General features: G+C 29.4%; 2 protein-coding genes across 2 annotated transcripts; both read left to right on the plus strand.

Moving 5' to 3' along the window:
• Positions 1–15884: 15884 nt before the first annotated feature.
• On the plus strand, positions 15885–17762 carry LOC129968306 (uncharacterized). Its single transcript, XM_056082161.1, has one exon. It carries the CDS (start codon positions 15885–15887, stop codon positions 17760–17762), a length of 1878 nt encoding a protein of 625 aa, XP_055938136.1.
• Positions 17763–17897: 135 nt separating this feature from the next.
• LOC129968307 (uncharacterized) lies at positions 17898–39768 on the plus strand. The gene is made up of 3 exons (XM_056082162.1): positions 17898–18374; positions 18451–20367; positions 39724–39768. The coding sequence occupies exons 1-3, from the start codon at positions 17898–17900 to the stop codon at positions 39766–39768; spliced, it is 2439 nt and encodes an 812-aa protein (XP_055938137.1).
• Positions 39769–72089: the final 32321 nt, after the last annotated feature.

Below are 72089 nucleotides of genomic sequence, written 5' to 3' on the forward strand. Positions count from 1 at the left end.
TATCGCATCTAAATCTCAATGGGGATTATTCCATTCTAAATCAATTTGAGCTTTCATGTTTATTTTTTCTAATGAGGCGAAAAACAGATGAAAATTCAGAATGTTTCGTGGGCAGGAGAAGTCAGTTAAAGGTTTAAAATTATGTATTCCTGCTTCCCATATTAAAATATTGTTAAATAATATATCTTCATCAATGATCTACCTATGCAAATACCAGCAATAATTACTGATTTGAAACATGGATTTCGTTTTAGAATTAGTGTATTGGTTCCAAATTAAATTCTATATGCTCTTATACTGTGAATATACGTTAACTATTGAAGCTTACTTATTGATGTATTGAAACTTGCATCTTAATGAAATGTAGCTGACATCTTACTGTATAAATGGAGTGCTACAGTTTGTTTCTGGAATTTGTAGTCTTCAATAATTATAGATGAAACTGAAGCATATTACCAACGCTTAATGATTAATAATAACTGACTAATTATTATTCATTAGACGGCGAACAGTAGAGTTTACTACCTACTCATTGGCCATCTGAACTAATAGGTTAAAACGCACAGACAGAACAATTAGTACAAATTCAAATAGGGATAATACTAGTCAAAGCATTCGTAGTTTGATATAAATAGACTTTCTCGTGGACTATGAAACCGAGATCGATTCATGAGTGCTTAGTAAATGCATTAAATTAATGGTATCATCTTAGATCAGATGGTCCGTTTGTCAAAGGGTATAGTTTGAATCTTCCACAGACGTTCTCTAAGGATATACAATCTCATGTATTATTACGTAAAGGGGATCAAAGGAATGAAATCGTGCTTCAGATCTACTATTCCAGTCATTTACAGTAGATACAAATGTATTGCTGTCTAGTATAAAACGAGTTATTTGAAGATTTTATTTGAATGAAATAAGGTTTGGAAAGTTTTTTTTTTTTTTTTTTCATAATTTAGCATTGCGTTAACCATCAATATATAAGTTAAAAATATCTTTAAATATTTATATTTTGAATCGATAACTCACCAAATAATGCAGTTTTCGAAACCTCTATTACATTTCTGCAGAACAATATTCAAATGTTCTCACGCGAAATTTGATATTTCCCCCATTATTCAGTAGGGCATTGCATTCTTTCTTTTCGCGAATTCATTTCGTTAACTTGTCTATGAAACTGTACAATATTCAAACCTAATTAAATATTTACAACTGACGAACAGGTCGTTGGCTTCTTGAACTGTCAGTTATTTATTTTAGTCGTTGATAGGGCAATTTTTAAAAAAGTAATAAAAATGTTTCTTATTACTATTGTAATTATTTAAGATTTAATACTAGCAGCCTTTCACTACCAGTTGATTTGCTGGGATAAATTCTCGCTAAACTAATATTTTTATTCAATATTTTATGTAACTTGATCTCTTAATAGATTCCTTCTAAAAATATTTCCAATTTTGATAGCAATTTAACTCATATTATTATAGAAAACTTACGCCATTTTGTTCAGTGTACTATTTTTCTAATTTGCTGTCATTTCCCGTATTAAATTTTGATTAAAATGAAACTTTTTTGCTGAAACCAAATATATTCTTTTAAAGTACAAAAAAAAGCTTAATTATTCAACATTTAAGTTTAAAGCACTTCAGAATGCAGCGCACTTGAAGCCCTACTGCTATTTATAAAAACCTAATTAAATATTCTCAAACAATTATTCAATAAAAAGTTATCTGATTCCTCGTAAAATTAAATTTTTAATTTCATTTTCAAAAGGATTTAGATAACAGAAGCAATAATGTTTTATTTCTTTACAGCCTATAAGTTTAATTCTGAAAAAAATATTAAGTCTATATCTTATACAGTCTTTTATGTCAGTCATTTTCAGGAAATTATTCTTACATTCCCTCGTTTAAATCGAATAAATGTCGCTACATTCTGTAACTGAATTTGGAAGTGTAATGAAGTTTTATATACCTCTACTTTAGGAAAATCAACAATATCGTAATTTAGGACTATTCAGCCTCGGAGAAACTCCAAACGTCGATTGCAGAATATTCTTCGAGATGGTCAATTGAATTTGCGCGACGACAATAGTATTGAATCGATAAGACAATAATAGTGAAGTTTTCATAACTCACACAATTTTATTCTCAATAGAGTGGACTATTGCTTCCATTAAGTAATTATAACTATTCGTAACTAAAACGCAATATCATAAAAAAGCGCTTAAAGTATTTTTTTTTCTAATACCAAACATCTAGAAGATACCATTCCTCTGGAGAAATTCCCTGTCCAATAACAATCCGACCACAATCAGGCTTTTATCAACCACGCATTTCATTTACTGTAGCTTATAAAAGTGTGTTTACAGGATTATAAAACTTTTTTTTAAACGAATGCCACATTCGCATTTTCGGCGCACATCGGAACAGTTCTGTATTTTTATTTTTAACGCTATAATAAACCGTTTTCAGGTATCAATGGAGAAGCCAGATTTTTCATCCAGGACACAAGTCTAGTAATCCAATTTCCACGGATACCTTGACACAGAGATCCAATGCGAAGAATTATCTCCGCTAAAATACTCATCGGAAACAGCTTTGAGAAGATATTTTCAAAATCGAAACGCATCTTGGCACCTTAACGTTGATTTAAATGGAAAGACAGAAGAATAAAGCAGTCTATATAAAAGATAATTTATCAAGAAATATTTCCCAGTGCTTTTAAATTTTTAATCAATATTTATGCTTAAAACTATTGAAATAACTACTACAAATGATTTCTCATTAATGATGTTTATAATAATATGCAAATAAACTTTTATCTAAATTTATTTGATTAAAAACAAACTTCATATTGACATATATAGTTTTGAAACATTATGGAGGTTAAACTACTAACAAAGATGAGCTAATTCATGATTTCATATCTTATACTTATGTAAATGAATTCAGCCCTCAGTAGCCTGCGAGTATAAATAATCACAGCAAAGCATTTGATATAATAATAATGGTAATAAGGATGATAACAGTAATGAGTGTGATGATAATAATAGTTTGAGGCAACTCCTGTAATGAGTTGCCTTTGATTAGAGGAGTGTTGATGTTTTTATTGTTTCTCATTCCAAAATATCGAATTATTTCCTTTTATTTACAAAGGAAAAAAAAACATAATTTATCGAGTGAATTAAGACACTAGTTATCCTTTAAAGAACTCCGGGGTTTTGATGCAAATATTTTTAATTAAATTATATCATCAGATTAATATTATCTATATGTACTTAAATGTTAAAGTATCAAGATTTTTACCATTAGATTACAATATGTGCCCTGTTTGTGGAACGGCACACATGTGAATGGTATGTTGAGAATTCAGTTAACCACGTGATATCCCTGGGCGGAACTAGCAGCCAATCATGTGTCACGTGATCTCCCTGTTGTTGTTTAGTATATATTTTTTTTCTAGCAGAAGCGAACTGGACTCCTGTACTAGAGGGAGTGATATCTCGGCTCTCGGATCCCGGCTCTTTCCGAGAGAGTTTTCTGTGTAGTTCTCTAGGCTTTCTACACTAAGGCGTATTCATGTGCCTTTTGTTGTTATTGTTACCAATAAACCCCAGAAAAGACAACATGTGTCTTCAAGTCATTTCACTCCAGAACACAATCTTCACTATCGAATAAATTATTGTTCAATCAAGAAACGCAACGATAATTTACATGGTATTCAACCTCTCCCCATGTGCTGGCCTACATGTCTGAAGTAATGCTTGCTACAAGAGTAATTATCTTTTGACTGAAATGGTTTACATCCTGATTTTTCTCAATGTAAACAAGATTCTTGGCATGTTCTCCGAGAAAAAAAAATCTAATGGAGTCCGTTCCGGGCTCCTTGGAGGCCAAGAAATCGGGCCTGCCCTTCCAATGCTCCTGAATGAAATATCCAGTGCTTCCCATTCCCTCAAACTGAAGTGAGGTGGTGCTTCATTTGCTGAAAACAGACAGAAGCCTTCTCCGCCTCAATATCAACCAACTGAGGAAAATCATACTCCTCTAACATTTCACAGAGGCATCACTATTTGTGGAATTTTCTACAAACCTGGAGAGACCAATAATGTAGTTATGTATAAGGTCGCATCAAACATTCACTTTCGTTGGGTCACGTTGATGTTCCACGAGCATGAGTTCGTGGAACATCAACGTGAGGCGTCATGAGGGAGCTGTTAATTGCGCCCCTTCATAGTACTTCTTATATGAAAGGTAGGGAAAGGTAGGGATTGACGAATGGTTTGTCCTTAGGCGCATTACCACCATACTCGAGCCGAAAGTTCGTTGTACTGTGGAAACGGATCCAGTTTTTATAAGTCAGAAAACAACACACTGAATCTTTTGTTGCGGCGTCACCATCACATTGCGCTGTGGAATGAGCCTCTGCTACAATACTTCAAGGTCAATAACGCTAGACGCTACCTAGCGTTGAAAAGTCACATTAAAACTGGTGTGAATAAAATTTGATCAGCTACTGATTTGTACTTAAATTAACTGAACTGACCAAAACTCATACTGTTAATTCGATATGATCTTTTAAAAGCCCGGAGTTCCTTTGTGGACACACTGTATTTCATTATTCCAACATAAGACACAAAAACTTTCAACTTGCCTCACTGGTTCGACCATGGATGATTATTTCGTAATTGGTTAAATTTTTAATACCAGTATTTTATAAAGAATGTAAATTAATCTTTAAGAGTTATACATTTTGCTATTAAATTTAAAGTGATGTGAAGGGATGATTTGAGTTCCTCAAACTAATTCGAGTACGCGAACAAATTTACTGCTGCAATTTAAAAAAAGACTCCCCCCCCCCAAAAAAAAACGTTAAACACAGATGGGTAAAATTTCCGATAATTTCGCCATTATTAAAGTTTTGCAGATAACTTTAAAAACTAGAAGGCGTTGCGTAAGCTACCTGAGGTGAACAATTGTATCTAAGGTCACTAGAGCGATTGTCAACTCTTTATGTGGCCATATACCGTTTAGAACTAGATGAGGACTGAGTTATTGAATTGCCAGTGTTATAGTAATAAGTATAATTACCTTCATTCAGCACCAAAGTGCAAAAATGCAAAGTAAATATTCAAACTATTTAACTCACTTATTTAAAAGACTTTAGCACAAGTCAAATAAGCCAATTCAAAAAGCTTCTTCTTACATAAAGATTTCTTTCTCATCTCAAGCACTAGTATCAACATTTTCTGTGCCAAAACAGCACTACGTAAACCAGCGGAATAGCTTACTTCTGTTGCCGTTCTATCTGATTTCCTTCTCTCCGTTACAATTTTTATCAGCTGTTATTTCTGAAATTCATTGAATTTTCGATATTACCCAACAATTCCTTTATTTCTAAAAATAATCTTTTCTCGATACCATGCAAACTCCTAAAAGTATGCACTGAAACTCAAAATTGTTAAAATTTATCTTATCTCGTAAATCATTCATCTGAAGATATTAAATAATGAGATAAAATTAAACGAAAAATTTGAATCTAAATCCCATTACTTAAAATTCAAATTATCAATCTTTCAGTGAATCGTATTTGGAGCTCAAGAATGGCAGCTAATCCAAACACGCAACAAACATCTACATCACTATATTATGAAACCGCTTTTGCTTTCATGAAGCCACAATGAGCGACGGATATTTCCTCAATCTTAATCAGTGACTTTTTACAATTATTATAAACATATTTTATATCTATGGAAAAATAAGGAAAAAAGTTATTGCTAACGAAATAAAAATAGCAATTTATTAAGGAACAGTGATAGTGCAGGGTGTTTAAAATCATCCGTTTCATTATTAAATTATTATTTGGCTTTCATATTTGCCTTTTATAATATTATTTGGCATATTTATTTTTCATAAATGTAAATTAATAAATCTAAAACCCAAAATTGAATTGTATTATTTACAACACCACATTTACACACCAAAGTTGCAAATGAAAATAGTGTCTTTTTTTTATTCTTATTTTACACTATTTCGAAATGACACATGCATCCTAATTACATCCTAATTTAGCATTCTATAGGTATCCAACAGGGGAAGAAGCTCCCGTTATGGTAGTTAATTCTCACCATTGTGGTGGGTACGCAAATGGATTGGGGTGGGCTACCTTCTTACCAATGACGGAACGTTTTTTCTACAGGAAAGATCGATTGCATCGTGACTGATGACGGCCATTAGAACTCAACTTTAGTTCCCCGCCAATACTGCCACGGAGGTCAGTTTTTTCAGGTTTTTAGTGTGTCTAATTGCAATGCTGTTCAGTTGTTCAGTGCCGGACGCAGTTTGTGATTAAAATATTTGTCGTTTGTGACTATGTATATATAATGCAAAACAAAATATGAAGCAAGGCGTTCGGTGCATTTATTCCTCATTAGCAGATGAAAATAATGTTGACAGGAAAAGTAGTTATATTACTTTCTGAAAATAGTACCAAACAATTATGGTAAAAGACAATGTCTTTACCCCAATGTTAAAGTAGAGTAATTTAAAAAGATTGAAAAGCGATGTGGAGATGATATATAAAAAAAATAATTCAAAAGAAAAATCCATAATACAAAATGGAAAAATCAAAAATTGAAACATGTTGGAGATAAAATAGTCAAAATCAAAAGAAAAATATGTAACAACGGAAAATGATTTGTCTGCATAATATATTTTAGAATGAGAGAAGTCATATCATTAACTCTCCGACCCGCCTCGGAGACACACGGATAAAAACTGAATGATCAAACCGCCACTACAGCAATACTGGAGGGAATTGTAGTTGAGTCCTAAGGGCCATCACCGGTCACGGTACAACTCTTCGCTAAGGAAGCACGTCCCGTCATCAATAGGAGGAGACAAACCAATCACCATGCCAGAAGCATCTCATCCTCAATTACGAGGTGACCCAGGGGGGAATTAGAATAAGAGAATATTAACTTATTCCTTATCACCAGAATAATGTTAATTATAACTTTGCCGAACATGTTTTCAAAATTTAATATCATAAATTCGTTGGAAATATAAAATCAAAAACAAATTTATGATTAATGATTATTGAAGGATGGTAATTAATAATTAAGAGCAATGTTTAAATATTTATTAAAGAAACAAATTCAAATATCTCAAAAAGATAACGATAAATTAACTTTGTATATTCTTAAACTTATAATTAGAATTAACTTTGTATATTCTTTCTTATTAGTATTAAGTTCTATTAAGAAGATTTTTTTTTCATTTTAGCTTTAATATACAAATATTTTTTTAAATATTATGGAATCATGAAATGACTTCTACACATTTTCTACCTGATGCTTCCAATTATGATAATATTACAAAAATATACATCGCCATCCATAATAAGCAACTGTACAAATTCTGAATCAAAGAAAATGAATAAAAAAAGAATTCATTGTAGAAATCATTTTTACAAGCACGAAATAAATTAAATTAAAGTACAAAAATAAGCATGCAAATAATTGATGAATTGCATAAATAATCTAATATAAATATTTTCAAATCAAATGAGATAAAATATGGCATCTTGCTGAGATGTGGTTGCTATTAGCCTATAGACTCTTGAAAATTCAAAAGATGAAATTTTTCAAATGCATGAAAAAATAGAATAATTTTATTACAACTTTAATGAAATATGTTTTTTGCTTGTTGTTCTTTATTGCTTGTTTTGCTTTTTGTTGTTTATTGCTTGATGATTCTATTTCTCTGAAGTTTGTTAAAACAAGTGGGAATGGTCTTATCGATATTCTTTCTCAATCCCCTGGGGGACACCTCAAAATAAGAATGAGATGCTTCCGGTATGGTGGCTGGATCTCGCCACTCTGAAGGGTACACAAAAAGGTGGGGGATCTGGCTCCTCCCACCGATGACAGGGCGTACTTCCTTCGGGAAGGGTTATACCGCGGCCGGTGATGGCCTTTAGGACTAAACCACAGTTCGCGCCAGTGTTGCTGTTGCGGCTGTCCGATCATTTAGTTTTCGTTATCCGTGTGCCTTCGGGTAAGTCGGAGAGCCAGTGAAGTGACTTATGATATTTTCTCGTATACACCCTAATAAATGTACTTGTGTATTATTACCCACACCATTGGCTAAAAATAATTACAAGCACGCCTAACATCGTGTAACTTTTGGAGATATAAATTTGGTGTAAGAGCCATAAATCAAATTTCATCCATCTAGTTCAATGCGTTTTTGAGTTATGATGTTCACAAACAGATAAACACCAGTGCAAAAATGTAGATTCCAGACTCAAGAAAATCCAAAACTTTGGAAATTCATTAAAAACTCGAGTTCAAATGTTTTGACGATTATAAACTTTCACTTTGCATACTTCATATATGAGAAAATAAACAAAAATAGGGGAATATGTTCTATTTACTTTGAAATTCTATCGCATGAGTTTTTTGAATACTCAGGAGCGATCACTAAATGTCAAACATCTCCTTTTTTTAATTCCATTTATTTTGATGAAAGGACCTGCCTCCACGCAGAACAGAAGTATTGTTAAAAACATTTAAATACAACTAAAAATCACTTTTGTCACATGATTATCTTTAAAGAGAACAATTTAGAAGAAGAAATACTAAACACACACACACAGAGAGAGAGAGAGAGAGGGAGAGACAAACACAATTCAACTGCTTTCATAAATCTTAAACGAAAATATCAAATGATATATCATTATTACCTTTCTCATTATTTTTTAAATCTTACCTATTTTAAAGCTCTACTCCATTTGCATTATCTGCCAAAACGGATTTAATATCAGAGTTTAAGCCATTTACAATTCAAGTACTCACATCGCAGGACATACATTGAAGTTCTATGCAAATACAACTTTACAAAGTTGCATTTACTGTTCAAACAATACATTCTTATTTGAAGAATAAATGCAATTCCGACGAATTATATTTGCTTAGCAGTTTGTGATAAGCTGAAGCTTGAATATCATTTTTGAAACAGACAAATTGAGTTAGGCGTAACTGAAAGATGATTTATATTATTTACAAGCTCTACTTACATTGGTTACTGATTGTAGAGGGTTTTTTTTTAATTTTATTTCCAACGCCGATCCAGTTTAAGTAGTGAGCATAAATCTTGAAAACAACTGTACAATGATTTTTTCCCCTTATTTCCAAAATCGATTTAGCTTACCTAAAAAGGTACAGAGCTAACAAGAGGAGGGAAGTAGAAAATCTAAGCAGATATTAAACTAACACATCAAGGATGTAAGCAAATAAAAGAAAAAAATATATATTCAATGAAAAGTAAAGAAAAAAAAAAGAAAAATATAAAAAAAAATCTTAGAAATATTTGCAAATTATGATAACAAAGCAAGTAATTATTAAATATAATTTACTTATTGTGATAATTGATTATTATTAAATACAAATATATTAAATAATTATTAACCATACATATAAGTAAATATAATAAAAATTCTAAATATATGCAAAATTTATAAACGCATATAATAATTACATTTAATTAAAAAAATAATGTGCATATAAATACAGGGCGTGGAGAAAAAAGTATCAAGAACTACAAAACGAAAATGAAATTTGTAAAATAGTTAAGAAAAAAGGAAATACACAAGCAGCAGAGGGATCTTTTTAATTTCCACACAGATTTAGCATACTCAAAGGATCGAGAAACTAAGAAGATCGAGTTGGTTGGAAGGAAATATTAATATAAATGCAAAAGTAATATTTTACATTGATATTTAAAGAAGAAGAAATATAAACATAAAAGTAATAAAATAAAAAATAATAAACATAAATAATTAGGCTTGCATAATATAAAATAGAAACAAAAGGTGTGTGTGTGTGTGTGTGTGTGTGTGTGTGTGTGTGTGTGTGTGTGTGTGTGTGTGTGTGTGTGTGTGTGTGTGTGTGTGTGTGTGTGTGTGTGTGTGTGTGTGTGTGTGTGTGTGTGTGTGTGTGTGTGTGTGTGTGTGTGTGTGTGTGTGTGTGTGTGTGTGTGTGTGTGTGTGTGTGTGTGTGTGTGTGTGTGTGTGTGTGTGTGTGTGTGTGTGTGTGTGTGTGTGTGTGTGTGTGTGTGTGTGTGTGTGTGTGTGTGTGTGTGTGTGTGTGTGTGTGTGTGTGTGTGTGTGTGTGTGTGTGTGTGTGTGTGTGTGTGTGTGTGTGTGTGTGTGTGTGTGTGTGTGTGTGTGTGTGTGTGTGTGTGTGTGTGTGTGTGTGTGTGTGTGTGTGTGTGTGTGTGTGTGTGTGTGTGTGTGTGTGTGTGTGTGTGTGTGTGTGTGTGTGTGTGTGTGTGTGTAAGAGAGAGAGAGACTAAAATTTATTAAAAGTTAAGCAGAAATTTGGCATTTCTCTAAGTATTTATATTTTCATACTTTAATAGTCGCACAAAATTTTGTTGAATTTCAGAAATTTAAGAAAATTTGAACACTATCCAAAACAGATTACAATGCTACCCTGAATTTAAAGTTATTTTCATTGCTTCAATATATGTTCAATTTACAAGACAGCGTTTACATAAAAGTCGTTTATAAAAAGTAAAGTCACAATACCAATAAATTTATAACATAAATGCATTGTGTATTTGCATTTTTAATAGCCCGGTGATGTTATATAGCTCCCTTACAAGATTTCATGTGCACAATGACTGGAGTATACATTTACATCTCCAATACCTGAATATTAAATCAATTTTTCATGATAGAAGCTTCACCATCAGCTTTACTTTTGAAATTGCATGATTCTTGCTAGGTCTAGCAATTTTTCTTGCTGATCTGATATCGCTGGACACCCCCTCCCATTACTATATAAAAAACAATACAGGGTCAGAACTTGTATTGCTTAAATATTCAAACGATTACTATCCTAGAGACAAAACATTTCAGCTACTCGAAAAAGATAAACAAATCAGAAAGTTATTCATTAGTCTTACCATAAACGATGCGTTTAAAAATAGAATTACCAAATACTAATGTTTTACAACTCCTTTGATTTGGTCTTAATTCAAGCTATATTTTTCTTTCTCATCATTTCACCTTCAAGAGCAATATAAATGCCAATTACGGTGTCATAATGATTTTCATTAAATATTTCAAACAATTTTGGTAAAATAAACTCAAATGTCATGGGTCATGTGACTCGCTATCTACCAATCGACGCTATCTACCAATCGAATAAAACGCGACGTTTTCATAAAAATTTTTATATAATAGATAGAAAAAGATTCAATAAAATTATCAATAAAGATTTAGTAAGATGACTTTTTAAATGTGTTTGAAATGATGGAAGTTAAAATGAAAATTAATTTGAATTTATGCAATACCGATTAAATAAAATGTTGAAACTAACTAATTGCGTCACCATTTATAAATTGTCTCATTATGCAGCTTATTTTCTATATATATTGAAAAAAGCTATTATATCAGAAATGATCAACCTTAAGAATTTTACGACCTTTGGTAATTAAATCCCGAGAGTTATCACAAATCCTTCCATTTTTTAATCCATCCTAAAAAGTTTATAGCTCCATCAAATAAGCAGCCTACCAAAATACAGATAAATGTTCGAATTTATATTTTCTGTGAAACGGATACATCTCTTTGAAATCTAAAATTTATATCACCGTTTGGTTAATTAAATGGAGTTCAGGAGATCAAAATAAAGATAACTACTCCCCTGTTGGCACTTTGAATACGAGTCCTATTATTTAGCCTCTCTCCCAAAACATACCTTCATTCATCTCAGTCAACGTAGCAGACGTCTGCAATATCTCAAGGGATATAAACTTAGAGTTGTATGAGAAAAAATTTCATGAAGTTAAAAAAGTTTGTATTACCTTACAACGAATTTATGTCTGAACGCAAATTCCGTCACAAAATAGACGATTTATAATTTTTCTAAGAAATAATTCATTTATCAAGCTTGTGCCATGGCCATGTGGTGTTTCAGGATATAGAAGAGCTTTATTATACGGCCGAGTAATTTATGGCGGGTTTTTAATTCTGAGAGATCTCTTTAAAATTAAAAAGAAAATGATATTTGCGATTTTATAAAGTTTTGATTAGTTGGATTTTAGTATTGTTGTTATTGTGTGGTTTGTTATAAAGTGCAATTATTTCTAAAATTGTTTTTTTCCCTATAGCATTTTTTTAAATTTCCAAAATTTGAAAAAAAAATTACTAATTTCTAAAAAAGATAGTTTGTGAATGATACTTTTTTATTTAATGCTACATTTGTTTTATGTTTAAATCATATGAAAAATATTTTCATACTGCATTAACAAAATTTCTGAGACGGGATTAACTTATACACAAATAGTTTACGTTGATAAGGTACGTGCATTTAATTTTCGAATTCCTTTATTCATTTGAAACAAGAACAAAACGTCGCATTTTTTAACAGATTACAACACTTGAAGTTAGAGATGCAGTGATTCAAATTTCAACTCATCAAAAACATGGCATCCTCTCCTATTCCAAAATCTTAAAATCAAAAATATTTTCTCATTTACTTAAACCACAACCGAAGAAGAAAAATAAAAATTAATCTATTAAAGTTTGTTTTTGTTACATAGTATGTCGGAATTGTTAATGAATTTTCCAAGAAGCAAAATATTCCTTTTTTGTTAATATGTTCAGTTTTCAAAACAAAAAGATTCTATTGTTAGACATAGATGAGAAATTAAGAACTTTTTACTCTTTAATATTTAAGCATTATCACCCATTTTGAGAGATCAGTAAATTTAAACTTATTACAAAAAAATTCCTGTGATACGAAATAAATCGACAAATAAAAGACGTACAAAATTTTATAAAACAACTTTAATACGTACAGATGTAATGCAATTTCTGCAAATTTATTCAAAAGTGATATTTTATAAACTATTGAGCTTATTTGTATATTGCGTCATATCATTGAAAAAAAAAATTAAATTTCAAAATCTGTCATATAGTGGAGATTTCTAAAGTTTATTAAATAATGGATAAAAAGCATACCTTTATGGTATAGCTTAAACTATGTTTAATCAATTATCTTATATGATTATATGTATATCCATTCAGACATTTTATCATATTTTTAATCTAATTAAAAACAACATTATGAATCAAATTATCTTCGAATGTTTCACAAAAAAAGATAAATTCGAATTTTTTAAGAATAAATTTCGTTGCTCCTTTAAAGGAATGTTGAATTACTCCTGCAAATTCTTTATTATCATTTCTTAAATTAGTAGAAATTATTCGCCTTCTATTAATCAACCGATTCTATATAATTTCGAAGTCATAATATCTGCTCACATGATTCAAAATAATCATTGTTTTGCGAAATTTCTATTATTTTTCTAAAAGACATTAAACCTACTTTTTAAGGTTTTGATATAACAAAAAAGGTCTATTTGTAGGATATGTATATATCAGAAAAGCGATGAAACATTTCATAAGTGAAGAATATAGAAACGGTTCTTTACTGTTTTTAAAATTGAAAAGTTATAAATTTGCGATTTTTTAATTAATGACAATACTTTCTCAATGAAATCTTCTACTTGTAGAACATATTGTGTAAATATATTATTCTTCTGTTAATCCTTTTTAATAATTTAAGATTAAGTACACATCTGCAGATGAAAAAGAAATTATTATATAAAAATGATTAGAAAACCTTGACAAGAAAGGAAATAAATTATTGGCACATTAAAACTCATCATTTTTAGCTCAACCACATCATTTATAATACTTGCAGATAATATTTTAACACAATTTCTGCAAAAGGTTTGTGACGGGCTACTTCAAACGATTAATACGTTGTTTTGTACTCGAGATGTTTAGCACCTATTAATTGCGGTACAAGAGCAGTCTAAACAACCGTCTTGCTTTCTATTTGTATTTAACTACATTTGCAATCAGAAGAAATGTAACATTATTAAAAAAAAATTATTTTTGTAAATACACCAATGTGCAGTGAGTTTTCGAAGTTCTTGACCTCAGATATTTTTATCCTCGAACGTTGCTAAATCAAAGTCTACTTTTGAATATTGTTACTTAATAAATTTAAATATCATGCTAATCTTAAGAGTACTGAATTATTTACTTTTTTTTAACAAATATAACAATTTAATAGTTGCATATTAATAACTTAATAATAGCACTATAACATTATCAACGTGATATTGATGTCGAAAAGTAAAATGCATATTTCTTTGGCGCTTTAAGAACTACGAATGAAACAAAATGAATTTCACTCACGTGCGAAAGATAAATAAAGCATCATTAAAGCATGAAGCATGTAGTTAAATTATCGATAGAAATTTATATTTTCTTTATTCTAGTATAATAACGATCTCTGCAATAAAGATTTTAAAAGCAATTTACCAATATGAATATTCAGAAACTGGCAGAGCTGAAACTTTTTAACAGTAATAAAAAAATGAAATATTTTAGTTAAAGCCAAAATATAATTGAATCTTTGAAGAACAAATAAACGATGAACTTATAAGTAAAGGTGCTTTCAAAACAGATAGCAACTGATAAAAAATTTTATCAAGTTCTTTAAAGAGGAATGTTCTTTCAATAATTTTACTCCTTTTATATTTGTATGATAGGTACTTATTCATAATTGATTCCGATTTCACTGATTTTTAAAATTAATTCTCAATTAATTGAGTAACAAGAAAACGATTCATTTGAGTTCCATAATATCTTAGTTAAAAACAAACGCAAAAACGTTTCTTTTTATAACGTATAAAAAGAAGATTTTGTCGCATTTAAATTCTTTTTTAATGGAAGACCTTATCTAAAGGGAAAAAAAATTCATTTTTTAGACATAGTTAAATTTTAAATGATTGTTCTAAACATTACATTTTTTTAGGATTCTAAATTACAGTTTCAATTCCTTTGTACCACGCATTGCATTCCTTTGTTTCGCTTCAGAAGTTTGGGTTATGTTGCGGCAAGCAAACAAGCAAACAATTTTGTATAATTACTTTAGCTTGAGTGGCATCACCTTGTTTTATTGTTATTCTAAAATTACTTATATGCTTGTACGTCTACTTGTTGTGAAGAATAAATGTATGCTTTACTAACGCCGTCGTCTTTAATTTATGGTGCCGAAAACTCTATTTGAATCAGGACCGTGAATTTATACTTCCTGCTTTTACGAAATATCGGCAAGTTTACTTTCTTACCGAATTGTTTTGTATTATACTTCGGATTACTGCAATGGCGACGCCGGATGAAACTACAAACAAAATGGCGCAACTCAAGCGAAAACGGAAAAGTATTCGCGGTAATATTACTCGTTTTTCTGTTGAAATAAGTAAAATGAAAGATGATTCTTCAATTGAAGATGTGGAATATACTTGTAATCGTTTAACTACTACCTTAAATGAAATGAAAATAACGGATAATGAAATACACAATTTACTTTCTGATGAAGAATACGAAAACGATATTTTACAATGTGAAAGCTATAACAATAATGCTGAATTTGCGATTTTTAAAGCCAAAAAAAAATAATTCAAAATAAATTAGCGCCAACTACAAATAACTTTACTGATTTGGTTATTAATGACAATAATTTGGCGTTGAATTTAAACCCTTGTATTACAACGCCTGCTATTCAATCGTATACTGTAAAACTGCCTACAATTAAACTAGAACCGTTTAACGGCGATGTAGAACTTTGGCAAAGTTTTTGGGAACAATTTCAATCTTCCATAGATAATAATCCAAATCTTTCAGTAATTGATAAACATGTTTTTTTAAGAGGATATTTACAAGATGAACCAAAACGATTGGTAGATGGCATAAGCATTATTGCCGATACATATGAAGGTACTAAAAAACTGCTTATGGACAAATATGGCGATAAAAACAGAATCATTCAAGCTCATTTGGACTTTTTAGAGAATTTGACGCCAATACGAAATCCATCACCGACTTCACTAAACGAAGTTTTTATTGAGTGTAATAGAAGATTACAAGCTCTACGTGCCTTGGGAGAGGATGTTAATTCTTATGGCCGAATTTTAACTCCTAAAATTTTACGAGCATTTCCGGATGACATTTGCCGCCGTTGGATTATTTTTGCGAAACGACAGGAAATTTCGGAAGGTGACATAACAAAATTAATACAATTTCTCTCGGAAGAAGTAGAAGGTGCACTTACTACTCTGAAAATTAGAGGTGAGCAGTCTGTTCAATATGATTTTAAACCTTCCACTGTTAACCTATATGTTAATTCCAAGAACACTACGTCAATTAAAAAACGTTCTCCATTTTATGCTTTCTGTGATACTAATGGACACTGGCCGCAAGACTGTAACATTGTAACTGATATAGATATTCGTAAACAAAAGTTAAAAAATAGTAATCGTTGTTTTTTATGCACTAACCGTGGCCATAACGTAAATAATTGCCCTCGGAAAGACAAAGCCCGTTGCTATAAATGCAAAAAAAGGCATCATGTTTCCATCTGTAAAACGGTAAGTGAGAATCCAAATTTAACTACCATTCCAGTTACGTCTACTAATAACGTTGATATTATAACTCCCAAATTTACTCATCTGCAAACTGCTCGAGTATATGTAATTGGCCCAACTGGTAAAACAAAAGTAACGCGGTGTCTCTTAGACGGTGGGAGTCAGTCTAGCTTCATTCATCCTAGTTTGATTGACTTCCTGCAACTGGAAATCACTAGCTCAGAAAAATTGAACCTTCAAGCATTCGAATCTATTTCAACAAACACTGAAACGAGACGGAGGGTCAAATTTATCTTGTCAAGCATTTGGAGCAACTCAAAAATAAATATACAAGCATTTGAAAGTTCGAATACTTATGCCTTTCATCCATCTACTCCACAACTTGTCTCTTCTTTTGCTCATAGTCAAAAGTTGAAACTTGCTGATCCATCAGACAGCTTAAACGACTTACCTATAGAAATTCTGATAGGTGCTGATTTTTATTGGACTATAGTGCATACTAAATCTCCTATCAGACTTTCGGCGACTCATGTGTTAATACCTACAGTATTTGGATGGATTCTTTCCGGCAACCGTTCGTTCACTACTATAGCATATTCTTCTGTTTCTTCAGTTCTAAACATTAGCTCAGAAACTTTGGTACGTGATCTGGACGATCACGTGAGACGATTTTGGGACTTGGAAACAATTGGCATTAAAACTATGCAGGATAAAGGGATGACTATTCGTAATTCTGAAATTTTAAGTGATTTTCACAATTCATTTTGCAAAGTTGATGGCCGCCGTGTTGTAAAGTTACCATGGAAACCAGAGGTGATTCTTTCATCGAATAATTACGAAATAGCACTCAAACGATTTCAAATACTCCGTAACAAACTCTTTACTCATTCAGACTTAAGAGATATTTATACAGAACAGATGCAAAATTATATCGATAACCAATATGTTGAACTTGCTGATAATAGTCCTTGCAAGGAATCAAAACTATTTTACTTGCCTCATCATATAGTGAAAAAACAAAAGAATGACGAAAAGAAATGGCGAATTGTATTTGACGCTTCTTCTCATACACCAGGACATCCTTCCTTAAATGATGCTCTTGAGCAGGGTCCTAATTTGCTTCCTGAAATATTTGCAACATTGTTACGATTTCGACTTCACAAATTCGCAATCACAAGCGACGGACGTCAAGCATTCTTGCAACTTATTTTGGATGAAGAGGATAGAAACTGTACTAGGTTCCTGTAGTTTAGGACGGAAAAGGATGCAAACGGAAAAATACATTTGCGAAATGAAATACTTACTTATCGTTTTTCACGTTTACCTTTTGGATTGACTTCTAGTCCTTTTTTGCTTTCTGCCACTCTTCGTGAATTAGCTAATATGCACTGTGATTCCTACCCTACTGCAGCTAAACACCTGGAGAATAATATTTTCATGGACGACTTTGTTATGGGAGTGGATACTGCTGAACAAGCAACAATTCTTTACCAAGAAATGCAAGATTTAATGACACAGATAAGTTTACCTTTGGCTAAATGGAGTACAAACTCCAAGAACCTACAGGCTATTTGGGAACTAAAGGATATCATCTTCAAATGCAATACGCAAGTATTGGGAATTAACTGGAATACCAAAGAAGACGTGTTTCATACAGATATAAACGAAAGTGTTTATCAGTTTGCTGTTCCTGCAACAAAACGTTTACTTCTTAAAATTGTATCAAAGTTGTATGATCCTTTAGGCCTCTGTGCACCAGCAATAGTAGTTGGAAAAATTCTTTTTCAAACCACGTGGCTCATGGGAGTTCAATGGGACGAAATTCTTCCTCCAGGCATTGCCGCAAGCTTTAACAGATGGGTATCTGAAATATCATCCTTAAACAAGAAAGGTTCGCCTAGTTTGCAGTCGCAATAGACTTTCTCCACTTAAGAAGGTGACACTTCCACGGTTAGAACTTTTGGCAGCCTTACTAGGAGCTCGTTTACTTCACTATTTTTGCAAAGAAACTGGTTTAGAAAATCAAACATCAACACTTTGGAGTGATTCAACTGTTGTATTAAGTTGGATAAGAAATGATCCTAATCGATGGAAAACATTCGTATGTAACCGAGTCACTGAAATTCTTCAATACACTTTTCCAGCGCAGTGGCGACATTGCCCAGGCACACAGAACCCAGCAGATCATCTCTCCCGTGGTGTATTCCCAGCAGAATTACCATATCTAGAAACTTGGTGGAACGGCCCAAGTTGGTTAGCACAAATTTCAGGCGCCTGGCCAGTCCAAAGCATTTTGACAAATGAAGAAAAAATATTAATGGATATAGAAGCTCGTCAAGTAAAGAACCAAACATTGTGTACATCGACTATCCAAACTTTAATCGATATATCTCGCTTCAGTTCATACACAAAACTCTTGAGAATTACAGCTTGGATTTATCGTTTTCTGAACAACTGTAAAGGTCGACAACATTTTACTTCAGAATTGACGGCTGATGAGCTGAATAAGGCAAGAAACTATTGGATTTCAGTTGTACAGAAACAGAGTTTTTCTGTAGAAATCAACGCACTAGAGTATAATCGTTCCTTACCTAAATCCTCAAAAATTTCTCGGTTTCGCCCATTTCTAAAAGATAACATTTTACGACTTGGTGGTAGGCTACAATTCGCACGAATATCAGTTGAACAAAGACACCCAATACTACTGGAGGGATCTCATTATTTTGTGCACTTGTTGATTAGACACACGCACATTCGTCTACATCATTTGGGTGTTCGTGTAGTCCTTTCAGAATTACGCTCCGAGTTTTGGATACTCCGTGGTCGTCAAGCCATCAAGCGAGTGATTAAAACCTGTTTACCGTGCAAACTGTCTCATGCTTTAAGTTCTAATGAAATAGAAGCCCCTCTTCCAGCTGACCGACTTACTCCTTGTATGCCTTTCGATACTACTGGAATAGACTTTGCAGGCCCAGTTTATATTAAGACCTTTAAACCTTCAAATACAGCTTACATTACGCTATTTACATGTTCTACTACTAGAGCCTTGCATATCGAACTTGTTTCTGACCTTTCTGTAGACAAGTTTCTTTTGGCCTTGCAACGATTTGTCAGTAGAAGAGGACTTCCACATACTATATATAGTGACAACGCCACTACCTTCCATGCCACAAACAAAGAACTCATTTTCCTATGGAATACATTGACTTCAACGAAAGTGCAGCAATTCTATGCTCACAATGGTATAAAGTGGAAGTTTATTGCACCACGAGCAGCTTGGTGGGGAGGATGGTGGGAGCGACTAATAGGTCTAACCAAACGATGCCTTCGAAAATCCCTTGGTCGCTCATTACTAGATGAGGAAGCCTTAACTACGGTATTAGTGGGAATAGAAGCCTCACTCAACAGTAGACCCTTGATTTATGAGCTTGGTGAAAATGATACAGAGGAAGCTTTGACCCCAGCTCATTTCCTAACTGGTCGAAAGTTGACCATTGTTCCATCCGGACCTGAGTCAAGAAATGATAAGCTCACAAATATTTACCGGAAACAGCAAGACTTACTGGATACATTTTGGAAAAGATGGTCCAAAGAATATCTTTTGGAGTTACGCACATTTCATCAAGTACGAAATGTAAAGGAAACACCACGAGTACGAGTAGGAGACTTGGTCTTATTACAAGAAGATCTGCGACCACGACAAATGTGGAAGAAAGCTCTCGTGGTGAAATTAATCGATGGCCGGGACGGAAGAATTCGAACCTGCATCCTTCGTGTCAAAGGAAAGGAGATTACCCGTCCAATTCAACTGGTCATACCTCTGGAGGTTGACCAGGGTGGGGAGGATGTTGCGGCAAGCAAGCAAGCAAACAATTTTGTATAATTACTTTAGCTTGAGTGGCATCACCTTGTTTTATTGTTATTCTAAAATTACTTATATGCTTGTACGTCTACTTGTTGTGAAGAATAAATGTATGCTTTACTAACGCCGTCGTCTTTAATAGGTTATCTTCTTTAACAATCAAAATTTACTTATTTTTAAGAAAAATTGACTTCATTGCTTTTCCGTTGTGCTATTATAAGTTTTAGAACAGATTAATTGCCAATAAAATAATTTTTATTTGTAAATAATAACTATTTATAACTTTCATAAAATGCAATTTATTTTCATACATAAGAAATCAGTCCTTTAAAAAATGTCTTCTCCTATAAAAACTTTAAATGATATCCCAATTTTGGTAAAAAGGATTATTTCCAGAATTTTGATCACAATGGTACAGTTCTTTACAAGAGTATTATCGAACGAAAATCCCTCTCGTATCTAGAATAAATCTCCGTTCGGTTCTTCCGAGTTCTGAGTCTTAATGACGTAGGAAAAGAATCCCGGATTATTATAAGAACGATGATGTTGCCATTCTCCTATCCATTATTTCCGAGCAACTAATGCGTGAAGACTCACAGTGAACCGGTATTTGTTGATGTTCAGTTGAACATAGGACAGCATTATTAAAATTTGTCAGTCCTTTTCCTTTTGTTTTCGTTTGGTGTTGGTGACGGGTTATTTCGAAAATTCTAGAAACAAAATATTATTGATTCATAAAATTTGTTGTTCTACGACATTTATCTTTGAAGGGAATTACTAGGGGAATATGTTTACTAAGTAATCGATCATTAGGAATTTTCTTACGAAAATTGGCTATGAATGTATTAAAGCATCTATATTTAGGAGCGCTGAAAACATATTTTATGTTTAAAAAATAATGAATTATTTAAATAATAGGCAGTCTCCTGATTTTATTTGAGATCATAAAAATGAAATGCTTATTCCAAATGCAATGCTTATTTCGCAGTTATATTAGGAATATGAAAATTTTCAAAGGCAAAATAAGAAAATAAAATTCTATTTAAAAATTCTAGTTCTGAGAGAGAAATTTGAAACATTAAGGCTAAACGAAATACTAGATTTTTAATTATCATGGTGCCTTTATTAAAAAAGCAAGAGAGTGTTCTGCCATTTTTTTTTCTTTCTCGTAAACACAGGAATCGTCAAAAAAATTCGAGATTCAAGATTTTGATAATTCTTCGCGTTTTAGACCTTTCTGCCTACAAAAAACACGTTTTCGGAAAATATCCGTTTGTCTATTTGCGACAAAGATACCTCAAAAAGGATTTGAGATAAACGGTTGAAATGGGTAAGCAATTTTTAGACAAAAATTGTAAATGACTAATTTTGAGTAAAATCTGTTCAGAAGAAATCCATCTGCCCCGATTGATCGAATATAAGGTAACACGATAACTGCAAAATGTAGACAGCTAAATAGATAAGATTTGGTACATAGATTTAACAACGTTATTGTTGATAACTTGAAATTTCGTGCCAAAATCAACAACGAGTTGACTGTCTATTGGCGTATACTTTCAGAAACATGTAAAAGGGATAATTCAAAAACACAACGACTTCATTATAGCGCATTAGGCATGGTATTTTGCGACGCCAAGTGCAATTTTGTATCAAATCTTTGTTTTAATCGACTGAGAAAAACATGTCTGAAGACGAAATTCGATTATCGGATAGTATTAATATCATGCCAGGGATTACTCGCCAAAAAAGTCGCCAAGAAAACACCATAGATTTAGTAACGCTCATGAGAAAAGTTAATATTTCGTAACTGTTGTATGCTAGTGCTATGCAAGTCATTCTCTAGCTTGCAACGCTTATTAGAGAGAATTCTAGAAAATTTTGGGAACACTTCAGGTAATTTAAAACCATATAAGAGAAGAACTTCCCTGTTATTCTAACTAATTATATGGCTCCCAATTACTGCCCTTCCACATTTAACAGTTCCACTCACTGCGCAATTCATTTTCGTAATAGAAAAGAAAATTAAAACTACCTTCAGAATGATTTGACAACTATGGAATTTGAAGACAGTGAAATGCTAATGGGTTATCGGTATAGAAGATGCAACTTTTATTTAATTTGTAAACACAGATAGGAAAAATTATTAATGCAATAATTATTTCTTTATTCAATGCAGTAATTAATGCAATAATTCAATGTGATAATTAATTATAATTAAACCTTTAACTTTCAATACGATTAAGAGTTTTGAGAAAAATACTGATTTGCGATGCAATTTTAAATTAAAATTAATAATGGGAAAATTTGAGAGAAAAGCAGAGATCATTGAAAATATCTAAATTCTTTTTCAGCTTGGACAAAGTAAGAGATAAATATGTGTCTTTTTTTATCATTTCTCAAATAATACACAATAAGTTTCCAGAATTGCTGAATTCGGGTCATGATATATGAAAAATGTCGAACCATTATCAATTTGGTGAGAAAGAGAGATTCGAAATATTCTTTTAGAATGCTTAAAACTGACTCTATAAAAAAATTTGGGTGTCAATGGTACTTAAGATACAAAACATTTTATCTTAAAACAATTAATTCAAATTGCAGAAATCAAGAAAAAAATTAATGGGGAATCTTGAATAAATTCAAGATAAAAATTATCTATATTTTCATTCAGATGTTTGCTTCCATCTACTTTTAATCATTTTACAAATACACCTTTTTTTTACATCTCAACTCCCAGAAGCAGCAAACTGTAGATGAATCACAACAACACAAATATGTGAAGTCGAATTTTATATCGAATGTAATGCAGAAATAAAGACTTTTATTACGCACACCCAATGCCTGAATGCGTAATACATCTTGAGTAAATTTTGTGTAAAAGATTTAATAATGTTATGACGGCATCAAAAGAGCCTAGAAAAGTTGAATCTTATAATTTTTGGATAAAAGAACGTATTGCCTTGAGTTAGGCTTATATCGCATTTCAATTTTACTGATTTAGCAGATGAACCCCTGAAATTCAATAGGAGAGGCAGGAGTGAATAAGATCCCAAATTCAATGCCTAGCTGCGTAATATATCTTAGGCACTTCTGCGTTAGAGATTGTATAATCTGGTGACAGCATCAAAGAGGCAAGAAAATTTGAATCTTAATAGTTTGTAGATAACCATGCAAGGCTTCTCTGCCCTACGAAATTAAAGACATTCGGATTCAATTTGAATGACCGGACCACTGCGACAGTATTAGCGGGAGCTAAGATTGTCCTAAGAGCCATGACCGACCACGGCACAACCCTTCCCTTTAGAAGTACGCCGAAGAAGTACCCTTTAGAAGTTCCCTTTAGATGTAGCCGATCCTCCCTCAATATTTCTGTACCTACGCGGTGGTGAAAACCAACCACCATACAGGAAAATATGCTTCCAGTATGGTGCTAAATTAAGACATAAAGGCATGTGCAAATTCTCATCCTCATATTAGGTGCTCCCCTGTGGCAGTAGATTTTAGATAAAAGAACCTTTTTCGGTCTTGAGTTAGGCTTATATCGCAGTTCAATTGTACTAATTTAGTAGCTGACCCCCCCTGAAATTCAATAGGAGTGGCAAATCTCAAATCCAATGCCTGACTGTGTAATTCATCTTGGAAATTTCGGCATTAGAGAATGAATAAACTTGTGAAGGCATTTAAAGAGCCAAGAAAAGTCGAATCTTAATTTTTGGATAAAAGAACCATTTGTCTTGATTTAGGCCTAACTATTTTTTTAATTTAGTAGATGACCCCCTGAAACTCAATAGAAATGGCAAATCCCATAGCAGAACAGGAAACAAAAACGATGATCCGTATATTTGTTGGCGCCATCTATTGTGTGTTATCCATACAAAAGTGGATAAACATGTCCACAAAGTAACCCAGCGGAGCGGGACCACGTTTTACACCCTCCGAAGTCCAATAGGTTCTACAGAAATTTTTCCAGTGAGGGTGAAATGCTTCCAACGTCTCCCAAAATCTGGATTCGCGGATTATTGGCTTTAAGTTACGCTTTCCGGAAACCTAGTTTCATTTTAGTGAGATATCGCCGCGAATAGTGGAACTAAATAAATTTATGCTACATAAAATAAAATTTATCAACGATTCGCGATTTATTTGTCCACAAATATCTTATAACTTGAGTTGCAAATATTTTTATAGTTCAGAGATTTTTTTTTTATTTAACCCTTTAAAAGGCAATTTTTTTTTAGTCATGGCATATTGAAATATATTTAGGACTGAAAGTAGTTTAAAAAAGTGATTCCTTTAGCTTATTAGATAAATTTAATTTGATTAAGTAATTAATTTGGTTAATTGACCATTGAGCAACAAATCAAAACACAACATTTTGTATGAGATAATGAACTATCTAAGTTTCTATGTCACTGAAAAATTTGTCATAACTTATGCCAAATAATATAACTTCATACAAAGATAGATGAATTTTGTGGGAAGCATATCTCCCACGACCCTACAGAGGGTTGGTTAAAAGTTGAATTTTAAAATTTTAGTATTGAAGGATACAGTGAAATATTATTTTAGTCAACTAGATGGTAGAATTATTATTCTAATATGTTATTTTTCTCAATGAAATTAAGAATATTTAATGAGTATAAATTAATTAATAATTTAATTTGTAATAGTTTTTTTAACTCTTAATTTTTTTATATTACTACTATTATTTTATATAGCTATCTTTTATAGTTTTTATTTAACTTCATTTACGAAATCTTTCTATGTAAAGTTGAAGTTTCCAAGAAATGCTTGTTTTACTAGAATTGGACGGATTTTATAAGTTTTGATTAGAATTAAAATTTCAGAAAATGTTCCTTATAATATAAAACTTTATAGTAAAACACAATGTTTCTGTTATTTGATTCAATGGGAAAACAAATGTACACAAATTTAAGCTAAATGTTCATTGGATTTTATTAATAAATAAAATTTTAAAATAATTCATATAATCTTTACACCATCTACATATTTAGCAAACATATCCGGCGAATCAACTGGCTCCCACAAATATGGATATAATTTGTACTATAGATTTTGTGTATATATAATTTTTATGCAGAGTATAGTAAAAATTAAAATTTCAAAAGAACGATTTGAAACGTTTAATTCGAAGGAAAATGAGAAAGAACATTTAATTTCAAGTTGATTTATATAGTATTAAAACCGTTAAAAAAAATAGGCGATGATCGTCTGTAATATAGCATAAAAAATCAATAAATTTTATTTTGATTCAATCTTTTTCTGATATTTCTAAAACAACTATATTCGAGAATGAAATCGAATGATTCATCTGATGAGTCATAAGAGTTCGTCTTTCAATCATTATGTACTTTCAATTTTATATCTTCCCTAAAATGTATTTATTAATAGTTTTTAAGCAGGTGAACTAAAGAAACATATCGACTAAAAGCTTTCGAAACTTAAAAGTAAACTTTAAAGCCTTTTTAATCTGCAGCGCTCTAAAGTAAGCTCTTTAGAAGTATTGCCACAAGCATGTCCGAAACTCTCAAACATCCTTCGAAATTTCAGATTACATTTTAAACGAAAATTCCGATAAATACAAAAAAAGATTTCTACTGAACATCCAGTAGTTTTAACTTCAACTTTCTTTTTATTTTACATTCTTATTTCTTCTCTGATCTTGTAATTGGTCCAACAAATTTTCTTTGAAATGTTCCTGGAATATTGTTCTTCTCAGAAAATCGGATCGAAGCAATTCTTATCGTTGCTGAGATTCACTTGGAATTCGTTATTTTGAAAAAAAGATAAAATCTAGTATTTATTTGGTGGAAATGATTCTTCGCAGCTAAAGTGAAGTTTAATTTAGAATGGCAGATATATATATATATATTTTTGTTTTGTTTTATTTCGAATTTTCTGGTTCACTCTCCCAAAATTAGAAAAGTTAAAAGTAACATTTTTTTTCCTATTTATTTACTCACTTTGAAGTGTTATTTGTTTAAAATTTAAATGATGTTTGTCTAACTTTTCTTTCTTCTTCTGTCTTTTTTTAAGGATTTATATATGAAGAATTCAAATGTTATAATAAATCAAGCTTAATATGAATGTAAATAAAATAGAAATGAACTAAAATAATTTATTATAAATAATAAGGGATTATTATTAAAAATGTGTTTATTTTGAAAATCAAAACTGTTTTACAATATTATATTTTTATACAATTCAACATCATGCTGTAATATTTAGTATTAAAGTGCAATTTCTGAGATTATTTCTACGTAAATAAATACTTTCTCAATTTATCTTTAACCGTATTTATGCTCGGCAATTTCAATTAAATATTAATTTTGTTAATATGTATAAAATATATTTTAGCATATTTATGGGTAATTTTATTAATATTATAACATTATCAAAAAAGGTTTTTTCAAAAACTAATTGCATAGTATTAATTCAATATTCAATCTTAATTTAACCAAATTTTAATATTCTACTAATATTTTGATTAGTTAAAAATTTTTTAAGAAATTATTACTGAGACCGTTATATTTCAAACATGTGAGCAAACCATACCAACTATTCTATAGCATAAAGCTACACAAATTAAAATAAAAATATAATTATTACATCACTTTTCAACGTATTCGCCATAATTATTTTTCTTACACAAATTAAGAAAATAATAAAATGTATCATTTTATTTTATGCAAAAAGAAAAATCGAAATTATTTTTATATAGAAAGACTATGCATGTAAAATATTTCTTTTTAAGATTGCATTAATTGGGGGAATTTTCTCTTTCTAAATATTGCACGAAAAGTCCATGAAAAAATCTAGCATACATTGAAATAATTCTTTAAAACTATTTATTATTTATACTAATCAGCAATTTCTTTCTTATTTATAAAGGACTTCTTTTTTTTTCTTATTTATAATTACACACACTTTTTTTATATTTATAATTACACACACTTTTTTTATATTTATAATTACACACACTTTTTTTATATTTATAATTACACACACTTTTTTTATATTTATAGTTACATACACTTTTTTTTATATTTATAGTTACATACACTTTTTTTTATATTTATAGTTACATACACTTTTTTTTATATTTATAGTTACACACACTTTTTTTATATTTATAGTTACACAAACTTTTTTTTATATTTATACCACAAATAATTTCTTTCGTGTTTATGCTAGACACATTTTCTTTCGTGTTTATGCTAGACACATTTTCTTTCGTGTTTATGCTAGACACATTTTCTTTCGTGTTTATGCTAGACACATTTTCTTTCGTGTTTATGCTAGACACATTTACTTTCGTGTTTATGCTAGACACATTTTCTTTCGTACTTATGCTAGACACATTTTCTTTCGTACATATGCTAGACACATTTTCTTTCGTACATATGCTAGACACATTTTCTTTCGTGTTTATGCTAGACACATTTTCTTTCGTGTTTATGCTAGACACATTTTCTTTCGTGTTTATGCTAGACACATTTTCTTTCGTGTTTATGCTAGACACATTTTCTTTCATATTCATACTAGACATAATTTCTTTCATATTCATACTAGACATAATTTTTTATACCTGAAATAATTTCTTTCATATTTATACTAGACATAATTTTTTATACCAGAAATAATTTCTTTTATATTTATAATAGACATAATTTTTTATACCAGAAATAATTTCTTTTATATTTATACTAGACATAATTTTTTATACCAGAAATAATTTCTTTTATATTTATACTAGACATAATTTTTTATACCAGAAATAATTTCTTTTATATTTATACTAGACATAATTTTTTATACCAGAAATAATTTCTTTTATATTTATACTAGACATACTTTTTATACCAGAAATAATTTCTTTTATATTTATACTAGACATAATTTTTTATACCAGAAATAATTTCTTTTATATTTATACTAGACATAATTTTTTATACCAGAAATAATTTCTTTTATATTTATACTAGACATAATTTTTTATACCAGAAATAATTTCTTTTATATTTATACTAGACAATTTTTTATACCAGAAATAATTTCTTTTATATTTATACTAGACAATTTTTTATACCAGAAATAATTTCTTTTATATTTATACTAGACAATTTTTTATACCAGATAGAATTTCTTTTATATTTATACTAGACAATTTTTTATACCAGAAAGAATTTCTTTTATATTTATACTAGACAATTTTTTATACCAGATAGAATTTTTTTCGTATTGATACCAGACAGAATTTTTTTCGTATTGATACCAGACAGAATTTTTTTCGTATTGATACCAGACAGAATTTTTTTCGTATTGATACCAGACAGAATTTTTTTCGCATTGATACCAGACAAAAAAAAATGTTTCTATCTATATCAGACAAAATGGTTTTTTTTTTGTATTCATATCAGACAGGGTATGGTATTCCAGGTATACCAAATTCTAGGTATGTTTTTCGTTTAGATTAACACTAATTTATATCAATAAAATTAGAGGATTATTTATAAATTTTGACTCAAAGGTTTCTTCCAAAGCACATCATAAATTATCCCAACATTCTCAAATTATCAAATCTTACTAACTTGATGGTATTTTCACTAACTGGAAAACGAGACTTCTGCAGAATTATGCACATACATAAATTTCAGCAAAATGCAGATTCTGTTAAAGCTGACGTAAAATTTAGTTGGACTTAAACACTGTAAAGTTTATTAAAATATACTTATTAATAATACTCTAACATGAAATGGATAGCGATTTCGTTCAGAGGTTAAGTATTGGGTGCATGAATAGGCTCCTGTATCCTCTCTTTCATAATAGATTGTGGTTGTAGAGCAAAGTATGAGAAAGATGCATATGAAAGGTTTAACAAGAATTTTTAAAAATTAATTTGTAACCTCTGGTTCATATTTAAAAACAATATTTTTAACTTAGAAAACATGTCGATTTTTTTGCCAAATAAGCAGAATTTGCAGAAAGTTATCATTATTTCAGGATGGAAAATCGCAGCAAAACACTTCTGTTGCTATTAGACACTTATGATAAATTTTCTCCATGCAGTACATTTCACAAAAATTAATTTCGACGGTTTAAAATTTGTGAATTTAATGCACATGAAGCAAAATCACCGAATCATAAAGCATTCCAGTTGAATATTTGAAAGCATTTCCATTTGAAACCATCAAAAATGCAAGCAACCGTTGAACAATTTGAATGAAGCATTGGAGGAAACATATGCATAATCTGACAAAATATATGGCAAGACAATTTACTAACATCAGTAATACTTACCCACATTCTGTCAGGTCAATGAAAGTATTTTTAGAATCATTTCGGTCCAAACCATCGCATTCACTAGATGTTGATCCTTCAGACCATTATTTGTATCTCTCCGTGAATAAAGTCTTTTCTAGAGTGATGTACAATTCTATCGAATATACCAGGAACAGTCTTTAAAATTGGACTGCATTTAATTGACCAGACCTTTTGCTTTGCGGATTTCTTTTGTTGAAAGAACTATGAACAAATGTAGTTTCTGCAAGGGAATATTTCGAATAAATTTAAATAAAGTTATCTTGATTTTTTATATTGAAATGAAGTTTTATAACATACAGGTATTATTCTTTTAAACTTAGAAAACCTGAAGTCATATTTATACACTCAGTTATTACTGCTTCGAATATATTCAAACAAAAATGAAAAATTTCAACATAATTGCTTAAGTGTTTCTATTTTATGTTCACTGTTTTTCGATATCTATAAATATTTGTAGAAAAGAAACAGAAATAACACTCACACTTTCAAGAATTTAACTGAAATTCATAAGATGTTCCCTGGCTTATAATAAGATACTTATTTCCTCTTTTCTTCACAATATTATATTTATTTCAAAAAAGCTGAAAAGGAAAAATGATTTATAATCTTTTTTTGTTCCAAAATCGATTGTAAATTTTAAAAGGAATATTTTTTTAAATCGTCTAACGTACATTATCTTAAATTTGATTAATAATTGTTTATAAATATAAACTTTTAAACTGCACATATATTCGTATAATATACTAATATTAAATATATACGAAATGCTGTACCGACTCGCAACAAAATATCGAATAGACTAGTGAAAAATAAAAATGTGCTTTAACCATCTTAACCCTAAATATTTTATTCATTTATTTTCAGCTTGCTTACTTTCAATCGAATCATGTACTCTTAGAATTAAAAAAAAAGGTAATCACTAGTACAATCCTTATTTCAGAAAGTGGTACACATTTTCTTTTTAAAAAATGGCAACGAAACCATGACATTAATCCTGCAAGGTCATTAACGTCATATCCAGCAAATCATTATCAAATTCTTTTCCTGGCCGAACGGAATTTTGATGAGCTAGGAATGGGAAGAGGGGGTATAAAAAATAAATATTTGGATAAAAGGTACAATTAAGACGATGATAGTAAAGCAAAATGTGAAGCTATTAAATGCTGATAGGAGCAAATTTAAATTTAATGGGGGATAAAATTATGTTATAGGAGAGCGCGCTAGTATTTTTTATTTGCTATTATTAAACTTCGAACATTAACGTTGGGTGAAGGATTTTAATGAACCCAAGATCCATGCAGTTTTGTTTTAAAATATTTTTTTAGAGTAGAGAGTTTTATAATGGAGAATTTTTCTGATCTTTTATGTAGCGAAGACTGGTACGATAGTTTTGCACTGTTTTGGGTTGAACATCTCGGTTGGGAAATTAATTGGCGAATGCCCATGTCAAACTGGTTGGCAGCAAAGTTTCTTTCAGTTGGAACACAGTACGCAGCAAGCAGGAAGACATTGATTCTATTCATGGATATTTTATCGCGTTTCTGTATTTTGTTAGACTTGTAATATCTCTGATGTCATTGCATATTTTCAAAAGGTAAATTTTCTCATTCATTATTTAAGATAGGCAATTACGTTAAAAAGTCGATTTTTTACAAAATTACGAATTATTTTTTAATTTAATATTCTTAGTATTTAGGAAGGTTTCTCTGTAAAAACATTGGAATTTTGTTTCTAAGTTTATTTGGGGGGGAGGGTGAATTTTATATTTCCATTTACTTACGTTTAAATGCTATTTTGCATCTTTAAATGCTATTTTCTCAAATTTAGAATAAGATAGAATTTACGAAAAATCTCATGAATTAAAATCGAATGCATATTGTTTATTCAAATTTAGTATAATAATTTTTTATATGTCCTGCAGTTCCTGAATTAGAGAATAAGCAATCTAATCATTAAAATATATTTTATAGTTGTTGTGGAGCATCACAATGTGAAAAAAAAATTGAAAATTTCGTATTATTTATCAGTAAAACTCAAATTCAAAGAATAACTATTTAAAGTTATAACTAACTATTTAAAGAATAAATAGAAATACAGCAATTTTTTTAGCTCAGTAACTAGATAATATATTTCTTAACCTATCTGTAAAATTATAAGCAAATAATTTGATAAATCTCTTAACTAGAAAATTTTTGCTTTAAACCTTTTTTTTAGTAAAAAAAAAAAAAAAAAAAAAAAAAAAAAAAACCTTTTTCTACATTTTTTCAAAAAACGTTTGCCACTTTACTAGTATATTTTCATTCCATAGATATTTTTTAGTGGTTATGTAAATAATTAAAAAATAGAACTATTTTCGAACGTTTTTCAAAAAATTTCGCCGCCAACATAGTCACTTTATTTAATAGAAGAAGTGGAATATATTTCTAATCGTTCGAATTGATCTAAACGTCTTCGTTCCAACTTTTCGCCCCGGTTTCTTTGCTGCCGTGGAATCGGTCATTCATTTTTCACCGGATGCCTCTGGGCAATGTTAAGTCCGATATTTTAATCTTGCTTTATTAGATATTAAAATGAGTCCATTTGTAAAGCAAGACATTCACCACAAAAAAAATGCGAATAAATTTGGCTCTGCAATATGCGCAATTTAACTTTAAAAATGAATAATATTGAACTTGCGATATGTATCATTCTAACTTTGGAAGCAAATAACACTGTGTATGCGTCATAGATAATTGAAAAAAAAGATATTAAATACATTGTTTGGCAATGTTTTAATTTTTTTAACTTAAATTAAAATAATAATGTATTTTAGTAAATTCTCGAGCCAATGTTACCTAATTCGTTGTAGTTGCATTTATATTAATTTAATAAAAAGTCATTGAAATAAAATAAAGGCTTTTATTGTGATTTAATATTTGATTCTGACTTTACTATTAAACAACTTTAATAACTAATATTTAAACTGATATTCACAAAAAAATCTTAAGACTAATATTAATTTTTACAAAATGTTCTTTTAAATTTAAAAACTCTGTAGCTTAATATTTTGTTGTTTATTTAATTATCTATAGCGAAAATGACACTACAGAAACGTTTTCGATTTGCTAACAGACATTATGACTTAAGAAATGGCAGACCAGTGAAAACCATAATTTTTAAAACAACTTTATACAAATACTAGTATGCCACTTCAGAATAAAATACTTTGAATACGGATATTACGGATAAATTTGATGATATTCTTGTTGCATCAATTTGTATTATTGTGGATATTAAAAACTAAAGGAGTTGGCTTACTAATTGCGGTGTGGAGTGCAAACCTATGATCAAAATTGTAAGCAAGCATTTTTGACATAGAATAAGGGTATAATCAAACATTTAAGTTAGCATTTTTTTAAATGAAAAGTTATTTTTACGGCATTATTTATAAATCAATGAGTGTCAAAGAAAAAAAAATTACTAAGATCGAAGCAATAAACAAATTTTATTTTTATACATCAGTTTAAATTAATGTCTCGAAACTAATAAAAAATAAATAATTTTTAGCATCTACGAATTTCTAAATCAGGAATTACTTATGAGCTTTGTTGACTGAGGAGTGCAATTTTTGAAAACCTATGATCAAAATTGTAAGCAAGCATTTTTGACATAGAATAAGGGTATAATCAAACATTTAAGTTAACATTTTTTTAAATGAAAAGTTATTTTTACGCCATTATTTATAAATCAATGAGTGTCAAAGAAAAAAAAAATTACTAAGATCGAAGCAATAAACAAATTTTATTTTTATACATCAGTTTAAATTAATGTCTCGAAACTAATAAAAAATAAATAATTTTTAGCATCTACGAATTTCTAAATCAGGAATTACTTATGAGCTTTGTTGACTGAGGAGTGCAATTTTTGAAAACCTATGATCAAAATTGTAAGCAAGCATTTTTGACATAGAATAAGGGTATAATCAAACATTTAAGTTAACATTTTTTTAAATGAAAAGTTATTTTTACGGCATTATTTATAAATCAATGAGTGTCAAAGAAAAAAAAATTACTAAGATCGAAGCAATAAACAAATTTTATTTTTATACATCAGTTTAAATTAATGTCTCGAAACTAATAAAAAATAAATAATTTTTAGCATCTACGAATTTCTAAATCAGGAATTACTTATGAGCTTTGTTGACTGAGGAGTGCAATTTTTGAAAACCTATGATCAAAATTGTAAGCAAGCATTTTTGACATGGAATAAGGGTATAATCAAACATTTAAGTTAACATTTTTTTAAATGAAAAGTTATTTTTACGGCATTATTTATAAATCAATGAGTGTCAAAGAAAAAAAAATTACTAAGATCGAAGCAATAAACAAATTTTATTTTTATACATCAGTTTAAATTAATGTCTCGAAACTAATAAAAAATAAATAATTTTTAGCATCTACGAATTTCTAAATCAGGAATTACTTATGAGCTTTGTTGACTGAGGAGTGCAATTTTTGAAAACCTATGATAAAAATTGTAAGCAAGCATTTTTGACATAGAATAAGGGTATAATCAAACATTTAAGTTAACATTTTTTAAATGAAAAGTTATTTTTACAGAATTATTTATAAATCAATGAGTGTCAAAGAAAAAAAAATATTACTAAGATCGAAGCATTAAACAAATTTTATTTTTATACATCAGTTTAAATTAATGTCTCGAAACTAATAAAAAATATAAATAATTTTTAGCATCTACGAATTTCTAAATCAGAAATTACTTATGAGCCTTGTTGACTGAGGATGATTCCATTCGTTTCTTTAATTAATAAATTAAAATGATTTTTACAAAAAAATATTTTAAGTATTATCATAGTAAAGGAATCACGATATTAAATGAGTTATAAAAAGCTAAAAATGTTAAAGAAATACCAAAATGGCCATTATTTATTTATTTTGCTGGCTTGTTTTGTTTCGCTGTCTCCGAAAAAGGATATTCTATCTATCTTAATCAGAATCACCCGTCTTACTGAAGGAGCTGGTAGTGTCACTTTGCTTAGCTCTTAACTTAGCTCTTAAAATAATATATTGCTTGATGAAATAACCAGTTACTTTGTTGGATTGATTTTAATTATTGAAACTATTTTCAGGCAAAGGGAAAAATAGAAATTTTCGTATTGTTATTTCCATGTTTAAAAATGTATACACTCTAAATTTTTTTTTCATATTGTCTGATTTTAAAGGTAAACCTTGATTGCAAATACGTTTTTAAAAATCTTCTTAAAAGCATGCTTTATTCTAAAATATACTTGTCATGAAATTTGAAAAATCAGAATTTTCATATCTTAATTATCAAAGATTGAAAAAAACAGATAAAATGAAAATTAATAGCAACAATGAAAACAATTTCATATTCATTTAAACAGTAAAATATATTATTATAAAATAAACTTAAAATATTTTCTAAAATTAATTAAAAATGCAAAGCAATTATAAGGAACTTAAAGTCATGAAAAATATTTTTTTTTTTTTTGTATTTTAAGATGATGTGAAAATCCTTTTTGTGCTGTGAGGTTTTGGGAAGTTATTAAGGAAAACTTTAAAACTTTGGCTGAATTTTAATGTATTGAAATTTTAATTAAAGTTTATTATTTTAATTACAGTTAAAATTTAAAATTACACATTTCAAACATCGGAAGTAAATATGTGCCATGTTTGGTACTACTATGTCCAGATTCCAGAAAAGAGTTCCAGAAAACACATTATATATTTTTATTATATCTATACACCGAGCTATTAATATGTCATAAAACTATTTTCAAATTCGTATGTACAGTCAGTAATTACATGCAAAATGGAAAAATCAACTTTTTTTTGTTGTTGCTGAAAATGGTACCACAGTTATAATTTTGATAAGCCATACAACTCAATGTGTAGCGTTTCTTTTTATTTACAATTCCATTCTCTTTTCATTTCAGCTTGAAAAAAAATGACAGTTTACATAATTAGCAAATAATATCGTTACTCGCGTCTAAAATGTCATCGAAATGTCCTTCTCTTTATTGTTATGAATAATTATTCACAGGGCAAAAAATATACTGCTTCATATTATTTCTCATCAAAAATTTATAAGAAATAACATCTTTGATGAAATTTTTCCACACAACTTTGGGTAGATCCTAAAAGATCATTTAAATATCTTTGCGGATCTCTTCTTTTGTAAGAGCACAACCAACACTGAAAAGAAATTTAAGAGGAGAATTCCTTAAGAAAAAAACAGATAATAACAATCAGTGGTGAAAGATTGGATTCTTGATATTCCAAATTGACAGCTGGGGCGTTTGAGAATTAGCTATAAAACAGACAGAAGGAAATTTCTAACCAAATAAGAGTATCAAGAGATCTAAATTTAGTCTTTTTTTTTTCAACATATCATTTGAAAAAAGAGCACCGAATCACTTGAGACTAAGATGGTTGATCTTGCATCTGTTAAACAGTTTACATTTTCTCAAAATTTGCAAAGAAAAAAAAATGTCTTAAAACTCATGTCATCTAATGAGTCACTCTTGATCGAAAATATTAGAATTATGCCGCAACAAAGACTTTGAGTTCGAAATTATTCTGTTTTTCATTTTTTCTTCCGCATCATTAATACTTTTATTTCCTGTCCTCACTATTTAAACTATCAAATTCTTGCATGTTATATATTGTTATGGTTTCGGGGTTCTCCCGATTTGTTAGTCGATGAAGAAACACAATGAACAGGCCAGAGTAGCAAACGACGGCGTTTATTAAACACGAAGACATGAATACACAGACGACAAATACACATCCGAGACGTACGAACGCAATGCACAAGCAGCACACTACAATAAACAATATACCACAAGTAATAATCGGCAGTAATAATAACCACAGCACACAAAGCGACCAGACAGAATTCAGCAGAAGGAAGGAATCTACGTATCTATTCTCTATGGTTTCTCTAAACGCCTGCAATTCACCACTGTCTCTATGCTTTAGCTGTATCCAACTGCCGACTCATTACTACACTACTGGCTACTCCTCACACGACTCGATGCTGCTTCTACATTAAATTCCAGGATTAGAAACAAGCTCAATTCCGCAATCGCTTGAGCACCACTCGACATCTGCGCTTCGCTGGACTAATCCAGCTGATTTGCTGTCGGCTCGCTATGCGACTTTAAACCTCTCGGCGACTCTATGCACAATTGTCGCTGGAGATTCAAGTTCAAATTGTTTATATTCGCTGGCGATTCAAGTTCAAATTGTTTATATTCGCTGGCGATTCAAGTTCAAATTGTTTATATTCGCTGGCGATTCAAGTTCAAATTGTTTATATTCGCTGGCGATTCAAGTTCAAATTGTTTATATTCGCTGGCGATTCAAGTTCAAATTGTTTATATTCGCTGGCGATTCAAGTTCAAATTGTTCATATTCACTGACGATTCAAGTTCAAATTGTTCATATTCACTGACGATTCACGTTCAAATTGTTCATATTCACTGACGATTCACGTTCAAATTGTTCATATTCACTGACGATTCACGTTCAAATTGTTCATATTCACTGACGATTCACGTTCAAATGGTTCATATTCACTGACGATTCACGTTCAAATTGTTCAAATTCCCTGACGATTCAAGTTCAAATTGTTTAAATTCACTGACGATTCAAGTTCAAATTGTTTCAATTCACTGACGATTCAAGTTCAAATTGTTTCAATTCACTGACGATTCAAGTTCAAATTGTTTAGGTACCGATTTTGAGGCGTGAATTCAAAAAAAAAATCTAATATTGTTTCAATTCATATATATTTTTTAAAATTTTGTTTATTATCTCTTAAACGAAGTTGAGTATTTTGCATTTAATCAACTTTTAAACTCACCCATGTCCATGCATTTGAAATGAAATCGGACAGTTAATTTATAAAAAATAATTCTTAACAATTTAAAAATGTACTTCCTTTTTACTCAAAAGGGGAAATAAAAGCTAAAGAAAGTATCTGACTAAAATGAAATTGTTTCTTCTTTCAAATTTATTCTAAGGCTTCCAAGTAATTGAATATGAATTACAATTTTAAAATCCATTTTATTATATACAGCCAATACTTTTCTTATTCTACGAATAAAGTTCTCATGAAAATTTTCTACGAATATTTGGGCTTCGGTTCACGAACTATTTGTCGGCAAAGTTCCCAGGAATCGATTAAGTTACTGCAAAAAAAGTCACAGAAGAAATGAAAATATATTAATATTCTTTCCACAATGAATAAATGTAACTACAAAGAACTTTCTGTCTCTTTAGCTATTCTCGTCGGTATTTTATGATCTTGAAAGTTTAGGAGGGAACAAAAATTCGATTTAAATGGCTTTGTTCTTATATCAAAGTAGTTTTAAGATGGATAAGAAATAGATTTTACGATTAGATTAAAGTAGCATATTAGTTAAGAAGATTTAAACGATCATCAAATGTTCCGACTGATAGATTTCACTTTTACCACAAAAAGTACTGGCTGCATTCATGATGCAATTTAGAGTAGCTTAAATAGGTTTTGAAGCAATAAATTGGTTTTGTAGTCATTTTGGTGCGCTTTGAACTAATGAATTCAAAAAACATTAAGAGTTATGAAGGGGAGGATGGTATAAAATGGTACATATGGGGTTACGTTTATTATTATCATCATCATCATTAGCATTATCTGACACGAGTCAGAGGATAGAAATTATCAGTAGCCATAAATCAAAAGTGGAAAGAAATGAATGAACAATATATAAATAAAAAGACCTTAAAAAAGAAAAATAATGTAAATAATATTTACGTAATATAATACAGAGAAATGGTATAGCTTATATATATATATATATATATATATATATATATATATATATATAGCATCGTCATGAAACTCTAATATTGCTTCTCTACACAATTTTCTGCTAAGTAAAAGAATTTTGCAGATAATAATGGATCCTAAATGGATGTCATATTAAAGATTTCAAGAATTGGTTATAAACTGAACGACGAATTTGGTAAAAATACGAAGAACCTAGAATATTCTAGAATCTTGGGGATAGTTCTATTAATGATAGCTTTATGACAAATATAACTCTGGAACATTCAATTCCTTGTTACGAGAGGTATAGAAATTAGAGTGGAGTCGAGAGCTAGTAGTTAGGAGAGCTGATTTCCAGCCAGATCTCTCTTAGGGCTTTGTACCCTTGTGGTTCTTTAATAAGATTTTCTGTTTGTATATTCTTCATTTTTATAACTATTGTTTTGTGTACGCTTCATGTTTCTTGTTTTTGTGCAGTATAATGCGCCTTTATTATTATTGAACCTGTAGGAATTTTCATCCTACACCCAACGGATTTTGATTTTTTTTCGCATACAATATACTATAGAAAAACCAGATAAGCAAGATATTAAGAAGAATGAAAATAATATATAGAAAAAAATTTATGAACACACCATAAGTGTAGAATTTATGGTAACTTATATGGTAAAATATACATACGCGTAAATGCGAAAATTAATAAACCTCCTTCAGCAGGGGTAAGAAGGAATAAGAAATATCAAATATTTACAAAAACTCAAAGGCTGTTTTGGGAGGGACCTTGTAATTTTGAACCCATTTCAAAGGATGAGGAAAACACTTGAGCTCCTTCCAAAATAACACACCACACCAAGGGCAGAATGTTTGATACAAAATGAAAGATTTAGCATGCACCAAGGCAGAATATACAACAGATCTTTAGTAGAATCGGGGAATAGAATCTGGAGTCCTCTGACTCCGAGGTCAACAGATTCACCAGGCCTTTTAGAAGGGATAAGATGCTATACCTAATCATCGAAAATGGTTTGCAATGAAAAACATTGCATTATTAAAAAGAAATCATACTCTGGTCTATAAAAGCATGTCGAATATATGGTTTTAGCTTAATGAATATAATATTTGAAATAAAAGCATTTTTTGAAAATTTTTTCTATTATTTCTTTGTTTCAGCTCGCTCATGAACAACAGCGTATCATCAACATTCCACAATTATAGGAATGTAAACATCCATGTAGTGGTAACATTATAAGCCAGATAACAACTTCCGGAGAAGAGAGTACTCTTTTGTCTAGTGGTTATGTTACTCGGCTATGAACCCTAACGTTGCGAGTTCGTACCGCAACCCGCACATCCAGATCCATCACAGTGTTTGATGTCAATCGTATGTAATTACTAACTTGATCATTAATCCTAATTGGGTTTCGTCGTAGTTTAGACAATGCCTTTAATAAGAGACATTTGATCTAAGATGATATCATCAAGTTAATACATATTTGTGCGTGCATTCCAAAGATGCATGAAATGCTTGTTATGAAGTTCATTAGAAAGTCTATCTCATGCTACGAATGTAATGTTCAGTGCCAAGTCTATTTAAGTTCATACTAATTCACTCTGTCTGTTTTCCTCCGTATTGCTTTCTAAAGTGCATGATTATGTAAAGCATCATTTTTGTTAATAGATTAAAAAAGAAAGTTGTTTAGCTATTAAAATTTTCTAAGGGAAATATAATTTCATTTCAAAATGCTATCAAGATTAATATTTTTGGGATTTTTAATGTGAATTTGTAGAATTTGTTTCAAATGAAATGCATTCAAATTTAATAAAATAATTCTTACAGAAGAGGGAAAAGGTATTTTATCTATGAAGATATCAATTCTTTTTTAAGGTATCCAATTGCTTTAAAAACAAAAATTTCCAACATTTTTGGCAAATAATATTTTTTTCTTTTGTGGATCATATATTTCTTTTTTCAAAATCATTATTTTTTTTAAAGAAAAATATTTGGGAAATTACTATAATGAATATCATATAAATTCTCTGAAGCAAAACAAAACTTGAACTAGATTCCGAAACCAAAAGCAATTTTAAATTTGCGATATTTCGTTATTTTTCAGTGTTTTTTTCATTGAAAGTCTTTTTATAGTACGAATTCAATGAAAAAATTGGATTATAAAAAGGTATTACAATCTAGTTCTCCACTAAAATGTCAAAAAGAAAACTAAATGCACAAACGGATTAAGTAGGAAAGTAAAAGTGACCTATTGCCACTCATAATCAGAGAGAATTAAAGCAATTATTGCAGAGTTAGTTTAAATTTGCATTTTCAACACCCTAAAGGTATTTACAGTTGGTGACAAGTAACAAGGGGCAAATGCTTCCGATAGGCCATTCAGGAATAAAGTGGCCGGCCTGTTGCAATATATAATAAACACAAGGCCCATTTTTAAGAAATTGTTAATTTACCAATTACAGTGTAAGTGCCAGCATAAATAAAAAGGCAGAATACAAGTGAATATTGTAATGGGATGTTTTGGAATACTGAAACAAGATTTTATGGAATTAAAATCAGTACAACTAGGATCATTTATGACCGTCCATCCGTTTAATTAGGATTACCAATTTGTATTAGAAATTTAAAACATTTGAAGTTTGAGAATTGGAAGATACTTTCTAAATGGAGTATTAATTAAAAATTATCTAATTAATTATTCCAAAATATATCTTTAGACAAGAGTAAAACATTTTTCGCAAGATAATAATAAATGAATTGAAACTGAGAAAAAGGACAAATCTATCAGTCTGAGGAATTTTAAAATGCTGCGGTCATCGTTTATTAAATTAAAGGAAATCTTTAACAGAAGTCCTCTTGAAATTTTGTTTTATATACAAAGTTTCCTCATCGTTAACATGATATCTCAAAATCTAATAAATATAATTACCTGAAACCTACAGTGTAATTTTCAAATAATATGTGCAATGAAGGAAAAATTGCTATGTGTTCTGGTTTTCATTTATAAGCGTTTATAACAAATTTTATTTTTAAATTAATTTTAAAAAACGCATGTTTTATAGGCGCATTTTCCACTTATTTATTTGTATTTAAAAAAAATCGATTTCATGTCATTTCATTGATTTTTAACCATATAACTTTAGTTAAAAGAAAATTATGATTGTGGAATTATAATTTGGAGTAAAGTGTTAACCGGTTTCGTCCAATCTCTATCAAATTTATTACAAAAAAAAACACTCCGTCTTGCTTTTCAAATATATATTTATAAAACCTTTTTTTTAATTTTTTTATTTATATTTGGCAGTACATTTAAAAATAATACAAAGGTATTAAATAATACAATTTTTCAAAAAAAAATCTGAATGTTGTCAGTAAAATTAGTTATGTGTTTTGTTTTTGTATAAACATGATATCTGATTTTTGTAAATTAATTTCTTTCATTTGATTTATAAACTCCAATTAGCTGATTCCATAAGTTGCAGAATATCTTAAAAATCAAAGTAAATCAATCGCAAAACATGGAATTTAAGTAACTCTCCTCCCTCATATATTTACAATAATCTTTTATTCCCCCTTCAATTTAAAAAGGGAACTTTTCTATCATAAAATAGCATACATTTAATAATGGTAATACAATTTCTATAAATGTATTTACTTTTTCTGTGTCGAACATGCTGATAGCATAAAATTATTAAATCTTATCAGATTTTAGAAAACTGCTACATTTTCATTTTTAAACTTGGAAATACTGTAATATAAAAATCCCTTACAAAAAAGAAAAAAAAATTAGTTATCTTAAAAATAAAAGTGAAATACATTTATGCCATAATAAATCTCTGACTGAGCAATTTTTAAAATCAGTATTTAAATGCAACGCTCTCAAATATTTTTTTTAACAAAATGAACCGATACTACATGCTACACTATAATAATATGATATAATAATCTGTAATCTTAAAAATAAGTACACTAAACTGTGAAAAACGCGGAATGCCATAGAAAATGGACTGATTGCCAACCCGTGGAAATCACGGGATGAACAGCTGGTGGATAAAATATACTAAGAAAATGATGGTTGAGGCATTGATAATTTAGAACATGGAATTTTCTCCATAAATATCTTAAAATACAAGAAAAAAAAATTCTCTCTCATAGAATCTTTTATGAATTCATTTTTCAATATTTTTGTTTTCGAGTATGCAATCCTTTTTTTTTTTGCAGGCATATACATTTCAAATAGATACCATAAAATACTGGATTACTTTTGTAGTTATGTAACTTGGATTTTTAATTGTTTTCAATATTTGTTCTGAATAAGTTTTTTTTTTAAATTCCATTTTAAATATTATAGCATTAAGGTTATTATGCTATTTTTATCATAAATTCTTAAACAATTAACTTTTCTTTAAATTGAAAATAAAAATTTAAAACGATATAATTAATTTCTTTTGTTTTGCGTGATAATTCATCTTTTGTATACCATTAGTCTGAAAAATGGGTATTTGTTGATTATTCAACTAAATATCTTTCTTTTTACTGTAACAACTCGTGCAAACAATTATTCCCTTTCACGAATATATACAAAAAAAAAAATATTTTTCCTAGTGAAATTACAAAAATTAATATCCTTCTTTTGCATAAATATCATTATATCATTCATACCAGGAAAATATAAATAAATGGAAATTAAATGAAGGACATTGTTAAAAACATTCCTGAATTCTTAGACAGTAATTGGCTGAATATTTAAGAACTTATAACTTATCTAAATTCTTCAAAATGGGATAATGAAAGAAAGGCTCCTATCACCTATAAATCTTATCTATATCTTAGAAACATTCCAGAATTCTTAATTCTTGAATAATTACTTGAAGTTTCTTCAGAACAAAATCTCTGCAAAGAGCCGTATATTATTTTCTCCATGGCACAATAAATTACTGCAGAGCTTTAAGAATATTCTCATCGGACAACATCAACTCTAAAAGAACCCATCCAGAAGCAAAATCCTTCAATAAATTACCTGGAGCTTTAATGTCTCCCCTACTTTATCCCGAGAGTTCACTTGGTCAAGCAACAAGCTTCGTAAGAGAAATGAGCATGCACTAGAAAAATCAAGAAAGCATGTATTCTCTTACAGAATTTGGCTCCAGAATTTCAACGGTGTCGTAAATTCATTGTAAGGGTACCAACATTTTTTTTAGCCTCGGAAAATTTTCCCATAAAGCTGAAAGTTTATATCCTTTGAGGGCATTGCAGATCTGTAGGTCTGAGATGTATGATGGTATGTTTGGGGAACACACTAAGTAATAGGATTTGTATTAAAAGCTTTAGCAAGGGAATGGTTTCTTGTTTCTTCTCGCCAGATCTGGTTTCAATTAGAGGATTGGTGGCGATATATTCTATCTCTTAACCTCGATTAGATGCCTTAAAAAATTGTGAATGTGAAAACTATTCGGTGTTTTTGTCAGAGAATATTTTATGGGGCTTCTAAATTGTCCGAATAATCAAAAGAAAAAATATCTTCCATGGCTTAATTGGCTCACGAAGGAAAATTTGAATAGCTTATCTTCCAGCTTTGGTTATTTGTAATAAAATCGGTTACAAAAAAAGGTAATTTGAGTTCATTTATGTTCGGATATGAAATAATTATCATAATCATTATCGGTTTTTAAACTGCAATATTCTAATAATTTTAAAAGATTTATCGTTATAATTGAGAGCATAATAAAGATAAATTTAGGGAAATCGAAAAAAAATCACTTTAGAATTTGAGACAAAATATTAATAACCCGCTTAACTATAAAGTTCAACATTTCCTTATAAATAATAAATGCTACAATGATTGTTTATTAAGCACTTCTCTATCCAGAAATTAACGTTAGGATAAAATACTAATTATCTTAAATAATTCACCTAACTAGTCAATGCCCTCTTATACTAAACTAAAGCATAAACTGTCACTTTCTAGTCTTAAAATTGTTAGCGTTGATTATTAGCAACAAATCGTCTTCTTAACAAAGAGGTTAATGTCCAGATTAATTAGTGTTCCATATGAAGGAATCATAATTTGATATTGTGCAAGCAAGATTGCAATATAATCTTATTGACCCAGAACAAATGGCTTATGAATCTGAACGTAATGGCTTACTGTTATGAGATGATATGTGGATATTTATAGACAACTCGATGCCCGTAATAGAAATATTTTTATATACTTCATAAAACGAATGTTATCAATTCAATTAGATAATTACATATTAAAAATAAAGATCTTTAAATTTTTGTGATTAAAATGAAATGGGCTTTGAGATTTATCCGATTTTTTATGCACATGCAAGTTAGATGCATCGCATGATATTGCATAAATGAGGGAAGTTAAATATCAATGGCTGGAGTGCGGCACTTCCGAATTGATTTTCTCAAAGGCCTTCCAAATATAGCCCGGGAGTATGGGTACAGAAATGATTTTTAAATTAGCCACAAAAATACTACATCTGACATATCTGGCAGCCACAAAAGTACTAAATTGGATCTATCTATATATTTCTAAATAATTCTAACTAGGATTATTATCTGGTTTTCTCTGAAAATATTCAAAAGAAATATCTTCACTAGAATATCTTCACTAGATTTACAATGTTCCCGATTTGAGAATTATTATATAGCTCTCGTCTAGCTGGGATAAAATGAGTTCAAATGAAAACGTAACATACGATTGACCAATTAATTGGCAAATGTCCATCCAGATATTGAAAAACGTTGTGAAATAAGAAAATGCCCGTACTGAAAGATGTGGTATTTAACATTCAACTATCACAACACATAAATGCAGTAGTTGGTCTTGCGTCCACACGGAATAGACATTGTTTATTTGCTTGTTTCTACTTATTGATACTTATTTCTACCATTTCATAAGCACTGTTACTCCCTATGAATGACCTTTACTGACAAACTTTTATTTCACTCCACATCGTTCCCGTTCATTTGTCACTCTTTGAAGGATGCTTTGCCACTTTGTATATTTTCGTACAAACAAGCTGGTCCTTCGAATCGTTGAACAAGATTTCGAGGCATAAAATGCGTCTTTTCTTTTTGTGTTAAATAGTTCCTTTTGCAACAATTAACATATAATTATTTATATGAAAGAAAATATAATTAGTAAAGCTTTATTTGGTGAAATAGCATGACACTGAATTCGAACAAGGAATTGAAGTTCCCAAATAAAAGCCTGAATTACCTGATTAATATATATATTTCGATTCAGCTCGTATATCAATGATTTGTATATATATTTTTTTATATAAAACCAATTCAATTTCCCTAATAATTTCATTCGTGAAAACCGCGATTCTCTTGATTATTCATTCCTTTTTAAAGAAATTCATGAGTGGTATACGTTTTTATTAATGATGAATATTGTATATGTTGTAGAGCACAGTAAACTATACAAGTGCAGTATATATATATGTTGTAGTAGTACCATGTATGCAATAATTCAGTAAGGGTTATTGAATACATACACGCATTCTCTAGTATGTTTCCCTAAAAGCATATTATCTTTCATCAATAATCTAGTATGTTATCATTTAACCTTTTTCCTTAACAATTTTTTTTAGAAAAAATAAAAAACTTCTTTTTTTTATTTTCGAATTGAGGAATCGAGACAAAACATAACAGGTTTTAAATAGATTTCTTTTTTTTCACAAGTGTGAAAGCATATAATTTTATTATCAATTTACTCTACCAAGTTACCTCGGGCAGATGAAGAATATTTTGCTATATTTTAAAGTCCATGAGTTCATAATCACTATCTAAAAAATCATTTACACTGCGTGTTCTTCATAATACACAATTGCAGTTTTTATTACTTTTTTTCTCAGTTGCCACAAAGACTATTGAGATAAACACCTACCGTCCAGTCTCATAATCCAAAGTTCTCCAACAAAACTTTGTTAACTTCCAATCAAAGCAGAAAGTTTTCTTTCTTTTTCAGCTTTCGACCGAAGAAAAAATGCGATTAAACAAATCATATTGACAAATCCTACGAAATCAGAGTTTTCTCGTTATAATAATTAATGGCAATATATACAAACCCGAGATAACTCGGGATAATCGGGGAAGCGGTTAATTAACCTACTTCTATTGCATACCACAGGCGAAATAATGACAGTTTGTTGTCGGATATAGATATTATAATCGTATTTGACTATCACAGGAAGATAAATGACAACTGGTCATCAGATATTCTATAGGTAGCATAATAGTAATTTATTATATTACATTACACTCTTTGTAAATATATTTCATTATCGTTGTTTTATACCTCCAAAATCCCAAAAGCATAACATATTACTAGATATGCATGGATTATGAATTAACTTTAAATTTATTTATCTTTAAAATGATTTAAGCAGAAGTATAATTTCAATTTTGGGAGACAGAAATTTCAATAAAATTATCAGGCACCGTTTTTAATGTTAAGTTAAGCAAAAAAAATTCCAATTGCAAAAGCCCTTGTATTTTAAGCGTATAAGCTATTTATCATTCTAAAATACGAAAATATTAAACAACAAATGCTGGAAAAAAAGAGAAAAATATAGCATAAAAATAAAAAGAACTGGCTAGAATGAAATAAAGATTAATGCCACGTTTAATTCTTTTAGTTTTGTGATTCATCATCTCTGACTTTGCAGCCCTTTCTACCAGGTTCCAAGGTAGAATTTCTCATGAAGCCTTTTACAAAAGTGCAGTTGTCTAGTAGTAAAGAATTAATGCTTTGTTTTTCACTCAGGGGTTCGACATGAGCTCACTGTGAAATAAAATCTCTAAGTAACTTGTGCGTATTGTTTTCTGTTCAAGGGATTCCTAAAAGCAGGGAAGCTTAATATTTCACTATCTTTCAATAGTATTAGTAGGAAATGCTTTTGTAAATACAGCAGATTACAATATGTAAGAAGTTTCAAAGAGAAAAATATTTCCATGTTACTTTAAAAAAACACATTAAATTTGATATTAAAAAGTGTTTTATTTAAAGAAAAGAAAAACATCTTGAAACACGAATAACTGTACAATAAATACAATAATCTAAATAAAATATAAAAACATTTTGAAACACTAATAATCTAAATATACAAAGTTTCATGCTTTTTCGAATGTTGCTTTGGAAATTTAGTGTTAAAAGTTTGCGTTTATCTATTCCACGATAGAGTGATGACTGTTTATTAGTGAAAAATTTAGTTCGATCTGGAAAAATACATAGTTCTAAATAATTTAAATTGTTTTCAAAATAATGTATCTTATAATTGGTTGCAATAGTGACTCTTAAACTGTGAGGTCTATCTACTTAGATGTAAGCGAAATCACTTAAAAAGCGTGGCTTGAAACATAATGGAAACTTAATATTAAAAAAAATAATTTTGTTTTTGTAGGCTTTGAAAATAATGTTAAGGAAGTATGCTTAGCAGCAAGATAATTGCTGTACATTAATTTTAAATAATCTCAGCAGATGGCGATAGTATACCACTTTAAACAAAATCAAAATGTTTGAAGAAATTTAATTGGAAATATTTTTTCTCTCTCTCTTTTTCTTTTGGTTTAGTTAAGTTATATTAACGTCCCGTTGTAAAGCAACACTAGGGCTATTTTGGGACGGACCTCATAATTTTGAACCGTGGTCAGATGACGAGGACGACACCTGGAGCTGGCACCCTCCCTCTCCACACCACACCAGCGGGAGGACGTTTGGCATGACGGATTTAACGTGCAACAGACTCCCTTACACGGCGGTTCATCGGTGGAATCGGGTCTCGAACTGAAACTCTACGGCTCACAAGCCGAGACCTCACCAAAAGGCCACTGCGGCCTTCTTTTTCTTTTGGAAAAATGGTGGAAAGATAGATGTTTCTTCATTTTGAAAAGTTGATAATTTTAAATCGGTTTGTGATAGAAAAACGTTTTGTCATTATCACTGCTGTAGAAAGTGTAAGTGTTGCAAATATATTATCAGGTCTCTAAAAAAAAGTGGCGATTTTACTAGAGTCAGGGTAAGTGAATTACAAATTCTTGAATTTTAATATATATTAAAGCTTAGATGCAATATTAAATCTGTTGTAGTTGCAATAAATGTTTATATGTATAAAATGTTATTGCACAGTTTTTAATTATTAATAATTACTAACATTTCCTCATAAGATAATATATGATACCTTAAAGCTGATTAAAAACAGTCTCAGTGCCCCAAAACACCGTGAAGAAAATTCTATCAATATTATTTGGCATTCTGTGCTAGTAAGATATATGTTTTCCAGATGAAATAAGCAACCTCTTTTGTCATAGTTAAAATTATCGCAGTAGAAGGCAACAGATGTAAAGAAGTAACTAGTGAAAGAGTAAAATTACTTTACTAAATAATCAATCGTTTCCATAGAGTGACAAACACTCATATGAGCCAATTCCATTGAACTATTTCCTGATTGAGGGATACTTCAAAAATCTCCCATCAAAAGTGCAGTAAGTGGAATGATGCACCACACATTTCTTTGCTAAGTCAGTGAGGATAGTAAGCTTTTAGGGCATGGCATTTTTCGTCTCTTCATGATATTTCATTTTAATATGTTATATAAAATTAATATTTTCATTTCTATAATAGCTTTTAAGACTGGGGCATCTAAAATATCAATTTCCTGTAATCATTACGCCACTGGATTGCGTTTCATTTGAGGTCGAAATCCCAGATGGGCTGAAAGACTAGATAAAAAGTACTCTGAACAAGGGCAAGAGAACTTGGTACACATTTTTATTCTAAATTATGTCTATATATGGATTTGGAGATCGTACCCAAATAAACAAATATTTCTTGCACTGTTATGTTGCCCATTCTCCAATGCACAAACCTCCACGCCTTTTGGATATGCGTCGAGAAACATTCCTTTTATCGAAATAGGGATGAGGTACTACTACTAATAAGTCACTACTTCTAATAAAGACGAACATGTGCGTGTATGTATGTGTGTGTACGTATGTTGGCCCTCTACAGGACAGATCGTTTGAATTGCAGATACTTGATTCGGATCATACATACCTTGTTGGATGAGAGTTGTTGTTGTTGTTGTTGGGTTTATTGGCGCAAGAGCCAATCTTGGCCATACTGCGCCAAACGTATGGTTTAATTCCATCCTAAAAAGTATGTGGTTAAAATTTTAAAAGCAGACGATTCTAGTCCAAATTAGACATTTTTAAAAGTAACAATGGATGTATCATTTTCAAACATAACAATGATTTCAAATGTACAAATAAAAAAAATTAAAAAATAATTTATGTGAAGATATAGAGCTGAATAGCTTTTAAAAAGTTAAAAATATTCGGGTGGTAATTCTCACCCACCAAGTCAGCTAAAGTTAAAGACAGTGAATGGAAGAAACGAATACGATGAGAATTAAAAGCAGGGCACTGGACCAAAATGTGATATACTGTAAAATTCAGTTGACAAGTGGGACATGTTTTGTTGGATGAGAGAGTGCCCATATGATTTTTAAATTTTAATTAATTAAAAATTTAACTGCATTCTGGCGTCTTTTCTGATTACATCCGAAAATATTACTGCCCAAAGAGGGATTGTCTCTCATTTTAAAATATTAAAAATTGCTTCTTAATTATGTAAATTTAATAATCTTAATGTTTTAATGAATGCGTCATTTCTTTTTTTAAAAAATAGTTTTTTTAAAAAAAAAATTTCACATTAGGTTGCATTGTTAACTTGGAATTCCCACTATTTTCATTATTTTATAAAAGATTTAATCGTATGTTTCTTTTTCAATTTTGTAAAACTGAAAGATTGCTTAATATCTGTGTAGTTTATAAAACAAATAAAAAAAGTCAAATTATAGTATTGTAAAGCACAGAACGTGGATAAAACCGCACACTTACATTTTTAAAAGAGCTGGATATCAGTCTGTCTCCATTAGAAAAATTTATCTACACAATAAACTTAAAGGAACTAAAATAATACGGCCTTAATGTCGATCACTTTGGCAGAATCATGAGCCTAAAATTATATCCATATGATTTATTATGATTTATTCTAAACAAATATTACCAATATTATGATTATCTCTAAACAAATATTACCAATATTATGATTATTATGATTATCTCTAAATAAATATTACCAATATTATGATTATTATGATTATCTCTAAACAAATATTACCAATATTATGATTATTATGATTATCTCTAAACAAATATTACCAATATTATGATTATTATGATTATCACTAAACAAATATTACCAATATTACTGGAGAACTAACTGGTCGTTTAAGGCGATTAGTTTATTAATACAGTAAACCTCGATTGCCGGCGGAAAAGTGGATATTAGGAAGAACGATGGATAGCCAGAAAATTGAACTAGATATATGCAAAATATAGTACACAATTTCGATTTTGAATAAATTATCACGATTCAAATTGTTAAGGTAAAAATGAAAGAAAACGTATCGAAGAGGAAGAAGGTCAAGGCCTGACAAAAAAAATCTCACCTTGTTTAGTGCGTAACAACACCCTTTTTCATGAAAAATAATCCAATAGTAATAGACTTTAGTTTCTCAAATTAGCAGTAAGCAATAACATCAACAATGTGCCATTTTATACTGTGGTCTAGATTTTTGTGACCGAGTTTTCCCCATATCCTGAACTATTTTCAAAAGTAGGAATTTAATCTCAAATTTTGCCATTGGTCAGTTTCGTAACATATTTTGTGTTGTTCGTAATCATTATAATGTACCAAGATACAAGGCACGATATCGTATTATCATAGGACATGTGTTCTAAAAGATTAATATGTCACCAATACTGAAATCGATTTTTTGAAACTTTTTCAGAAAAGGAAAGCATTGAAAGTTTTTCAAATAGTTAGTTTAAACATCATGAAGACCTTATGTCTAGATTTATTATACATATTTCATCGTTTAAGTTATAATTCGTTAAAAATAAATAATAACATAACATTAAAGCTAAGTTTGGATTCAAATTCGTTCAATCATTAACATGTACAGGATCTCTTAACCGTTGCAGAATTAATAGCAAAAAGTTTCCTTACATCTTAAAAATCTTCATTAACTTTTTCACCTGAAATAAAATAATTTCGCTCAAAAGAAACTCTTGCGAAATAAAAATTTTTAGACGACACTTCATTTGATTTCAATAAAAGCCTTTTATCATGTTTCTTTTTTTTATTATAATTATTTTTCAATAATTGACACCATCAATTACTGAAATAATGATTTAAAAATTTAAGGAATTACACAAGAGTTCAGGGGAAAAATAATGAACTCCACTTGATAAAACCTAATTGATTTTGATATGCACTACAGAATAGTCAATAAACAAAATTAAGTAAAACCTACACATTAAAACACAAAAATATATTAGAGGAAAACAAAAGAAAAATGGATCAATTAAATTTTCTAAGGAAGAATATCAGATCCATTGTTCAGTCAAAATGTATTTCATGAGACCGTTTTCGAATTATTTTTCCAATAAAGTTTCTACACAAAGATTTTAACTAGGACGTGATTATATAGTTCATGCATTAATTTATTATAAAAACTAATGGATTTATTTAAATCGACACATAAAATGAGTAACCTGTTTGTTTGATTCAATTTGCTTATTTTAAATCTTTCTTTCTCTTTAATTCACAAAACAAGTTTTTTCAATGTTTGGTGAAGTCATCGAAAAGTTTTTTTAACAGGAATTAAAAATGTAATTTTTCCTTAATTCATTCATCGGAATACTCTTTAAGAAGCTCTTCATTATGTTTTAAAAGGAATGACGTAATCTCATTAAATTATCTTTAATGATAAAAAAAATTATGAAATATTCATTAATATTACCCAGAAAAATTCAGATCGTAAACTTGGTACTTAAGAGCCTTTTATCGGTTTCGATCTGATTAATGTATTATATACTATCAAAATAGGTTTTAAATTTAAAAACAATTCTTCACTGATTTAATAAGACATTTAAAGTGTTAGCTATATCAAATATGAGTTATTTCCTTCTTCCATTGGAGATAAATATATAATTTTAGGACAAATATGTATCTATTATGTCTTTAAAAAGTTATCAAACTTTGTTAGGAATTTAAATTCAACTTTTTAAGATTCATATCGCATATTTAAGGATTTGATAAAATATATATGTCTAAATCAGTTATCCTTATCTTGTTTCCAGTTCTTTCATGCAAGTGTTTTAGTCGATGCAGTTCTATCATTTTAAAAAAGTTTGAAGTTTACAAAAATCTAAAATATTTGCCTTTTAGCAGCGTGAAATTGCAGTTTCTAAAGCGTATCTTTCTTTTTATGCTGTTATGATATCATGCGAAAAAATACTGCATTTGAAATGAGACAATAATGTAAGAAATTAAATTTGATGCAATATTTTTCGAGCCAAAATTTTGAAAGAATATATTAAGTGTTATATTCTAGTATAAAAATACAAAATTTATTAATTTGTTATGTGACAATTAACATGTCAAATTTGAATTCACCAGTTAGAAGAAAAATTAATAAATGAAATGAATGAGTGACTCTCATACCTCATGTGTTTAGTTTATTAATTAATTATTGAAATAATTTTCTAAAGATCAAAGTGCCCAAATTTAAATTTTATAGTGCCCAAATTTAAATTTCTTACACACTCTCACTTTAACTTCGGAATGATGGCAGCTATAGTCTTGAAAGTTGTTCCTAGCAAAACGGCCATTTTTGTAAAGATAAGACTTATGGCGCCACCTGGTGGGAAACTTTAGAGGTAAAGAATAATGCAATACAGATTTTGTCCCTTATTAGAAAACGAATGGAATACAAGTTAATTACACGTTTAACCGGTTAAAAAACATAAGGTGTGTTTTTGTACTAATTCGAATGCACTCTACAATTCTAAATTGACATTTTTGCCTAATCTTGCATTGATTTTGAGGTAATGAGGTAACTGACAGAGTTTTTCACGAAGTCGTTCTTTGAGCGGTATTATCTTGCAGCACATAGACATTTCACCATATTTAGACAACATATTCGTGGCTAAAGCTGCCGTCTTTCTGAAATTGAGGATAATTGACATGAATTTAAGTGAAAACGCTGTACATTAACTTTTAAATTATAATTCCATTTTTTCCTGAATAGCGAAGCGAATGCTTTTTTTTCATTTTTATAATATTAAAAGACATCTGCATTTTTTTATAAAATGTATAATATTTTATATAATAAAGCTATCATGCAATAGATTTTTTAACAGTTGTGATTCATTTCCATTTTCTTTAAAGCGAATAAAAAATTACTTCATCCTCCATTGAAAATTATGATCTGCTTTATGAGAATCAAAAAAGTCTATCTGGTAAAAATCTTAGCTAAGATAATCATAATGACAGTGTCATTTGTTAGAAGTGCATTATCCTGTAAAACTCCCACTCATGTATTAGGAACAAATCCCATTCGGTTCCTCTGAGTCTTAATGGCCTATTGGTAAGATTCTTGGCTTATTATATGGACCGAGATGTTACAGCTCTCGTGACATTTATTTGCAGACATCTAATCCGTGATTCTATTTGTTCACTGCCATTTGTGGCATCAAAAGGAGAGTAAACTAAGTTATTGTAATATGTCTGTTATTCCTAGATCGTTTATTAAAGATTTATAATGCTGTGGTTAATTTAAAAAACGAAAAAATATCTGAAATCTTCAAATATTTCGTTAAATAACTATTAAATCAAGTTAATCTAGAATGTATTTCCTATCTCGACTGGAAATCCTATAAATGTAGGTTCATTTTACTTCAATAACAAAGTTTTACTAAAAAGTTTCCTTTCGATATTTTTAAGTATTTTTAAGATGTCATACTTTATTAAAGCTAAAATAATGGCATTCTACTTCGTTATTATAAAGAGGTTTATAATGTCAAGATGTTCTGTTAATATTATATTCTTCTTGTTCTTTTTTTAATGTTACTCGCCATTTCTATATGAACATTATATACTTGTAGTCAATTAATTGGCAATACATTTGTTGCATAGTTTTAATTTTACTAACCATTGCTACGGATATACTATTTTCATATCTTTTACTTTAAAAAAATATTTCTCATATACAACTTCTCACTCTCTTTATCTCCATAAAAAAACTTCACTTTTACTTTAGTATATTTATGCAAAGTTACTTCACTAAGTCATTACTATAAATACTTCAATATAACAATACAAGATACGAAATAAAAGTTATTGCTAGAATCTTATATGAAAATTGTATATAAAATATTGTAAATATTTTATATGAGAAAATAAAAGTAGTTTTACTATTAACATCCTTTGGAATATGCATGCTTGCTATTAAAACGATATACGAGTTTTTGGAGTTTATGATAATTTAATGAGGTTCTAAATTAGTATAAAACCGAAATATGTATTTAAGTTCATCCTACAAAATATTAATATGTATATAGACACTTCTATGCGTTTAGATACCACCATGTTTTTAAGAATTCTGATACTCTATCCTAAAGTATGATTAAGACCCAGCATTTTTATTTTTACAAAATTTAATAAATTCCAAACCACTACACAGTAAAATATTCAAGATTTAAGCTTCATTGTTTTCAAAGTGCAACTTACGCAATAAAATGTCATATTTTAAGAAGATTCCTCATTGAATAATTGCTTTCATTTACAAAATTACCAAATGTGTATTGAGTTAAAGAAATTTCAAAGTAGATGTTGATATAAATATTCCAATATAAACTATTTAGTTAGTTAATTTCCTTTTCCATTCCTGTGAATTATGATTCACGAAACCATCCATAAACAATAATTTTCTATTCATAAAACGTATCACAAAGGCGTTAATATTTGGATTTATTCAGCTTGAAAATATCCATCTGTAGAACTTAAACTAATTTGTGAAATAATATGGAAGGCGCTGCTGAAGTTGTTGAATATTCCAGTAAAGTAAAAACACTTATGAAGAAACACAATTTCGAAGATTCATTTTTGGATAACAATCGTGTTATTGGATAACAATCCTGCTTTTATTATTACCATATAATTAGCGTATCTAGAATATGAACGGGAAGGATAAATTCTGCATCAAGAGAAAGCAATCTGCATTACAAGAGAAAGCAAAATTTTTTGTGACGGACACCTTATAATACAATAATAACTTTTTTGAAGAATATTTGGTGCGTGGTTTAACACGAAAAACTGAAAGCCATTTAAATAACAAAAATATATTTTAATTAGAAATTAAATTAACAAATATATATCATGATACATTGGCCGTAATTCCATCTACCAGCACGAGGCAGAAGTTCTAAGCCATCTGGTGAAGGCAGGAAGTGAGTCACTCCGTATCCGTTGGAGAGCAAAATTCATCGCCAAAGGCATGATTGATGCTTATCGCCAACTGGCGAAAAAAACAGTCATTTATCGCCTGTTTGGCCGCTGCAAATATATATATATATATTGTTACGAATCTGTAATGCTGTTTCCCAGCATAGTTGGTTCCACCATCGGAAAGAATGTTTTACAGTCATCGGTATTGGACGGAGTCCGGTGACGCGTCGGAGGTTCCAGAGCTAAGGCGACAAACTTGGCGGCCATTTGGCGACTTGGCGACGAATTTTGCGACTTTGGCGCCAAAATAGATTATACCCGAAACATCGATAATTTTCCCGATCCGTCCAGTAGGAACCGAGATACGCCTCGAACGTTCCTGATTGGTTGAGAGGCGTCTAGCTCCGCCTCCTGAGACCTATAAAAGGAAGCAGCCGCAGCTGCTAGGGAGAGTAGTCGGAACCGACCTTCCAGAGATAAGCGGAGCAGCGACGGAATGAAGCTAGTGCTGAACTAAGCTGCGTGCTACTGGCTGTAGTAGAGTCTGTTGTATGCTGCACGTCTCGGCTGAAGATAATCGTCTTCTGTGCTGTATATAGTTGTTGTCTTTGTTCTGTCCTGTGTGTCTTCGTGTAAATAAACGTCGTTGTTTTATTTTCTATTGCCGCCTGGTGATTGAGCGTTCTTCACATCATATAACCCACACTATCCAAACGAACCCCGGAAATTTCGTAACAATATATATTTTTTTATAAAAATAATTACTTTTTGAAATGTGGTAGTCACTTCTCTTTTCACAACTTATATTTTTTAAATGTCTAATATAATTGCAATGATTTAAAGCATCAATTTTTTAAAATATTTCCAGATGGAGAAATTCTCCCAATAAAAATTATATTTTCGTGAAAATATTATTTTCTACTACCAAATGTGATAAATAAAACTGCTGGCTAATGTTAAGTTGGGTATCAAATATGACATCGTAAATTCTGTATATAAAGTCATATAAAGTAACAGTATTATTAAAGAATTTGAATTTCTTTCGATAAGAATATCTTTCTGTCTTTCAATTATACTTTTATTTATCTTGTAGATGGGCCATAAAATTCCAAACGAAGATATAAGCCCGACAGCAAACCACATCACACAGGGAAACAAAAACGATGGTCAGTATATTTGTTGTCCCCATCAATTAAGTAATGTCTACACAAAAGTGAACTAACATGTCAAAAATAGCCATAGGTGATTGGGCACGTTTCTCGCTCTCCAAATCCAATAGTTCGTATGAAAATTTATTGTTTCTGAAGTGCTTCTATTATTTTCCATTGTCTGCGCTGTAGAATTATTGGTTTTAACTGACTTTTCTGGAAACTCGGTTTGTTTTGGAGAATTGTAATTCCAAAAGGTGAAATTCAAGGTCTTTGTTGTATTTATCAATCGTTCGAGATAAGCTTGTTGACCAAAGTTTTATAAATGGAATTCTAAATATTTGAAGTCATAACCTCATATTTATTTAAAATGTTATTGTAAGGGGGGAAGTTTTGAAATTTGTGAATGCTCTAAATTAAAACTTTTAATTAACTATCTGCTCAATTGTTCAAATACGTAAAATAGAAAGAATAGTCAGTTTACGAATCCACCATTAGATTAATAATTTAACTATGCATACGAAAATCCTAAAATAAACAACCTTAGATAAATACAAACCGCTTAGAAAAATTATCAGATCATAATGAGCTGACACATGATGATTATGGTTTAGTGGAAATATTTACTTCGATATCAATATCTCTAGGTTACCAGGCCATCGGAGAGCAGATGAGTAAATATTTTCTCAGAATTAAAAGAATTTTCACCTCAGTAGATTGTCTCAGAATGAATTTATATTTTTAAATAAAATTAAGAATGCACTTAAGCTAATATAAAGCCAAATACTGCCATACAGTATTTACGCACATAAGTAATGCGCGTAACATGCATAATTTCAGGACTGCGTAATACAGAGATAGCAATAAGTAACAAAAATTGAAGAATTGAAAAAAAGGACATATGATCATCAGTTATAAATCTCCTACAATTTGAATTAATTTTGAGAATGGGTCATTTTGGAGTTTTTGCTACCATTAAACATAATGTTAATAATTCTGCTTTCTATACATGGATATTTTTCGAGGGTTAAAAGGGATTTGAGATTATCTTCCAAGAGCATTCGAGATATATTAGATTCTGGCATTGTCAGTATATTTATTTGGTGAATATATTCATACTTCAAAAATTCATCGGTCACATAGGCCCTTGTTGTGTGAGTACTATCATACATAAAATTGAAAGTGAGGTTTATTGAACTGAAAAAGTAAATATGAGCAATTCAATCCACATATCTCGCAGAAGCGAAAGAGCCTCTTTCAAAAACATTTAGATTAGTTTGCGTATCCAATATGTCGCCTGAGGAGATTATCGAATGTTGCCTCGCATGTAGATTATTTAATGTTGTTTGTACTGATATAAAATACCCTTGTCACAGCATTCTCTAGATGTTGTGTAGGCATTTAGAATGTCAAACAACAGTATTAAAATGTCAACTTCTTGCAAATAGAGAAACCACACAAAATTCAGATATTGGTTCAGTCTAAACACTGAATTTCGAATTGCATTCTTTTAGAATGGGACGAATAAATAAATAAATATCAAAAAAGTATGGTAAGGATTAATATATTTCCAAAAAGGAGTTTTAATTTATCAAATTAATTAGTCATATATGAATTTGAAATTAGTTTGACAGACGCTTTATTTGAATAATTGTTTAACATCTTGCAAGCTTGCGCCGGCCGAGTTTTTTTTAAAACCATAATATCAGATCTGATTCACTTTCTATTACTTTATGAAATTTAAAATTTGTCTAATCAATTAATAAGAAATTATGTATCAACTCTATATTGCGAATACCCTTTCCTATATTTTCTTCTTTTCATGACTGCTTTAAAAACTGCATCAGAAAAATCGATTTATTTAAGACAACTTAAAATAAATAAACATGTTTATGAATATTTTCTTATGATTTTTATCTACTTAGTATCAGATTGAAAATATTAGAGATGTTAAAAGTGAAAGAAAACACAAAGGTTCTATGGCATTTAATATAACACGTATTTCCAATATAACTGTATAGCTAAATTCAGATCTTTCGATTTTAAAGAAAAAGCTAGATAATAGAAACTTTGATTTCAGATAGAGTTAATGAAAAAAAAATTCTATATCATCTTCGCATCTCATATTTGAATAAATATTATTTCGATTTGATATATAGCATTAATTGAAAATAACGACTTTGTAAATTATTTATAACTCTCATTAGTTTCAGCTTTTTAATAAATGATTTTATTTACATCTCACCTAAAATGAAATTTCGTTTACATCCAACACACTTTTTAAGAGCCTCAAATAATTTATATTTATGACGTTATTATTTCGTTGATAACACAATCATTAAAAGGAGAAAGAATTTTTTTGAAGGCTTGGATTCATCTTTTTCAGATATTTTTATTATTTGAAAAAAGAGTTTCATGAGTTTTATACACATGAAGATGGAATAAAAATTCAATGACCTGAAAAATAATAGGTAGATTTCAAGTTGAAGTATTCTTTCAGTTAATGCAGAACTCTCGTGCGTGTAAAAACCAAGCATACAAAAAATGATAAGTTCCGAATATAGGAAATTTTCTTAACATTTTTATTTCGAGTAAATTTAAAGCATGGCTAATTTTCGGCAATGAAAAACGTGCGTAATTTCTTAAAGTATTAAAAAGTGCGTCTTCTTTTGCTTCGTATTAAAAAATTTGCCTTGAGTAAATTTTTCCAATTATCCGTAGAGAATTTATTGGTGACTATTGGTGCAAGAACAAATCTGTGATTCTTTTCTTTTGTTTCTTTCTTTAACTAAGTTCGCATTTGCTCTGTTGATTTGATTTTCTCCACTTTTTCTTGTTATCTGTTATTTCATCCTGGTAAGTTCACAGAATGCCCTTTTTTTATTACATAGCAAACATATTTACATAGCGAAAACATGCGAAATTTTCTGAAATCCAATTAAAAATGTTGCGCTATCAAAATATAAATCTAATTTTTTGTGAATTGCATATTGGTTGAGAAATTTTTTTGTAGCAATCATCACTTTGAACTGACTAGTCGCTACTTAATATATAAAATCCTCAATATACATATATATAATTTTAAAGCAGATGTGGAAAATTAACAAATCTATAGACATCAAAATCAACTATTTAATAAAGCAAAGGTATGAAAAAATAGTGCAAACTATAGCTTTGGGGCTTCTTTTTTATAGCATCGTACTTTTATGCAGTGAACAAAAAGGTGGAAATTCGCTTCTGGAAGATTCTTTTTATATTCCGTATAAAAATGTGTTTTTAAACTTGATTTAAAAAAAAAAATTACAGTGCTAAATTAAAATATTTTTTTCTAAAATTTTGTTTACTTAGATATAAGGATAATTTCTCGAATAACATTCATCTACGTTGGATTAATTTAGATAACTTTTCCCTTAAACTGGTCTAAAATTGAACAAAAAATAGGGCATTTTGGATGAAAGGCACATTAGATGTTATTCATATCATTTATTGAAAATTTTGAAATATCATATTCAAACAGATATGCAGCCAAACTGACGAGAGGGGCAGACTGGATGAAGGTTTCATCCCAAAATCTAATGCGCATCTGCAGTCATGACCAAATCATGTTTCATATTATAACCATTTAGACTATTGAGAAACTGAATTTTCACGTTCATATGAACTGGATTTATGATTTATTGATTTAAAGTTACTTTTGCTTTTAGAATAGATGTAATATATATTGCAGACATTTGCTGTAATAATAAAAATGGGTTTTTTTTTCATTCTGTTACAAATACTATTGTTACGAAATTTCCGGGGTTCGTTGGATAGTCGAAGTTATATGGTGTGAAGAACGCTCAATCACCAGACGTTTATTTACACGAAGACACACAGAACAGCACAAAGACGACAACTATATACAGTACAGAAGACGATTATCTTCAGCCGAGACGTGCAGCATACAACAGACTCTACTGCAGACAGTAGTACACAGCTTAGTTCAGCACTAGCTTCACTCCGTCGCTGCTCCACTTATCTCTGGAAGGCCAGTTCTTTATCATCGGTTCCGACTACGACGACGACTCCGATCTGGTTCACCACGGCGACTACTATTTCGCTTCTGACTACTCTTCGACTCCACTGGTTCGCCACTCAATTCACCACTGCCCGACAGCTGCGGGTGCTTCCTTTTATAGGTCTCAGGAGGTGGGGCTAGAAGCCTCTCAACCAATCAGGAACGTTCGAGGTGTATCTCCGTTCCTAGTGGACGGGTCGGGAAAATTCTCGATGTTTCGAGTATAATCTATTTTGGCGCCAAAGTCGCCAAATTCATCGCCAAGTCGCCAAATGGTCGCCAAGCTCTGGGACCTCCCATGGAACCAACTATGCTGGGAAGCAGCATCACAGGTTTGTAACACTATACCACTTCACTCATATACTAGTTTCAATCTTTCGCTATATAATCTATTTGTAATTACATAGCGGTAATTTTATTACTTCGTGCTATTTGATGTCCATGTGTCTGATATTTTGCGTTTTAGAAGCAACTTTGAACAAGAATTATAACGAATCTCCAAAAGTTTTATTCTTTCATAAAATAATGAAAAGAATAATGAGAAGAGGCCAAAGAAATGAAATAAAAATATGCTCTTAGAATAAAACCTTAATTTTAATTTTTGATTCCTATATATTACAGACTAAATAACATTTTTATCATTTAGAAATCAATATTTCTTACTTCTTAGTATTTCGAAATAAAATTTTAAGTTAAAGATATTTAGCATTTGACTTCCATGAAAAGAACTAAGTAAATAATTTAGAAAATTCTTCTTCAAAATAATTTAGAAAAACACTTCAATTCTGCTGGATCATCCTCAAAAATGTTTTTTAAACATTCTTTATTTAGTCCTTTTAATATTTAGATGTACATAATTCTTTATTAACTTTCTTATAGTAAGTGTTTTGAGCATTGGAAGTTAGCCATATATTTAAATGTTCTTTCAACAGCCATTAAAACTTAGAATACAAAATTTCAAAGTAAAATTTTATTTTGGCAGAATATGGAATAAATTTTTTTTCGGAATAGCAACATAGTAATAAATGAGTGTTACGAGTTTAACTGTAACTGAAAACATTAAAGGCTGAATGTTCACTTAATAACCAATGCCTTAGAATAATTAGATGGTAGTGTTTATTCATGTTATTAAACTAAGCATTTTAAATAAATTTTTAGCATTTTTTCCCCATTTTTTATATTAGTATTTAATATTGTTATGAATCTCTAATACTGCTTTTCTGTGGGGTTAGTTTTATACCAATGAAGATTGTTTCATAGATATTCTTAATATATATCAATTCATGACCTCGCCCTTGGCAATAAACTTAGCAGTAGAGTTGGTGATACAAATAAAGATTTTAGAAAGTGTAAGAATTAGAATGAAATCTCAACTAAGACTCAAAATTCGTAGCTTTTTTTTCAAAATTTCGAAGCTTATATTATTTAATTGTAAAGATTATTTAATTGTAAAGATTATTTAATTGTAAAGAGGTATAGCGAGTCAGCTGAGTGATTTCTCTTTTGGAATTTCGAAGCCAGCTCTCTAGTTACATTATTATAGATATTTACTGCATCATTTTTTACACATATTTACTGCATATTCAGCATGATTTTAAATAGTATTCATATTCTCTGAAAATAATTTTTAGATGCTCTCCTTAACAAATTAACACATCCATGGGGTCTTTTTTGACCCCATCCTTACTTTTTTGTTTAGAAATTCTAGGAGTTTATATAAGTTGATACTTGTTTCGTCCTGACCTTTCATGGAAGAGGTAGGTGAAGAACAGAAATCAATGAAACAATGTATCTCATTTTTTTACAACAGGGTTGGGGTCAAACTGATTCCTGCGTGTGATAGCATTTCGGATTCTTTAAATGTTATGAGTATGACAATTAGCAACACAGATTCATTTTCACAGATTCATTCCTACTTAAAAGTAGAATGATGATAGCTTAGATTCGTCATACATTCATGGAATTTTGGAAAATGATCATGATGCAGAACCGAAACAAAACACAGATTCGAAATATTCCAGAAAATCTGATCGAATCTTTTCCTGCTTGTAAAAAAATGTAATAAACCCTGATATAAAATGCACTCTTTTATAATCTGAATAAATTATATTGATATTTATGTCAGCAATTCATTTTATTCTAACTGAGAAATAATAAAAGTATTTTTGAGTATGTATATAAAAGTGAAACACAATGGATATGAATTTTCAAAGTGGTATGTTTAAGATTGTTTTTCTTAAAATATCAAATATAAACATTATGTAAAATGTAGATTTTTTCTTTTTTTCCCTATATTTTTATACAGGAAAAACTACTTATATTAGAAATAGTAAGTTTTATATGAATGAAATGGGCAAAATAGAAATGAGCACAGAAAAGTTATGAAAAAAAAAAAAGAGGCCAAGATCAATTTTGGTTTTTCTTATTAAAAATGACATTTGGGTCTTAAATAAAAACCTACTACCACATAAAAACAATTATATATTCTGAACTTATTTTATTTTTATGCAAATAGCCAGTAAGATAATGAATAAGTACCAGATAATATGGGATCAAAATGACCCCAAGCGAGAGTTAATGTTGAAAAAAAATGGGTGAAAGCGCTGAAGGGACAACTATAATTTAAATTTGAAGAATTTTCTGATAAATTCTCAATTCTTATATTTATTTTTCTATTTTAATTGTTATAAAATTATATTCTTAAGAAATGTGTTCGACATTAAATTATTTACCAGACATGTAAGAATTTATATTATATATTATATATAAATACAATGAAATTTCAAGATAAAAATTCAGATAGAAAAGCGAAATTCTTTTATCGTTAACCGAATTCAAATAGGTTTTTAAAGTTAGGGCGTAAAACAAGAAAGCGGTATGTTAAAGGTTAGTTTATCAAGCTGTGAGGTGTAATTAAAGGGCGTTTATCATGAGATACCTTGTTTATTGTCGCCTTAAAGCCGTATCATTTTTAAATCAAGGAAGTCTTTAAATTTCGTGTCGGTAATCTCTGAAAGCGGAGAATTAATTTATTCTTCGAAGTTCGGTTTGGGTAAAATAGATTGTGTCTTTTAAAGATTTACTTGCTTTAAACCTTTCCTTGTGGATAGATTAATTTACCTTAAATTAAATGCATTATTGCTCTTTGAAGGCGAATATATTGAGAGAAGATATAGTACGAAATCTAGGAAATAAATTGCCTTCATGCAGGTTCCATTGAAATTTAGGTTCTAAGAAATGATCAATCAAATGACCTGTTTCGTAGAATTATTTCTGTAAGAATCCTAAAATCTATTCATCATTGAATTTTCCCCCTTAAAGTCCAATTGATTAAAAACATTTCAAAAATAAAAATGCTTTTAAACACACACTTTCATTATACATGCGAACAATATTAAAAATATGGAGATCAAAACAAATCAAAATGGTATTTAATGGGTATTACGCTGTAATATACATAATTAAAATAAATTTGAATTTTAAAATATTTATAATTTAATTTTTGAAGCGCTATTTTACTAATGTTCTTCCTATGATATTTTAAAGAAAATCTTCTGATATCTGTACAGTGCAGAAATTCTAGCAATTTGAATTATATGCTTCTTAAATGATATCAGTCTAGATTGAATCCAAATGTTGACATTCATAGAGAAGGTCTATGGATGATCAGTTATAGGAATAATACTCATAATTGATTAGAACATGGTAGGGATTTGTGTCTGAAAATGGTAAGTACTTCCACCTAGTAAGGCAAAAATAATTTCAATTCAATCAACTACTAATATCTCCTCTACATGAATTTTTTTTTTTATTTCAATCTACGTATTACAAAAAGAAAGTATCTTTTTTTTTTATGCCAATATCGTTTTTCTATTCTAAAACATCCTTTTACTAATTTCTTTCATATTAAATTATAAATTCTTTTTCACCTAAATTTGTCACCATTATATAGTGATTAGAATTTTCTTCGGATAGAATAGTTCTGATCACCATCGATGTTGCATGGCATTAAAAAGCAGAAAATCTGCATTCGATACTTTTTCCTGATTTCCTGATTGTTTAAGACATCAATTTCCACGAATGGGACCAAACGACAATTCCAGCCAAGTCTTTACGATCCGAAGGTCCCTGTTAATGTCCTGACTGGTCGTAACGTTCTCGAAAAACCGAGATTTGTTTTGTCCTGGGAAAAGAAAAGATATAAGCTACAACATATTTTATATTATCACTTAAATTAAATTTCATCAAACAGTAGCTTTTTAAGGTATTTAATTTGAGAGTAAACGAAAGCAAGGGAAATTAAGTCTCTGTTTCAAAATTTTGACATTTGCCTTCAGGCGTGAATTCTACACATTTTGTTCATTGTTATTTCTATTTGCTAGTTGTTCTAGAAAACAGAAAAAAACTAAAATACTATAGAAGAATAGGAGTGGAATGAAAAAAAATTAAATGGAATTTTATCTGAAAAAATATTTAATTTGATGTATTGGTAATGCATCTTACATTGCATAAATATTTTTTTTCTATTTTGAAATAATTTTATGTACATTCATTCAAGATATGAAAACAAAAACTGATTCTAAACTTTAATAAGAAATAATAACTTGTTTCATTTAAAACTTTCATAATTTTGATATTTTGTAAAAATTTTAAAAGGAATAGAAAATATTCAATAAATAAAATTATTAAACGTCTATTCATTTACAGCTTTTTAAATGATTATTCTTTAGTTATCTAATTATCATTTAATCATAAAGATTAAGCTAATTAGTTAAAAATTTAATTTTTTTTAAGAAAATGATGTCATATTAATATATAAACATAATCACAAAAAATTAATTTTCCCAAATGCAATGAAAACCAATGAAAAGAGCAAAATACGTGTTGCGATATTGCAGCAAATATCACAAACTAAATAATTACATTTATAATCCATGTAAATATCATTAGTTCGGTTCACTGCAATGTTATTTAAAAAACGCATTTCTATGTAAAAAGATTTTTGATATAGTTGTGGCAATATTCATCAAGGCTTTAAATGTATGACATATTTTATAATTAATTTGTTTTCATGGTAATTTTTAATAAATATAAGAGAAATGTTAGTTAGATCTAACATTCTGAAATTAGAAATTCAATTAAATGCATAGATGATATACCAACTTTAAAAAATCCCAAATATAGGCATTTTAATTTCCGTTGTCATGGCTTTAAGATCAATACATTGAATTAGATGCAAGCTATGCAAAATTTAGGCCTAGTTTACTTTCAGTTTAATACTTCATTTAGAAAATTCAAGTAGCATATATTTGCCATCAGTGCCCAATAGTATAGCATTGAGTGGAAAACTTAAGTTTAAAAATAAATTTACTTAAATATTACGATTGAAAACTTTTCTTGAATTAAACATGCAACTGTAAATTCTTGAAAAATAAATCATGTAGAGAAACCGGTGCTATATGTCAAATTTTAGTTTTGATGACAATTTATTTCAAGAAATATAAGGATAAAAAAAATTCTACTTATAAATAAGTTAATATAAAATGTATAAGCATTTTATTATTAGAAAAAAAAACTAAAAATATTTTACGAGAAAAAATTAAAGAATCATGGAGATATATAATTGTAATCTATCAAATTCACCAAGAATTTTCAAAAACTATTTAGACTAAATTTCGTTTACTTTAAACATTATTAGCTATTTCAAACATCAGATACTTTTTAAATCCAATTACAAAATTGTAGCATCGTAATAAATTTTACACCCTGTTTTCAATTTATGCTCAGACTAAAAAACTAACATCAAGAAATAGTGAACATAAAATAAACACTTTGCGAAAACTATTGTTCAAGTAATCTAAGAGTAACATGAAAGAGGCGAAGATCAAAAACTTTTGTCACATAAAACAAAAGTTTAGTCTTTAAAGTTTTCAATGTTTTAAGTTAAGCTCTTTTGAATGTTTATCATGTTTTGACACAAAAGGTTCCAAAGCTATCAAACTTTCAAATTACTTTAGAAACGAATTATTTCGATAAATTCAAGAAGATTTCAACTGTATCCAATCATTCTAAACTTGGATTTCTTTCTGTTTTGCTTTTTAACTTCTTGTCTAGCCTTGTATTGGGTTCAAATAAGTTTTCTTTAAAACATTTGGATGTTTTTTTTTACATCGAAAACTAAATTGAAAAGCTTTATCTTTAAGGCGAAAGTCAAAAGAAAGGTGGTTATTTTGAATAAAAGTAAATCTATTCGTTGGTATTTATTTAGACGAGATGGCTTTTCTGAATTGCAATGAGGTTTAATATAAAAACTTTATGATTCGAATTTTCTTTTCCGCTAACCAAAATGTAAAAGAAAAGATATTTATGTTTATTCCTTCACTAAATGTTTTATTCGATTCAGATTTAGAATTATTTAGTGAATAGAATAATATCTGATTTATCTTTTTAAAGAACAGTTATGTTTATTTGTTTAAATGATTTTATCTTGTTGGATAAATAGTATTCAAAGGGACAGTGGACTTTAAAATAATTAAAAATGGACGAAACATGAAATTTTATTTTTATCTTTCATCACCAAAATATGTGTTAATGTTTAACAGAAATAGGGCTATAAAATTCATTTTTCATTAAAATGAATATTCGAAAGACAGAGATAAAGTACATTCTAATGATTTTTCTCAAAATGATATTGCAATTGCATTTAATTCTCTTTGAAAGATTCCAGGTGTCTTAATTCTTGAAAAAAAATTTTAAAAATGTTAGTAAAGATTTCGGTTAAACAGTAAAAGAAAATATGGTCAGCATCTTATATTTTGAGTATTTTTTTTAGATAATTGAAAATCAATTTCAGTTCAGAAAAATTTAAAATTCTTATGAAAATTCAGTAGTATGCATAAAAATATTTCATAAAATTAGTATTTAATTCGAATTACAAAATTATAGGCAGTTTTGTCTCAAATTTATATTGAGTAATTAGGAAAAAATTTTAGAAAATAAAAATATAAATCGTATGGAATATTTTAAAAATCTTAAAAATTATATATCTTTTAATGTTTTTGAAAATAATATATTTCGTTTCAAATTTTTTTAAAGAAATTTGAAGTAATACTGTTTTAATACATATACATGATAAAATCCATAACCCTAAGTGAATAATCCATTAAATAATCTAATGAAGTCCACCTTCCCTTTAAATGAAAGATGACAAGTAAGCAGAAATAAAAGCATAAAAACATTAACATTACAAATTCAACAGATCTTTAATTTATCTTAAAGAACAATAACTCTTTTCTTCATTTCAAAAAAATTACTTTGTATTATATTTAAAAAATATTTACTGTTATGAATATTTTTTCCATAAAAAAATGTAATGTTATTTTTGCTACAAAATATTAGAATAATTTTTAGTTTAGAATTATATATTGTAATTTTAAAAAAAATCTATTAAGCAAAGGTTTCAGAAAGGTACTTGCATAAGAATTTGCTTTGGAACTTTATGAAGAATTTTCTTTCCATTTAAACTCTTAAAAATATCATAAATATAAAAAGAATATTTTGATTGTCCAGGTAAATACATTATTCATAAGTTATTTCTTCATTTTTGTATTAATCTGCTGTCTTATTTTTCAAAAACATATTTTCGAATTAATTTGCATTTGATAAATAACGAATAAACAACCATATTTTAAAAATTTCAAAATCGTTTTCTTCATACATTGTTTTATAAATTTTGTATAACTTATTAAAAAAAAATATTTAAGTTGAAAGACACAAATATAAATTAAAAGATAAAAATATACTGAAATGACTTATATAGGTATTAAGATAAGCAATAATTGAAATATATATAAACGTTAAGATAGATAAAAAGAAAGAATAAAATTAAATTATTTTTTATCGCGAAAGACGTATTCAGATCCTTCATAAACGATAAAAATATGCTTTTCGCCAATGAGAAATTCTTTAATTCTAAATAAGAGATAACTTTTTATTACAACTACAATTTTTAAAGATTTCCTGTCTTACAAATGTTAAAAATAAGTGATAATCTTATTACGTAAAATGATATTTATCCCAAAGTAGCATAGTTAGTAAAGTTTCATTCTAAAAAATATTTATTTGCCCACTCAGACACTACTCATATATTGAAAAGCATCGGTTACGATATCGAAGAATCAAAAAGTAAATAAATAAATATGGAGTTCCAAAAATTTGAAATTGGTTTTAGTAAAAACTTTATAATCCCACGGTGGAAAATTTATTGCGAATAAATGTTTTAATCAACAAGCAAATTAAATGTTATTTTAGTAAACTGGAATTAATGATTAAAGCAATAGCAAAATATTAGAATATTTTAATAAATAAACAAATTTCTTAATAAAATAATATTTTTATATAAAAAGTATTAAAATGCATAAAATTTGTATTTTATACTTTCGAATTAAATAAACGGATGCATAAGCAAATCATTACATAAATAAGAGAAATATTTCATTGATATAGAAAAACCACTCCTTCCCTTTTAAAATATTTTTCTCGATTGGAAGAATTTTTAAAAAAATGCATGTGAAATTTTCAAATATAACAATGATCCATAAAATTTACAACATCTTCCAACTCCTTTGTAAATTTATAGCAATGATGTTAGAAATAAGAATTTGATCATTCTTGCATAATTTCTTAATTATCGTGGTTTTTAAAGTAAAACTGCATGATACTTTTCTTCGTCCATTTTTTTATAAACTGTTCTTGTTTTTCAAATATTTTCTCGTAGTCTGAAATTTCTTTGGTAGTCATAAATTTCATTGGAAGTCTTCATGGGAAAAATGACAATTTGAAATTCTATCAAATAACTTTCAATAAACTTAACGTTTCCTGAAATAATTTTATCTATTATTATCACAGAAGTCGACTTAAATAAATAAATTATTTCTATTAAAACTGGCAATAAGTATGTTATTTATAAGCTAGAAATTCGATCTTTATTATAAAAAATAAGAATGTCGCAACTCATTCAAGAACTCCCATTTTCCTTCGATAGCCTGTTATGTTGAATGTTGTGAGCCCTCTCTCGATCAGAGACGAAAACTGCTTACTCTCCAATTACTATTTAAAATTTTTATCCCTTCCACCACATCCGTTTTTTAATTACAAGCAAAGTCAATTCATACTTTGATTACAAATTGCCAGACCTTCCGTCATTCCTTCCTTTTTTAACAAAGCAACAAATATTCTAAACACTTTAAACGTAGACAATATTCTTGTTGTACCAAACTTAAAATATTACCTCACTATATGGAAATCACATGGACTAAAATACTTAAATCCATTTACAACTTTTGATAAATCTAATACGGCCCCTGAGATTTTTCTCCAACATTTTGCTCATCATCGTGAAACATATACACATTTCATTCCGATATTTACAGAAGGTTCAAAAGGTTCTTAATGTACTTCATCTGCTTACGTTTTTATCAATTCTACCATCTCATTTCAACTTCACCCTTCATTGTTCTATTTTTACTGCAGAAATCACTGCCAACCTTCATGCATTATCATACATTTCAAATAATCCACCTGATAACTATATCGTTTAATTAGACTCAAAAAGAGTTTTGGAATCGTTGACATCACTCCATCGTTTCTCTTATCCATTGACTTTTAGCTTTCTTGAACTACGTGATAGTCTCATTTGCAAGAGGTTCAAAGTTCTTTCCTGCTGGGTTCCTTCGCACATTGGTATACCAGGAAATGAATTAGCAGAAAATCTCTAGAAATCTGCTACCAGTATATTAAAATATATCATTGCATTAAAAGACATAAAAAGCCACGTTAAGTACAGTCTGCATTTAAAATGGCAAACAGAGTGGGATCTTACAGAGGCAAATAAACTTAAAACTGCAAAACATCTAATCGCTTATGTCCTTTGTTTGTCTAATAGAAAACTTGATACAATAATTACCAGATTAAGAATTGGATACATACAAACATTTGCTGTTGGGAAACCTACACCACGATCACCTGTCAATGTCCTATGACAGTTCTTCACATTTTAATAGAATGTCCACAATTTAACAATGAACGCATTCACTGCTTTTAATCCCCCCGAATCAAATTAAAAGGCATTCTTCATAAAGTTCCCCATCTTTTTAACATTTTAAAATGATTGACGTTACTTTTTAATATTCTTAAATGACTTTTAGATTATGTTTTACCATGATATTACATTTTAGTAGATTTTAGAGGTTGACAGGACCAGGAAAATGATGAAATTTAGAAATAAGCTTTTAAAACTTTTATAATATTATATTGCACCATATGTTTGGCGCAGTTTAATCAAAAATGATTCTTTAACCAATAAACTCCATTAAACCAAACCATTCTTCGGTATGCTTTAACAAAATGATGAATTGATGTTCAATTAGATGCTGAAGCATACAAAATATTCATTTCAATTCATACCAGTTCCTCTTTCTATTCAAAACAAAACAACCTCCTTACCATGAATGCAATAAATGAAGAATGAATATTTCACTCGATCGAACTAATTAGAAAAACCTTGAAAAATTCTGAAGTAAGAAACATTTTTTTTACAAGAATTGACTATCTGCCAATTAAACAGAGAAAGCTATTTTCGATTTTATATACAATAAAAAGTCGAAACTTCGACGGTGGAAGATCTTATACCGATTATTAAATTATTTCGTCTCTAGAATTACATTTATCCAGTCGTATTGAAGTGATACCAAACCATTGAAAATTTTCAGTTGAGCGGAAGAAAATAATTAATGCTCTTATTCTGATTACAATTACAATAACGAGTCTCATTAAAATATATTTTTCAGAATAATAGAAATATATTTGTACTTGTAACAGCAATATAGGCATAAATTTTTATAAGTGCCTGCTAATTGACGAATAAAAGTGAATTGCGAA

Source organism: Argiope bruennichi, chromosome 5 (genome assembly GCF_947563725.1).
Source record: "Argiope bruennichi chromosome 5, qqArgBrue1.1, whole genome shotgun sequence".
Classification (NCBI taxonomy): domain Eukaryota; kingdom Metazoa; phylum Arthropoda; class Arachnida; order Araneae; family Araneidae; genus Argiope; species Argiope bruennichi.

What these genes read in the sequence shown, in the direction of transcription:
- LOC129968306 (XM_056082161.1), top strand. Translation starts at nt 15,885, where the DNA reads ATGGACAAATATGGCGATAAAAACAGAATCATTCAAGCTCATTTGGAC.
- LOC129968307 (XM_056082162.1), top strand. Translation starts at nt 17,898, where the DNA reads ATGCACTGTGATTCCTACCCTACTGCAGCTAAACACCTGGAGAATAAT. An exon ending in CCGCAAGCTTTAACAGATGG is followed by an intron (nt 18,375 to 18,450) that starts GTATCTGAAATA and finishes CCACTTAAGAAG; the next exon opens with GTGACACTTCCACGGTTAGA. An exon ending in AGGGTGGGGAGGATGTTGCG is followed by an intron (nt 20,368 to 39,723) that starts GCAAGCAAGCAA and finishes TCTTTGTTTCAG; the next exon opens with CTCGCTCATGAACAACAGCG.